Here is a 72,089-nt window from a genome sequence, read left to right as displayed (position 1 = left end):
GAGCCTTGGTGGTGGGACTCTCCTGGAGGACAGACTCCGTCAGAGTCACTTCCTAGGCAGTCCCCTCCAGTTTGGTGCAGCCTGTACTGATCTCAGATGAAGTGTCCCTTTGCAGGTAGCCAGATGTAACACAGATGACACATAGGAATTTTCAGCTGTTGAAGGCTCTTGGGTGCACTCTGAGATTGAAAGCAGAGGCAGACTCCAGCAGCAGAGGTCAGAAAGATTTTATTTGTAGAGAAGAGAAGAGAGAGGCTGCACAGGGGCCTGCAGGGGGACCCTGACACTGCTGGTCCCATGGGTCAGGTTGGAAATTGGGTTTTTATAGCCTTTTTTATTGCCAGAGGGCAGACAATAAACTTCTGGTGCAAACAGCTGTTTCCTGGGAAGGAGAGGTGTCTCCCTGGATAATTATCACCTTGTGGGACCTCCTGCAGTCAGCCCTTCAATAAGGACCCATTTTCTTTAACCTCTTGGCTGCAAGGAAGCCTAATTTTATCCGTGGAGAATAGTTAAGGTTACAGTGCTTTTAAATGTCTGTTGTATAGTGCATTTTAGAATAATAATTAGTTGTGATGGCCAGCATTAGTTAGTACTATTAAGTCCTCCTTATCTCAAGTATATATTTAGAACTCATATTTTAGTGTAAAAAGATGACATTTTATTAATAGAATAAATTTCCCCTTTTAATTTTGCCTTTAGAGTAAAAGAATTTTAAATAAGTTTCCATATTTTTTTGTTACAGATAAACTTTATGGGTAACCAGTATCAAATCCTTAATTGAATCTGTTCTTAATTTTAGAAAACATACTTAAGAGAATTTAAATGCATTTAACATTTAAAGACAGTGACAATCCACATCACAGCTACGCAGGTGCAGGTGTGCAGCAGCAACAAAACCAAAGCCTCTGGGACTCTTACAATCTATGAAGACAGGGCCATTCCCCAAATAGACAGTGGTTTTTTTTTACTGACCAAGTGTTGGTCACTTTGTATTAAAAATGTAAGTTTAGCCCTGTAAACTTTTGTATAGCATTTAATTGAAGCTTAATAAATTTTATAAACAATTATCCTGATAAAGCATAAAATCTCTCCTATAAGCCAGTTTTTTGAGAGTATTACTAAGCATGGAATAGCCTTAAAATAGAATTAGATGCTAGCTTTAAGTTGGTTTACTAAATTTCAATTTTAGGAAGTTACTTATAGCCATATTAGTTATATTTTGTTACCTTTTGAACATTTAAGTTTTGTCCTGTTTTAAAAGTAACTTAACCTTTTTTTTTTTTAACTCTATTAATCTCCTTTTAAAAGCAGATAGCCAGAGCCCAGAGGCTATCACAGGGAGTTTTAAAATTAGCCATTACCCTAAAGCCAGCAGTAATCTACATTAGCAAAACAAAAGACCCCAACCAAGGACCTAGGCTGAGCAGGCTAGGACTCTCAAACAGAAATTTTCCTTCAATTAGAGCAGAAACTGGATTGTGGGTTGTGCAGCTTGCTCCTGCTGCTTTTGTTGCAAGGTGTGGCTGGGGAGGGCACACATGGTCCCACTGGGCTGCTGGCCATCGCCCGTCTTGTCCCCAGTGCCTTCCCACTGATGGAAGCAGAGCACAGGGCTTCTGCACACCGTCTTGTAGCCAGCTCAGGCCCTGGGAGCCTTCCTTGCACACATAGCATGCATGCCACCACCGCTGCTCCCTCCCCAGCCACTTGGCAGACACCTTGTGTCATGGAATGCTTCCTATCAAGGGTGGTGTCAACTGAATGATAAGCTACTAAAAACAGACACACCTTAAATGCAAGGACACAATGGCGAAGGGCAAACAGACGTTAAAATAAGGCAAGTGGCGGTTAATGCCAGACCGGTGTAGCTGTGCTCCTGTCACACGGAGGCAGGAAGTGTAGCCATGGGAAAGAGCAGTGTGGCAATGGTAGATCTGCCAGGAAAGGAGGTGGGAACCCACGTGACTCAGAGGCACAGCCACAAAATATACAAAACCTTTGCACCTCACAGCGGGTCACAGGTTTCCTCAGGCTTCCATCATGCCCTATTTCATCCAGCTTCTTCACTTGGAGCACCCTTGGGCTCCAAGTCCCCATCTTTTGAATGCACCCGGCCAGCTTTTCCCTGGACAGGACACACTGCAAGGGTGGCAGTGTCCAGAACACTTCCATGTTCAGCCATGTTCTCTGCTGGGACCAACCCTATAGTGGGTGAAATGTCACTGCTCTCTTTCTGCAAAAACCTCAGCACCCCATCCACAGCCTGTGCAGCTGTGTTACATGGGAAAATGGAATGATAAATTCAGGTGGAACTAAGGTTGCTATTGTTGGAATTGATAACCCTCCAGTGCCGAAAATAGACACACAAGAGACAGAAAATCTTGACAAGGCAATTTTCTTGTTCAAGAGGGTGCAAGCAGGTGCTCCCCCTGCTAAGCCAATACGCAAGCACAAAATGGCCAACCGTGGCTCCTCCTTATATCCCTGACTCAGTTGTACCTGCCCCTCACCTGGGATTTGTCCAGGTCAAAGGTTCACAGTCTTTCCTGATCGGCTAAAAGGCTTGGGGGATGGGTTAGGGCATGCAGTTTGGCAGACAATGGAGTTGTATGGGAATCTGGAAGAAGAAGCAAGGACCCTTTAAACATGCAAGTCACCTAAGATGGCGACCTGAGGAATTTTTAAGCAATCTAAGCGGGTCACAAATACTTTGACAGAAAAGATCGTTTTTCTTACACTATTGATTTGAACTCAGTGGGGAGGTGCAGGTGGGCCCCAATGCCATCACCTGGATGGTCAGACAGGAAAACCAGAGCAGAGGATGGTCTCTTGAGAAAGACTCACTGTGGCTCCTGCTGGCTCTGAAAGGGGGCTCTCAGGACCTGAAAGAGGGAAAAGATTGATTCTCCCCTTGTATCCAGAAAGGAGTACAGCCATCCAACATCTTGGTTTTGTCTTACTAAGACTCATTTCACCTCCAGACTGTACATGAAAAAATGCATTGTCTTCAGACCATGGAGCTGTGGTGACTCGCACAGCACAGCAGGCGATGAACATTCAGGACCTCACTTGTCATAAGCCCCCTGTGACAGAAGACCCAGGCTCAGACTACTCCCTTCACAAACAGCTGTTTCTGGGTCTGTAGAACCTTGTTCTTAGGGTGTCCATGGGGTTACAGCCTGGCAACCCTTTAATGTTCCACCAGCTTAAATCTGCCAAACATTTAACTGGTGTCACAGTAATACTTTTTCCAGAGTTCTACACACAAATGGTTTCCTCCTCCCCAGTAAGGGGTCCTCACGTGACCTGGCCTATTGCACATGCAGATGGCTAAGAGGACAACTCAAGAGTCATTAGCACACAACAGGCTCGGTCGTAGCTGCACCTGTGCTGCTTCAACAGAGTATGAAGAGTATCTCCACCAACATTTGCCTCACAGGGGCCCATGTCACTCAAGACCAACACACCCGGCACAAGGCAGAGGAAGGGTGGTCACGGGATCTGAGCTGTCTGGCAGTGAACTTAAGGAGTCTGTAGAGAATGACACAAAGATCAGAGGCTTTGGCCTGAGACAGGTCTGCTGCGATGCCCGAAGAACCTTGGAGGGTTCATTATCCTCACAATGGCTCCTGCTTCTTTGGTCATTTTTTTTTTTTTTTTTGAGCATCAGGAGTAAAGGAGTACAATGAAGCTAGTCTCATGCCTCGCTTCTGCTGTAACAGGTCAGAGAAACAGACCCAGAGTGACCACACAGGGCCCATACATTTCCTTCCCCACCATGCTGACTTTCTGGAGCCATTGCTGAGATGCAGACTCCTCCACAGCTTTCCCGAGAGCTTGGAGTGAGGACCAGGGGCAAAATCTCCTGCCCCTTCTTGTGGCAGCTGAAAAGGAAGAGCAAAAGTCCCCTCATCCACATCAAAGAAAAACATCCCTCCCTACTGGACTAGGGCTTAAGCCTTCCCATCAGAAGGATGGACGTGGTTTAATTCTTTTCCCTCGCTGGGCTCCTGTTCATATGGAAAGATATCTGCTCAGGACACGTGTGGGAGCCTTCCTTTCATCTTTTCTGTGTAAAAGAAGTATTTGACCCTAAGACTTGTTTTAATTTGACGAAAGCTAAGTTTTTGTCAGTCTTGCTATGTTTGGCGAGCCATCCGCAATTTGTCACAGTCAAACAGCTAAAGAGAAGGCTGATTTTTGGTGTCCTTGACTGTGCTCTAGACTAGTAGAAGAGGATTTGTGGCAATAGGGAGGTACAAGAGTGGAAAGAATAAATAATACTGCAAGAGGGAGAGCGCGGAATTCCTGGTCTCGTATTTGGAAGAACCCCGCACACACATGCACACACGTGCACACACGTGCACCGAGGCCTGCCCACGCTCTGCCAGCAGCTGGGCGCTCTGGTTCTATTCCATGTCCTCAGCTCCGGACTTTAGCACACGGTAAAAAGATGGTACACTCTTTTTAAAAAGTCACTTTTCCCTCCAACCACGCTAAAGAAATAAACTCTTTCTTGAACTCCCATTTTTATTAGCTCAGAGAAACGTGAACACCAGTTTATAGAAAGTCAATTCCACCAAGAAGCAAGGAGCTATAATGAAGGTGTGTCTGTGAGTGCAGCTGCCCAGCCTCTAGGTTCAGCAAAGCGTCTTGGCCAGGATCACACCTGCAGGGCTCCTCGCCACAGGTGAAAGAGAGCTAAGAGCATGCACTACCATCATTGCGCTAAACGAATACATTCTTTCTTCCCTGCAGTCTAGGACGAGGGGAATATTAGATTGCAAGCTATTTTGTGAGCACAGTTCAGCATGCCAAATACTGCAGAGGGAGGCTCAGTCGGTTCTGCCCCTCGAGCACTCTCTCATTCGACACGCTGCCCGTTTATTGGGAGAAACCTTTTGGGTTGACAGTGGATGAAAAGAGTTGGTGCTAATTCACGACCTGGTTCTCACCATCTTTTTTCCTTGGCCTCAATTCCAGTGAGGTATTATTCCAGACAGTCTGAAAGAATGCAGTCTCTCTTGGCTTTGATGAAAAGCGACATTGTCAGAGGTCAACGGCAGGAAGTGTGAACTTAGACACACCGGCCTGAGGTGGGTGGTGTCCCAAAGTTCAGCACCCACGTCTCTCTCCACTTGCAGTAGGAGGTCAGTCAGTCAGCTTCTCGGTCGGTCTGCTGTTTAGAGGCTGGAAGGTGGGAGGTGCCGGGAGAGCCTGCTTGAAGAAGATTGTGTCATACATCATTACTTCTTTTGATGCTGCACACAATTACTTCCCAAACAAGCAGATTTTAGAGCAATTTCTAGAGAGCATGTTACTAACGCCAAAGTTTCTGTGCAACTGTGGCTAGAGGTCAGGCCAGGGAGGCCAGGGAGGGAGACCATCCTTCCTCAGAGCAGTGAGATGAGACTCAGAGGGAGTCCGGGTCGCCCACTCCAGATTCCCCAGTTCCCACGGTAGCCCCGTGTGACCCGACTCTATCATCACCCTAATACCCCCAGGCTTCCCCAGTGCATGCATCCTCCATCAGGAAGAAGACAGGGACGCTTTCTCAGGATTAGAGCTTGCTTATCTAGGGCAAGGCTCAAACCTAGACATGCGTCAGAAGTGAACCTCTTTTCTTCACACTGCTTAATGTCTGTTATCAATAAATTGTAAGCAAGGAAAAGAAGTAAGTGTTCATTAATCATTAATTAATCAGTAATTGATCCATTAATTATTAATTAACATCATTTTATCTCCTCTGCACCAAGTCATCGGAGTATCTCACTGCATTGCTAATGTTCGTGGGTTAAAATTATAAAAATCCACTCCCAGGCTTATGTTTTATCAGCATCAAATAGGCTGGAATTCAGATGGGAAGCACGACAACCCCAATCCTCTTCCCTTGTGCCCTGTGCCCTGGGTCCCCGCACCTGCCTGACCACTCATCCCCAGACCTCTGCCCAGGGCTGGGCATGGGCCTCCATCATCTCCTGCTTCTTCCTATGCAGTGTAGTGTGTGTGAAGGAGACAGAGCCTTGCTGTTTTCTATTTCCAGAAATCAGCCTTTCATCCTTTTCATGCCTTTCCATTCTGAACTTACCCTGGATTTCACACCAGGAAGAGCCTGGTTGCTGGGCTTTTGAGATCTTAAATTTCTCTACTAGAAGGTGTGGGCCCTGCCCTAATATCTGGTCCAGCTGTTGCCTCAGCTTCCACACACATGGTCCTGAAGCTCACTGGGATGCTGGCTGTGGATGACTTAGGTCACCCCAATGCCCAAGCTCCCTTGGCCAAAAGCAGGTAGTCATCCCAGAGTTTGCTCTCACCAGCACTTTCCTTTCTGGTCACTGGTCATGTAGGTGTACAGAGGCCTGGCTGCCTTGAAGTACACCTCTAGAGACATCTCTGTGGGGTCAGCTACTAACTTGTTTGGGAAAAAGCATGGTGACAGACTGAAGGGTCCTCAGAGTGAGGTGCACCAGGCAACTGTGGCCCTCTGGGACCTCAGATAAGAGGGGTGTCCCTGGTGATCCCCAAAACACCTTTGGGGTCGTCCTTACACCACGGGGATAGGGTGTCCTGACTCTGTTCGGAAGAGTGACTGCTTGTCCACATCTGAGGTGTACAGCACCTGGCCTCCCAGGGGTGGAGTGTTTGTGCCACCCCTCAGCAAAGGTGCCTGGCCACATCTGTGTTCTTCCCCAATGCACAAAAGACTTTGCCCTTTTTCCAGCATAGGTAACCTGAGAAACTTCCCACGTTTTCATTTTACTTCTCTTCTGGTTAAAATTCCACCTTCGAGTAATTTCTCTCTTCTCACACTCTCCTGTAAGCAATCAGGAAAGTCAGGCTGCTCCTTCACTTTGCCCAGAGATTTGCTCAAAAAAATCACAGCTCACAAATTCTGTATTTCATAAAACATGGGGACCTGAGCACAAAGAGCCACTCTCCTTGCTGCTTCATAACAGGACTGCCTGTCTATCCTCGTTCCTATCTCAGACCTCAACAGGTTGGCTTTACAGCGATGTTTTTACCCACACTGTCCACAAGCTCCCAGGTTCTCTCTCTCTCTCTCTCTCTCTCTCTCTCTCTCTCTCTCTGCAGTTTCCCTCTCTTCCTGGGCCTTTGCCACAATCACCCTTTTAGGTCTTTTCATGATCCTGTAGCTGCTCTGCTAAGGAAGGAAGCTGACGGACACAAAACGACACACCAACATTGCTGTCCGCCCCTGGCTCAGCAAGTGATCAGAATATGTGTGTGGCTATTTCTAGCCCGACAGCATGGAGCCGAACACACTGATAGCTGCTGTCATCACCATGTGTGCAACCTGTGGGATGCAGAAACCATTCTGGGCCCCTACTTAGCAGTATCCCTTGAGAAATCCAAGATGCCAACTGGCAGCCAGCTGATGCTCCCAACCCTTCCGTTGGGAAGAGTAACCATTCATCTTATCCAGGTCAATCCCTTCTCAGGCTCCACCCAAAGAGCTGTCAGATCTCACTATCATCAGGCACATATGTCATCAGTACAGCCAGTGTTTCTGCTTGCTAAAGAGGACTGTGTGTTTACTTACTTAGCTTCTCTTTGGTGTCAGCTCAGACATGGGTGGTTTCAAAGAAGGCTAATGTCAAGCAGCACCAAAATTGCTACTGTAACCAGGACACAGGTTAGTTAGCCTGGACCCATCCGTGTGCAACTCAGATACAGGGCTTCAGAACTGAGAGCCCCAAGCTTCCCAGTGACTCACACCATCTCCACTCCAGTCATGTTAACCATTATGAGAAAGCAAAGGACTGAAAGTCATGATCATTCACTACAAGTCATCAATGAACAGGTGTTTGGTGAAGAGAAGGAATGAGCCCTCTTCCTAGAGCAGAAGACTTGACTGATGCAGAAGAGCACTGTGGGTCCAAGACAGCGATCCTGGCAATAGACAAGCACTTTCGGTGGGGGGTTTACATGTTCGATACTTCCACAACGTTCAGTGATAAATATCATTCCCCACAACGTCAACGATTTAGCAAAGCAAGTGCAGTTCCAAGACCCCATGGAAACACAACTGACCTCTTGTGTGTAATAACAACCATCACAACCCAAAACAACACGTTCACGTGAGATGACTGATAATTTTGTTCTGTTTACTAAAGGGTAATTCTAGGACATTTCCTTTTGGAAAATCTTCAAAAATGTTAGAACATGCGTGTTCACAGCATCGTGATCCACAGCTGTCAGAGATGGAAAAATATACGTACGTATCCATCCAGAATTCATGGACAGATGGGTGGTGGTGCATCTCAACGCTGGAGAGTTACTCAGACTTAGGAAGCATGCGAGCTCTCACACCTGGTCCACATGGGCAGATCTTGGAACGTTGTGCTAAGTGAAGAAGCCAGACACAAAACGACCCCTATTTTAGGTTACAATTCCGTTTGTGTGAAATGTCCAAAACAGGCAAATCCATGCAGACAGAAAAGCCGGGGACCCAGGGACTGGAAGTGACTATTCAGTGTTTACAGGGCTTCTTTTTTGGGTGATGAAACTATTCTGGAGCTAGGCAGCAATGACGGTTGAACAACACTGTGACTGCAATAAAAAGCAATGGATTTCTCACTTTGAGGCTATCAATTTTGCGTCGTAAATGTCATCTGGCTCTCAAGACAAACAGGAAAGAAAGTAGAGACCTTGAACTAAAGAGGTCACACTAGCTATAAAATGTCGCAAGAGCAGAGACAGGCTGCTGGACCACCATGCCAGGATGCTGTTTTCCAAGCACAAGAGCTACCGTGTGGGTCAGTCACAGTCCCCAAGTTCCCCCTGCCCCCTCTTCTGCAGCGAGACCAAGGTCAGGCTCATTCCTCAGTGCGTGGCTGTGAGTGAGTGTGGGAGTGTGCCAGGAGCTGTCACTGTCCTTACCTACACAGGAGGAGAAGTGACCTTCATGGCCACTTCACACCCACTGAGAATGAATGCTGGGATGGGAGCGAGGCCACCAGCTCAGACCCCATGCTGTCTGTAATCACCACACTACGTGTACAGGAAAAAAATGTAAATATGACAGATCCATATAATATGGTCTAGATACATATGAAGTACATGCCTTTGTAAATGAAATGCACTTTGTAATTAAACTGTCCACAGCAACAGCTATCCCCATAATTAATTCCAGCCTACTTTGAACAGGGAAGGGTGTCACTTGCGGGTGGTCTCCTTACTTTTTGTCATGGGAGAAGACACAGACTTCACACCCACAGCCAAACAGGCAGAAAGTTAAATGACTAATGACAAACCCGACTGCACTTGAACACACATGGTTATTGGAGTGCTTTTCTGAATGCATATAAATATGGCATTTATCGGTGTGGGTTTGGGTTGTCTGGGAACATCTTGGGTTCCCATCTTTAGACTTCTTTTCACCCCTGTATAAGGGGAGGATGTAGCTGAGACCAGAATGCACACAACACATGTAGACAGCACCTAGAGCCCACTACATTGTAACTTCAGACAGAAATGTGAGGCCATTCTCCCTCCAACAGCACTGAGGATGACAGGCTGGGCTCTGGGGTGAAGCCAAAACTTTGATAACAGTTACTGACACCTCACAGAGGTGCTTGGGCTGCCCTGGCTCTGGACTCATCCCACACTCACCTCAGTAAAACCTACAGAAGTGAGATGATGAAGGAGGGTGAGAAAAAGGAAGAAGAAAGATATTGAAGCTGCTTTCTCAAAAGCATGCGTTCATTGTAGGCTGTGGCAGGAAAGCTCCGCACTTTCTTCCTGTGCGGGGGTCTGAAGACAGTGGTACTGGAAAGCCAAGAACCGTGAAATGAACCTCTGGTTGGGGTTTCCATAGAGCTGGGGTCTCTGCCATCTCTGTTCCACCAGGGCATCTGCACCTTCTCTCCTGTCACCCCAATTCCTTGGTGAGAAGGAGACAGAGGACAGGCAATATGAGGACACCAGAGAAGACTTTAGGGTCTAAGCCCAACTTTGTAGCATGATATCTTAAACATAAACTTATTTTATGTTAGTAAAAGAATTATAAGTAAAACATTTTGACTTTAATCAAGGAATCCTAGCAATATAAAATTCCCTTGAGACTAATAAAAGGATGTTTGCATCATAAAAACAGATGAAATTTTACTCACCCTAAATTCTTAAGTGACACAAAAGACTTACTATAGTGCAGTAATAGGATTACTGAATCTCCAATTAAAGAACATTGTTACATAAATCATGATTTAAAAAAACTAGCGTGTGCTCCTCATATCGTTAGAATTTTTCTTCAGCTGGAGCATGTAATGTCATATGGAATCAATCTCCTGATTTTTTAAAAATCTTCTCTAAAATGGAACAGGAAAATCATTCATTTGCATAACACAGAGCAACGTAAGTACAGCACTACCAGTGTAAAAATACGGTCTTTTTACCAATGTAAAAAAATTAAAAGGGACACTTAGAAATGCATCAAAGAGGAACTGGTTTGTAGGTAACAAGCTTGTTTCTGGGCAGCCGCTTGGCCCCTGGCCTTGGGACCACCTCCATCTACCTGCCTCCCACTCCTGCCATGCCAAGGCCACTATGTAGAGGGATCCCAGGAGTCACTGCCAGCTTTGTCTCAACCCGGTGCCCCCAGCTCCCTTGGGATTAGTCTCTGGTGGGTGGGTTTGTGGGGAGCACAGAGTTTGCTTCTGACGCTTTGCCCCTGAGATTATTTTCTCATGTGGAACCTGCTCACTGATGGGGGTCACTCCCGCTTCAGAGGGTTTGTGAGGAAGCTGCACTCTGGCTCTATAGGAACCACGTCAATGCCTGTGCCCTGGATCCTGCTCCTGTGAGGTTCAGGCACCACGAGGGAAGGCCAGGGTTGATACACTTGACCAGAACGTACAGCCCAGTGCCTTCCCCACCCTTCTCCACCCAACTCCAGGCCCCAAGCTTGACAGATTTCTCCATCCTTGCTGACCTGCACTGAGAACATGGTGCTATGGGAGGACAGCCCGGCCCACTTCTCTTCTCATGCTTATTTTTTGGCCATGACAGTGGTGAGGTTACCTGCCCTGACCCGGCTGTAGGTGATGTCAGTCACAGGTTCAGCTGCTTCTAGGTTTCATCCAAGGCACCAGGACATGTGGCTTCAGTGCAGCTGCAGTGCCCTCTGGGACCCAGTCCCAGCTCTCTGCAGGCTGAAAGGTAGTGTCCCACTTCTCAGGGAAGATACAGATCTGCGGGTCTGCAGGGTTGCCAGACGCTCTTCCAGGACATTCCATAGCTCACAGCTAATGCAAACAACTCTCTGGGAGCAACGGCAGTGTGCCAGGCCTTCCAGAGGCTTAGCCTGCTCCAGATCTTGTCTGTCTCACCTCTGCAAGTCACTCTGACGTGGGTGAGAGGAAGAAAAAGAGCCACTAGCAGAAGGGCAGACAGACCCCAGCAGAATGGCTGTCCCCTCCTGCCATATGGGTCACAGTGCAAGCAGAACCACAGCAGGAGCCATCCAAGTCTGCAAGAGTGGATGCCCAGGAGCAGCAAGGGCACTTCTGTAATGCACTTGGGTGGGCACTGGGGTGGGGGGGCCTGGATCACTCCTGGAATAGTCCCAGGGCATAGCCATTCCTTCAGAAAGCTTTGAACTGGTCCCAAGACCCTGCTTCCCATGTCAGTAAATACTAGGTCCTCACAAATCCTCTCCTCCGGCTCCTTCCCATCACTGTCAGCCTCAGGCTATCCAGTCAAGAAGCCGCCATCTTGTTATGGTTGAAACAGTGCATGCTCTTAACTTCTAGCAACAGTCACAGAACCTTGGAGTCCCCCAGCGCCCACTGACCACAACTCCCCCAATGGGTCTACAGTAATCTCCCACATTCTTCCACAGAGCAGGAGAACTCTATAGTCCCCACAGGCCCTACCCCAGTGTCCTGATGTGTCCTCTGTCTTCTGAGACAGCCACAGCCCAGAGCAGCGAAGTCCTGCTGGATGGCAGCATCCCCAGAAAGGCCATCTACCTTCCAGTGTGCCAACAAGAAAAGAAAACCACATGGCATAGAACAAGGAAGGCCACCTCAGTTAGAAAGCACTTGGGTCATCCATCTCCATAAACTAGGCAATAAAAGCTGGGAGCCACTTCTTTGAGATTCCAGCAACACTAGTGTCGACCCTATTAAATATAGACTTCAGCATTTCCTGTTCAAGCAGTTAACCCTCCTCTTCACAGCCCTGGCATCTCCTGGTTCCAAGCTCCCAACCATGGACAGTCAGGATATAGAGCTACAGCAGGCCATGGGGAAAGTGCTGGCAGCAAACCTGGCTAGTGCTTATGGCTCACAGCAGGTGGTGGCACAGTGGTGTGGTAGGCCCTCCTCTGGGGTCTCTGAGTTTACCAGGACATCCTTCTGGAGGAAATCAGAAAAGCTCAGGTAAACAGACATAAGCATGGACAAAAGGGAAGATGTTCCATTCCACTTCTGGTGTTAGGAAAAGAGGCAATGATTTATTACTAAGGATCTCAGTCAAAGCCGCTGAAAATTCCACTAGAGCAGACTCATGAAAAGGAGGGAGATGAAGACCCTGCTATTCTCCAAACAGAGCCACAGGCAGAAGAGCCAAGAGAAGGGGGCTGTAATTTAAGGAGACTTTAAAAGTGGTAATGTAGATTTTGGTTGGATATTTTTAAGCATTTGAACAGTTTATAGTTTAATGATAATTTTAAAAATCTAACTTAAAATAATTACAATGAATCAATTAGCACAGCTGGGAGTGATAGAAAAAGATAGATTTTTTTTTTAATCTGGAACATAGAGCACATATAAGAATTGTCATCTTTTGGGGATGAGGACAGCATCAGGTGATTTTTAAGGGAGTTTCAACATTGGAGATTCTCACAGTGAACCCCAAGACTCCAGAGAACTCAGAAGTGAAGTTCCAGGGGTGCTGTAGTGACGGTCCTGAGATAAAGCCACCTACCTTGACACAGGACAAGATTCCAGACTGATGGGATTTCAGGGAGCAGTTCTGACACTCAGGTGCTTGTGACCATGTAGTCTTTCCAGGTGACCACAGTGACACAGAGCCTCAGTAAGCAGCAACTACTCGGAGACACTTGGTGTCAATTGTTCCTTAACACTCTGCAAGCCACTATGACCCTCAGTGTTGACTGCACCTTGACACTCTGCAAAGTCACCATGACACTCGGTATTTACTGTGCCTCAAAGCTCCACAAGCCAGTATGGGAAGGTGAGTGACAGAGCAGACACTCATTTGAGACTCCCTGTGAAGAACACCTGACATTCATCTGTGTCCTCTTCCGTTGGCTAAAATCTCAGTTTATAATAGTAATCCAACAAACTTGCTGTCTTGGGGATTCAGTTGTCACTAAGAGCTTCTTTTTCAGATCTACCATGTGCTGGGTTTTGTTGTTGTTGTCCAGAAAGCTGGGATGTTTTCAGAACTCAATGACGTACATAAACTCAACCCTGGGCTTCAGCTCTTCACACCCTCTTACTTAGGAAGGAGGGACATGTGGAGGATCTGAGCTGCATGGATGGGGGCTCTGCTGGGAATCCAGTGCACCCCACAATGCACCTTTACTCACAATGGGATCAGCATCTCCTCAAACTATCATTGTCACACGAAGTCTAACTTACAATGAAGTGTTCAGGTGAGTCAAGTAATGTATGGATACTAAACTGAAAGTAAAGAATGGAATGGCTGTGGAAACACAGTCACACCATCACAAAGATGAAAAATCCCTTGTCAAACCATGTTGAGTCAGAGACGTTTGAAAGTGTGCCTGGTAACAGAGGAACAAACTCTCGACGGCCTTGGAAACACCGCATTGGAGTGGGGCTGAGGAGCAGGGGATGGACCCTTTGGTACCAGCCATGCTGAGAACCCCTCAACGATCCAGAAAGGACCCTAAGCTCATGGCTTTTCAACTGAGGCAAACTGGAAGCCCCAAAGCACAGTTGTCTCGGGTGAAAAATGAGTCTTTTTTCAAAGCAAAGACTGGATACTCTTGTCCTAATTGTGCATCAGAAGAAGGAGATGTGAAAAGGTAGTCTCTTCAGGGCTGATTTGCAGGAAACTATCTCTTCTTAAAATTTTCCACAGCTGTGAGCTATGTTAGAATTGCTACACTACATAAGGGTTGGAAAAGGAGAAAAGGTCTGGAGGGTTTCCATACCTGTGTGGGAAATACAAGCTATTGAACAGAAGCCATCTCTAAACTCTTAGGCTGATCTGAAATGGAAGATGAGTAAAGTCTGCATAATAACAGCAGGTGTGAGCACGTCCATCCTGGCTATGTCTGTAGCTCACCATCTCACAAACGTGTGAAAGACCATTTACCCTGCACCAGGCAGGCCACATCGCCTAGCAAGAGAAACAGCAGCAGCCCCAAACACACCTCTATTTCCCAAAAAGATCCTAACACTTCAGTATAGAAGGTGATAGTTCTCCATGGACATAGAGAATGAGTCTTTCAGGAAAAATGGTGGGAAATGCCACAATATCCTCAATGTCTTAAGGAAAGGTTTAAACATCCCATGCATTCAGCTGGTGCAGTGTCAGGATGTTGAAATGCCTCAGGAGACAGGGGGACCACCATCACTCACGCCTGGCCCATCTGTGCAGGTTCGGGATACAGCAAAGCCAATCCCAGGAAAATGGGCAGAACCAGCCAAGTGAATCAAAGTGTTGTAAATAAACCCAGATTGCAACACTGTAGCCCTCTGGCCATTACATGGAAATAGAGACAGTTGGTGGAAACCACTGGATGGCCTGCATCCATTCAAACAGTCATCACATAGGCTGCCTCCTCCTCCACACAGGTGGGCCAGGTGCAGGAGTGCTCTGGATGGGACAAACTGGGCCTCACTCCTGAGACAGATTAAAGGATGATCACCAAACAATAACCCAATGGCAACTAATAGCAGCTGCAGTAAACATGAGGAAGAAATGCACACGTCTCTGGACCTTGAGGAAAGAGGCCTGGGAAGCCTCCAGGACTGTCATTAACACACAAGCGACAAGTGCTTACCAGAGGACAAGAAAAGAATGTGCAGCCATCAGTCTGTGTGTGAATTTGGGGTGTCAAGGACACATGCCTCCAGGAAGCATTAGCTATGAAAGTGCATAGGCAGGGGACAAGGCCATTAAAGCCTAGCAGAGGACAGCAGGTCAATGTAAGACAGGCTCAAAGAAACAGGCAGAGGCAGGCCATGCAAGGATTTGGGCCAGGTTAATGATCTGAAATTTATGGTAAACGCAGGGGAAAGACTGGAGGGCTTCAACAAGAGGGTAGAAGAAGCAGCGGGTGGCTGCATTTCAGGAATTCTGGCTGCTTTGCACTCGTTAACAGATTCTGAAGATCACACACACAGAGTAGATCGTAGCTGAATTCATGTACTGATATGCGCATCATAACTGGTTACCACCTTCCCAGTTTCATAACTTTCCGCTGCTGGAGTTCCAAGAGTCAGCTAAGCTCTGCCTGTGCACAGAGAACTGGTTCCCACCACCAGTGCTTTTCTAGGACAGAGACTGGAGTCCCACGTGGTGCTGGAGGCAGAGTGGGTGGGACAACCCAGGTATCTCTCTTCCTGAGGCTCAGGACCATGGAGCACTAGCCTGCTGAGTGGGGGTCCTGAGGAGCCAAGGATCCCAAGGCTGTCTGAGCAAGAAGCAGGAGTGAGAACTCATCTCCCCAAGATGTTATCCCAAAACTTCTCCTCGAAACCTAGCAATTATCAAGCAATTGTGAGCGTTGAGTGGTGACATCAAGCTTGAAATTTTCACCAACAGGGAAAGGCATTCAGCCCCTAACCCATGCCAAAGGGAACCAGGTGTGAGGAAAGTGCCAGAGGCAGGACTCCCTGGGCTAAGGGGACCAGGTCCCTGGCATCTAAACTCACCACTGCAAGTCCCTGGTGGGTAGACCACACTGTCATGTGCCCTGAGTCTCCAAGGAGCTGTCCCCAGGGGTCACCAACTGGCTATACCGTCAGCTTCCAGTCACGTCTGCTTCCTCTTCCCCCACGCACTGCACAGCCACGGGCTTGGAGGTGAGCAAAAGCTCGCAGCTCTGCAGGCCTGGGCACAGTGCTTGCTGCCGCAGCGGGACTGGCAGCTGCGTTTTGCTGAGCTAGCACTGAGCTGCATGCACAAGTGGAGAATCGCCTCTGTGGCAGTCAGAGCCAAGCCTGCCTCTCGCGCCAGCCCTCGTGAACCGGCCTCTCCGTTCACTGGCACATTCCCTGGGAGCCCTGGAGTGTGGGTGTGTGAGAAACAGCCTTCTCAGAGTCACACCCTTCGAAACCATGGCAGACTCCATCAACCTCCCATTGTCAGTGCCCCGATGAGGAAGAGCCTCTTCCCAGGAGATGCGTGATTCCCCCACAACCGACCTTCGCAGCTTTCTAGTGGGTCCCACAAGGTAGCAGAGCCCTGAGGGAGCCACGTCCATCCACAAGGGAAGGAAGCAATCTGAGCTTAGAAGGGATGTCCCAGATAAGCAGTGAGCCGTCCTGGAAGGGCCATGTTTCACGAGGGACCCGCTTAAGGGCACCACCTGGGAGGTCCTGGTGACCGCAAGGCTGAATTTATAAACTGTTCCAGTTAAACCTATGAAGAAGTTTGGGGGACACAATGCACTTAGTTCTTCAACTTGTGAAACTTCACCGCCAATCCTAACATTCGGTGATCAGTGTATCAATGTGCTTACCATTTTATAAAATCTCCAGCCTTACAGCTTCCTTAAACAGCATAAATGTAAAAACTCACTTGCAAACATACCCACTGTTCACATAGACACTCTTCACATTAAAATATTTAGTCTGCCTCAAGATTTCTCTATTCCCGGAACAATCGTCACGTATACTATTATTTTATATGGCTTTGAAGAACAAGTCCATATCACTGTCATCTTTGTAGAACAGTATAAAATTCTGAACTCAGCTCCAAAATGACAGGTTACATAATATTTAGTAATGTTAAGATCACTGATACCAGGCTCAAACTTAGACAATCTGTTGGTGGAATAAAAGCATGAAAAAATCTTCTTCTCATAATTCAATTCATCCTGCCAATGATGAAATGACATCCACTTAGTGACAATATCCAATGCAGCCTGGGGAGCATCTGAGATTCATGGAGTGAGACCACCAATCACTAGAAAAGAAGGGCTACAACCCAGATGTGTCCCAGAGCTCAGCAATAAATATCTGTAGTATTCTTTCCATCAAATAAATTGTCCTCAAAGAGAGGTAAGCACACTGTTCCTTATAATTTTCCACTGACTTCCTCATAGACACGTGGTGATTTTTAAGACTTGGCGTTTGACAAAGCAAACACTTCAAATGCTTCATTTGTGCTTAAGTCAGAAACACAGTCTTGTTCTCTGTGCCATACCAGCCAAACCCTGCAAGAAACTACATCCATGGGCCACCTAGTGACAGAGGTAAGAAATGTCTGAGAAACATCTCATCAGGTGATTTGGGGTGAGCATCACAGAGAGAACTTTGTGGTGCAGGACCACCACTGGAAGTGACCCCCTGAAGCATCTAAGAGACACAGCAAACACCAGGTGGACAAGGCTGCTGTGTGTGACACTGTGTAGTGTTTCCAGCAGGCTTCCTTTAGTAAGTGGAGCCTCCTCTAAATGATGATAAATACATAGTCCCTCCTGGTCATCACTCAAGATTGCAACTGCAGAATCATCCTGCCTAGAGAAAAAAGACAGGCTTGAGCAAGGGGAACCAAGGGGGCCCTGGTTCTGACCCACTTCTCACCCTGGTTTACAGTTCTGACGTCTCGGGTGTAGCATCAGCCAGTAGGTGTACTTGCCCTAGGGCCCACACACCACACGAGGGACAAGGTTCACATCCAGCTGCCCCGCTCCACTTAAGGGGACTTAGGAAAGGCCAGCTCCTACTCTCAGAACTCCATGGGAGAAGTAAGGGTCCAATCAAGGCTGCAGGTGGGTGCTGGACACCTTGAACACAGTGTGCAGAAGTGCAATTTAATGGCAGTGTTTCTTTAGAAACTTATTTTTTCTCTCGAATTCACCAATTATTCCCGGAGATAATCAAAGAAAGACAAATTTGTTTGCAAAGGGAGTTTAGCTTTACTGGATTTACGTGAGTGCTCACCAAAGTGCAGCCAAGGATGCAGAAACTTCTCCAGGATGTAGATAGAGAGCCAAACTGAGGCTGACTTTGGGTGTCACCATCACCAGCAGTACCTGGGCTGCTGGGGAGTGACAAGTTTACCTTATTCTCTCTACTACTAGGGACCCTAGAATCCAAGAATTTTATGTGTATTTTCAAATATCACTTCCCAGTCCAAGCCAATGTTTGCAGTTTGTACCCTATTGTAAGGAGAACAGATTATTGTTGAAATCATATAAATACCCATATTTCCACAAAATAAAATCAAGAGTATTTTTTTAATGTTGGGGTAACCAAGCATGTAGAAAAAAGCAAAAGTCTCCACCTTTGCTGGCAAAAGTATATTTTATCAAGCTACTGTAAACTATAGACAGCTTAATAGAGAAGTTTTCTGAAATCTAGAAAGCAAAAAACATTTCAGTAACAACCAGCAATGTTTTAAGTGAAAGTCATAAAAATCCACAAACTTGATGTGCTTGTTCAGTCTCAGGTAATAAAGTTTGTTTGGTCTTCGTTAGTGATTCATGAGCCCCCCCATGAACGCCATTCTAGCTTTCTCTAGAATTCTGGAAATTTTACAGCATGACAGAGACATCATTTGGGGACTTTCAGGGGCCTACGTGGAAGATATCAAAGTTACAAAGACTTAATTTGGGACATTGATCCAAGAAAGCCCTCCAAAGATGGTAAAAGGTTTAAATCACTAGATCCAAATAGGATTACAGGTCATTGTGAAATAACAGACAATCGTTCAACTGGAGTGATAAGTAAAAAATTCAAAAACAAATAGGTGTAAAATCAAAACTAATTTTTCAAGGCTTAGTTTTTCTAAGTAATGGAAAAAACTTTAAAAAGAGCACAGCATAAGAAACCATCTTCACAAAGCACAAAGCAGTCTTTGTTTCCTGGGACAGGTGCCACATAGCGCCCTGGAAGTCAGGCCTCGTGTAAGGCAATTGAACTTAAGGACAAGCAGCATGTGTGCAAGGGGTGAGCGTCCTTCAGTCCTGAGACGACTGTGACAGGAGAGCCAGCGCCTTGCACAGGGCTTGACACAGGCTCACACAGATTGTCTGGCCATAGGGACAATTTAAATATACCAAGAAACCCCAGAGGAAGGAGTCAAGGTATTTATTCTGAGCCTGTAAGACAACCATTTTCAGTGTTGGCCACAGCTGCAGAGTCAGATCTGGGAAGACGAAGCTTACAGAATTTGAATAGAAAGTTGGGGAGTTACAAATTCTCGGGAAACTGAAACAGGGGTGCTGCCATTGAGAAGAGGGCTCAACATTAAAAAGAAAACAAAGATTTCGAATCAAAAATTGAAATCTCCCACAAAGGTTTACTAAGAGCAGATCGGTCTGTTAAAGTCTTGTTGCTTCAGACATACAGCATTAGATTCTAGTTTTGTATGCCTGTGTTAACTTTCCATTTTAGGGAAAATCTGTAACCAATTTTCTTCTTATTGTGGCCAAACCGATAAATTTTCATCATAAGCCTGTCCTTTGCAAAGCTTCTAATACTCGTTCAGAGTTTTAATTTTTTTCTTTTTAAACTTTGCCCTACATTTCTTTCTTTCCATCTTGGAATAATCCAGTCTTGAGGACAAAAAGATTTATTTCAGCACACAAATTTTTTCTTAGACACAAAGTTCTCTTTCTCTTTTTAACTTTCCTTATAAAAATACTTCCTAACACTTGAAACGTCTTTGCTCCACACTTTCTCTTTACTACCTACTGGTCCTTTCTGCCTTTCTTTTATTTCCTTCCTTAAATTTAGATTTTTTTAAAAATATCTGAATTAGACAAGATCACTTTTTCCATAAAATGTATCTTAATTTTCTTTTTGTATTCTTACCTATCATAGATTACTTATAATAATTAGAAATTTGGTTCTTGGGAACTTTAATTTCTACTGAAAACTCTGGAAGAAAATATCTAGAATTGCTTTCTAAATACCAACAATGTATATATATATATATATATCTTATCATTTCCAGAGACATATGCTTTCTCACAGAAACACAATTTAATGTGGGATAGTATTTATTAATAGGCCCAAATACACTGTCTTCTCCATAGAATTTGGGAGGCCAATAGCAAATTAAAATTTATTCTTTGCAAGTGAGTTTTCAATGTATTAAAATACTTAGAAATGACTCTCAGGTTCAGTGGTATCTATTAATTCAACATAACATAACGTGACGATTTTATGTGAAATCTATCTATAAGCACTTATTTCATTTACATTCACCTAATTTATTTTTGTGCCTAGATTACTTGTGACAACTTAGGTATGAAGCGCGGATATCCATCATTTCAAGTTATCTCCTTGTCAAAGACAGCCCAGATGTTCAGCTGTGTGCCCAGTGCACTAGACGGTGTAGGGCGTGTTCACTCCTCCCTGATCTTAGGCTCCTCTGCACTTCTCTGCAGGGGATGGGTGGTGGCTCTTAGAAATGATAAAGCCCCCAGAGTTCATGGACTATGTAATGCTTGTGAGCAATATTTTGAAAATTTTTTAACGATTGCTTACAGTTGTTTTGAGAGGGCTAAATATTGAGGATTTTTGTTTTATTTTTTATCTTTATTGTTCTGTTTTTTCCTCACTTAGGTAGCAGACAAAACAATTTCCATGGAAAGAGAAATACTTCAGTATTGCTCTGAGCTCAAGCATTTGATCAAGGCATAAGAGTGTCATTAAAAAGACAAAACTGTTTTGTCACCCCAAGTCACTGTTAGTAAGAAAAAAATCTACATTTTCATTTCCAAAAGGGAAGATTCAGAGGTTTCCAGAGTGTCCAAAGTACTCATTCGAAAGTTATCTTTTCCTATCTTGACTGAAATGCTATAAGAAAAACTTTTAATCAGGATTTGTCTGCTCTTTATTTTAATATAAATGAAAAAATCAGCAGCTTCAAAATAGGAAGAAAGAGTTTAGAAGCCTTTCACATTAACCCTGCAATTTCACTTGCAGAATCATCTTTTCTTATTGGTTCAAAAAAAGAAAGTGTCTGTTGAACGGATCATAATATGACCAGCAAAAGCCCCAAAGGGGGACTTTGCATGCTTTAGAATTCGGCTAGAGCCCTTTATATACTTTAGAATTTGGGGTTCTTAAAAGTGAACCAGAAAACTCTCAGACTTGGAAAATCCTTCAGCAAAGGAGCAGGAAATAAAATCACCATATAAACTAGTAGCTTTTCTATATACTGATATTGAACATTCTGTCAGAAATCAGAAAAGCAATCAATTCGCAATAGTCTAAAAAAAAAATCCCTGTGAATAAACCTAACTGAGGAGACAAAAGCCCTCTACAGTGAAAACTACAAAACACTGAAGAAAGAAACTGAGGAAAACATATGAAGATGGAATGACTGCCAATGGTCATGATTACGAATTAATATTGTGAAAATTGTTATTCTACCAAAAGCTAGCTGCAGATTAAATGTGATCTACGTCCAGGCAATCTTCACCCTGGAGACTGTGTTCTGAGCCTGCTTGGTTGTTGGTTGGTTGGTTAGTTGGTGAGTTAGTTGGTTAGTTGGTGAGTTGCTTAGTTGATTGGTTGGTTGATTGATTGATTGGTTGGGTGGTTAGTAAGTTGGCTAGTTCGTTGGTTGGTTAGTTGGATGGTTAGTTGGTTAGTTGGTAAGTTGGTTGGCTGGTTAGTTGGTTGGTTGAAGGTTGGTTGTTAGTTGGTTAGTTAGTTAGTTGGTGAGTTGGTTGATTGGTTGATGGTTGGTTGGTTAGTTGGTAAGTTGGTTGGTTGGTTGGTTGGTTGGTTAGTTGGTTGGTTGTAGGTTGATTGGTTAGTTGTTTCGTTGGTGAGTTGGTGAGTGGTTGGTTGGTTGGTTGATTGGTTAGTTGGTTGGTTGGTTAGGGCTTGACAAAAGGGTGTCCCTTCTGATTCTGACAGATTTCACAATTATCAAGTATTATGTACTATGCACAATAGTATGTCTTATTCTTTTATATTACTAGAAGCACATTAGGTTTCTTTACACCAGCAACACCACACACACAAGTAATGTGTTGCATTGTGAAATTGTGATGGCTTCAATGTCACTAGGTGAGAGGAATTTTCTCAGCTCCATTGTCATCTTCTGGGACCACTGTCTGTGCCAGCCATGGTGAACTGGAACAACACTGAGGGGGAGGGGTTATGCCTCCTGAGGTCACATTTTCCCAAATTCCTCTTAATTTTTCTTTTATCCTCTACATAATTCTAATCCTAATATATAACCAAATGCAAAAATTGATTTGCCATGAAATTCATGAAGCTTGAGCTGTAAGTTCTCTCTCCTGAGTACATGTATTTGTGTGTGTGCATATTTAGAAATATAGAACTTTTAATAGCAAATAGTTAAGACAGCTGTGTCTCTGCCCACCCTTTGTTTTAATTGGCAGTTGAGTGACCCTGGGCATTCTTGGGCATCAATTAAAAATATCAGTGATGAGAAAACCTTTAGTTTTGGCTTAGTGATATATATTGATGTGGTCACCCAAGTATACCTATGTATAAGTGAGTTATCACTAGATATTCTAGTGTAGAAGTGGCCTCCAAGAACACATTACTGATGCTTTAAGAAATATTCACACCTAATTTTGTATTATAATGTAATTATTTCTTTGAAAAAGAGCCCTTCATTATATACGTTTTAGGTCCCATACTTCTTGGACCTGCTCGACCAGGACCCTGCATTCTTAGTGATCTTCTAGTCTGGAAAAGCCCACTTAGACTCTTTCTAAACATCAATCTGACCCTGCCAGCTTTTACATCACCTTAAAATCCTTGATCTGTTCCTTGTCACGGTTTCCTCCCCTTTTGATCAGATTCTACCAGTGCCGTTTCTGTGCTTGTTCAGTGTTGCACCCTCTTCCTCATCATCTTCTTTTCCTGCACAGGGGAACCCTTAGTGTGATCATCCCCCATTCTTCACCCCACTGCACTCATTCAAGGAGGAGTTCCCAGTCTGGTTGACACTCACTGGCTTGCAATCCTCATTGTCTGCAACGTGTTTTAGGCTTTTCTTAAACTCCAGCTCGACATCTGCTTGCTCCTGAGTCTTCCCCTCAACTTCCATACCTGCTTCTGCCATTCTTGAGCAGATTCCTTTTGACCCCAGTTGGGATGGCTGAGAAATTCAGCCAGAGGAACCTTATTTGGTAGGCATATGAATAATACTTAAGAAAAATGACCAAAGATACATCTCCTATTTATACTTATTTATTCATAGCATGACTGTGCACCTCTCCCAGGTCCCAGCCCTGCTTACATCTGAGGCACCATGGTGTTAACAGCAGACTTGATCACTGTCAGAGGCGTCCCAGAAGTATCTGGATAACAAATAGTACAATTGTACAAACAATGCTAGCTCTTAAAAAACAGACACAGCCGTGACTTTATCATCATCATTATTATTACCATCATTACTATCATTATTTTGAGCATGGACATTATTTAAAATAACTCAACTTTATAGGAAAAACAGTTTAATAAACCACAGCTGCATAAAGCATGTTTCAGAAGCAAATGTGATGGAATAAAGAAATGTAGCAATTTTGGTTCATCGGGAGGAAGTATTAAAGTCCATGACCATAGGACCATTTTGAACCATTCTGTGAGACCATAATGATAACCCTCTAAGTTACCATCCAAAGAGCTAATGTTTTAACTGTGACGCAAATGAAAACTATGGATGTTTTCCCCACATTTGCCCTCTAACTAAGAACCAAAACCTCTCTCTAAGCAGTCAGGGAAATCAAAGACAGACACACCAAGTTATGATTGCGGAATAAGTAGATGGGATTATAGGTTACACTATGGTAGGCTGATGCACAGTGAAGTTATTAAATATGGATTATAGCAAATATAAAAAGCTACAGATCATGTGGCAAAATTGGTCCTTTAGGTTTTCCCTGTACTTATCCAGCCTGGCCATGGGTCCACATGATCTCACCCTAAGGGCTGGTCCTTTCTCCTGTACTGCATTATTCTGTGTAGCCTTTTCTGTAACAACCACTCCAGGAATAAAAAGCAAGTTATTTTTACACATACACACAAACATGCACACACAAAAATTCACATTCTTGTCAAAGGGTTAAAAGTCCATATACAAGAAAGGTATCTTTTTCTCTAAAATATTCCAACTCCCAAGTGATTATCCCTTTAATGATAGTAAGTACTATGGTAGACCCATGTTAAGATTAGCCTTAGGCCCATGTGCAGAAAAACTATCCCTGAAAAGGAACAGGTCTCATCTTTCAGGGTAGGGAATGATTAACACTGAAATGGCCCTGGTATCTTTCTTAAATGAAAATAAAGGTGTGGTCTCACTTTGGATTCTGACTAATGCTGTTCTACCTGAAGTGAAGACAGAGTAAGAGAGATGAGTTCATTCAAGAGATAAGGAGTGTCTGTGACAGGCACTATGGGGAATACAATGATTAAAACAGAATTCAGGCAGGACATCTGCACAGCTGATGAGAACTGCCTTCCTTTCTCTCCTCACCCAACACCCCACACACGGAGGACTCACAACAAATAATCAACAACTTTATTCTAATTAGAATGGCTGAGGATGTAAGCTGAAGAGAATCAGAGAAGGGCTGAGGTCCCTGTGGAGTGAAGAAAACCAGAATAGCATGGAGAGGAGAGGATGCTCGACGTCCCCCTCCTTGTCTGCCCCAAGACAAGAGATTGGCTCAGGACAAAGATTAGCTTCTGCTTTGAGGAACAGTGTAAACTGGAGAGCCCTCAAATCCCCATGGTCACTGCAGAGATCTGCAGTCTTGGCTACAGGAGACTCCTCCAACCATCACAGGCCCCAAACACAGTTGGAGAGTTACCTGGAGTTCATGCAGGGGTATTACCCCAGGAACAGCGACCCATGTTGCACACACTCCATTACACCACAATGTCAGCTGCTATAGCTTGGTGCCATCTAGGAAGTGGAACCACTGCTAGAGTGCATTCCACCCTGGGGCAGGAAGCCATGGCATAACTCTCTCTTAAAACTCTGTCATCATTCCAACATACTCAGATGGCTGCAGATCCATGACTAGAAATTCCAGAACTTTGGCCTAGAAGTAAGGCTGGTACCCAGAATTTCACACCCAATTGATGAGCCATCCCTCAGGAAGCAAGCAGACCTGAACAGAGGGGAAGGCAACACACAGCCAGTGGCCCCATACACCCACATGGACCTGTGCCCTGCCTGGCAGCCACATGACACCCTCACCTCCCTACAGAAAACCAATTGCACAGGTGATCATCACATAGCACCTGGGTATACCAGATATCACCAGTCAGGTGGCTCCTCTGATGAACCTCCCACACCACTGGCCAGCCCATGGCACACACATATGCCTCTCAGACCCAGCCCTACAAACACCATATGGAAGCCTCAGCCATTGGAGAGCCTGCCATGCAACCAGTAAAGCTCACAGTGCCTGCAACTGAACCAAAAAACAGCCAGGCAGTCAGTCACAAACACCCAAAGCCTAGACCAATGACATAACAGCAGACATCACTGACAAGGGTTATTTCTGATGAAACTGCACAAAACCCACACTAGTAATTCCACTTAAGATCAACACCAACACACACACCCAACCGATACTCTGGCCCCATCCAGGGGAAGAAGTTTATCCTTGCACTAGATGTGGAGATATCAATGTAGGGAAATCAGAAACACTAAAGTGCAAGAAATCATGACACACCTAAAAGAACGTAAAAATTCTCCAGTAACAGACCTCAAAAAGAAGGAAACTTATGAAATATTTGAAAAGAAGTTTGAAATAAGGATCGTGGGGAAACTCAGTAAGCTACAAACAAACAATTAATGAAATCGGGAAAACAACTCATGATCTGAATGAGAATTTCAACAGAGAGAAGTATCACAGGAAAGAAGCACAAATTGTACCAGGAAGAATTCAATGAACGAAACAAAAACTGCAAGTGAGAGTCACAACAACAGACGAGATAAAGCAAAGAGAATTTCTGAACTTGACAAAGTCCTGAAACAACTCAAGCAGAGAATGAAAGAAGAAAAAAATGAAAAAGAGCAAAGAAAGTCATCAAAAGTTATGGTATGTGTTTAAGCTAACAAGTTTTTGCAATCTGGGAGCTCCAGAATGAGAAAAGATGAGACAGAGACAGAAAGCATATCTAAAGAAATGACAGCTGAAAATTCCCCAAGTCTTGAGGGAGATCCGGGCGCCCAAGTCAATAGACCAATTGACCTTCACAGTGTGTAATACTGTTGTCAACAGTCAAAGACAAAGAGATGATTTAATAGTGAACCAAATGTTAAGTCCCCTACAGTCGTGCATCACTTAATGTCAGGAATACATTCTTTAATATGTGCCATTAGGTCACTTTTATTGTGCAAACATGATAAAACACACTTATGCAAACCTAGATGGTCTATTAAATGCACAGACTGCAGGGCACAGCCACCATCGTGTATGCAGTGGGTCACTGACTGTCAGCATATGGTACATGGCTGATGTATGTGGGAATCCCCAATGGACCAGCTGCAGATTTTTTGAGACAAGGTCTTGCAATGTAGCTCAGGCTGGCCTTAAACTAATGGTCCTCCTGCCTCAGGCTCCCAAGTGCTGGAATTACAAGCAGGTACCATCATGCTTGGCTTCTAACTGCAGCTTTCTTTTTGTTAGCAGAAATCTTATAGCCCAGGAGAGAAGGGTATGATATACTTAGAATATTAAAACAAACAAAAAAAAATGCCAACCAAAAATACTAAACCCCTCAAAGCTATCCTTCAGGAATGAAGACTCTATTTCTCAAACAAGTAAAAACCGAGGTAATTTATTATCACTAACCTGGCTTAATAAGAAATGCTTAAAGGAGTTTCACATGTAGAAACCAAAGAATAAATCATGAAAATTCACAAAGATTAAAACTTATAGGCAAAGCAGATACATATATGAGAAAGAGAAAGGAATCACATTTTATGTCTACAGAAAACTACCAAACCAAAAAGATTAACAATAAGAAGGAAATGACAGAACATGACAAGAAAATCATTAATAAAATAACAGGATTAGGTTGTTAACTGTTAATAATAACATTGAATGTAACTGAATTAAACTCTCCAATTAAAAGACAAAAACAATGTATTTCTTAAAAGACTCAAATACAGAGGAAACCTATTTCATTGTTGAAGACACACATGAACTGAAAGTTAAGGGGTAGAAAGAGAAAGATATTGTACATAAAAAGCAAAGGTAAGAAGGAGTAGTTATATCAGATAAAACAAATATTAAGTTAAAGTGAAAAGGCATAATGAAGGTCATTCAATAATGATAAAAGGATTAGTCAATTCAGAAGAGAAGATATAATAAGCTTATATATAATTTTATATATGATATATGGAATGTCAAAATATATGAAGCAAATATTACTAGATGTAAAGGAAGAGATAGACTCCAATACAATGATAGATGGAGACTCCAACACCCATGTCCATTAATGTACACCTCATCCAGACAGAAAGTCAACAAAGAAGCACCAGAGTTGGGTTTTACTATAAACCAAATATTTTATCCAAGAACAGTGAAGTACACATTCCTTTCATCAGCACATGGGACACTGTCCAAAATAAACCATATTTTATGCCCCAAAATGAGTCTCAATGAATTTTAAACCATATAATGCACTTTCTCCAACCAAGAAGTAAAATTAGAAACACCAACAATGGGAAATGTGGAGATTGTGTAAATACATGTGAAATAAACAACATGCTTGTGAAGGACCAATTGGTCAGTGAAGAACTTAAAAGGTGAGTTTTAAAACAAGCAAAAAAGCAGGAAACAAAACCAGAGCTTATGGGATGCAACAAACATGGAACTAAAAGGGAAGATCACAGCAATAAATCAAAACTAAATAAAAAACTAATAATAAGATTTCAAATAACCTAGTAATGCAACTTGAAGAACTAGAAAATCAAAAACAAATCAAACCCAACATTTAAGGGAAAGACAGGATACAGATCAGAGCAGAAGTGAGTGAAAATTGAGACAAAAGAATAAAGATTAAGAAAACAAAAATTTGTGTTTTGCAAAGATAGAAAATCAACAAACGTTTAAATACAGACTGAGAAAGAAGAGCAAAGATTCATCCAAATACAATTCAATACTAATATAAGACAAGTAATACCACAGAAATACCAAAGGTCTCCAGGGACTTCTATGACAATTGTGTGTCAAAAACACTGGAAAATCTAGAGACTTGAATAAATTCCTGAACACTTATAACCTACCAAGATTGGACCATGAAGAAATATAAAATCTAAATACACAAATAATGAGCAACAAAGTTCAATCAGTAATTAAATTCTGCCAACAAAGAAAACCTCATGGCCATATGGCTTCACTGCTGAATTCCATCAAACTTTCAAGGAAAAACTAATACCAGTTCTCAAACTATCCCAAAAAATTAAAAGAGAGGGAATTCTTTCAAACTGATTCTGCAAAACCAGCATTACTGTGATCCAAGCCAAAGATGCACACAAAAAGTATCCAACTAATATTCTTGATGAATATAAATGCAAAAATTCTTAACACAATGCTAGCAAAGTGAATTCAACCGCAGATCAACAAAAATACACACTGTAAGATGGTTTACAGCATGTGGGAGGACATGGATAATTTATATGAAAATGCCAGGCCATTTTAAATGAAGAACTTGAGCACTTGTGAGCTTTGGTGTGCTCAGGGGTCCTGGGGCCATCCCCCATGGACACGAAGGATGAGTGTACGTGGTTAAAACAGGTGTTTATCTGAAACTCTGAATAGAGGCCTCTGTCATCTGTTAAACGACAGACATGGTGAGGACGAGGTTGATTCTGGAGAAGATAGTTATATTCCAGACCTCACTCAGGAGCTCTTCCTGGAGTGGGAGGGGACACTTGCACTATCAGAAGTGTTGCCTGGGCCACCGCTCTAGAAAGTTCGCATGGGTTTGCAGCACTTAAAAAAGAAACTTGAGAAATTTTAAATTTTCACAATACATTATAAAAGACTAAATTCTCTTAGAAGTAGCCCCATCATTCTCTCCTCTGTCTCAGTCTCTGTCTCTGTGTCTCTCTCTCTCCTCTCTCTCTCTGTCTCTGAATATACAGGATGTACTCTGCACATATTATTAAAAATAATAAAGCCACGCCTGCCTAAGGAATCCAGGAGTGGAATGGTCTGCTCAGAGCGAGCTCTGCGCCCTCCAGAGCTCCACGGACAGCAGGAGAAAGGAGCGCTGGGGAGGGCTCCCCTTCAGGCTGAAATCCACCACCCGTGATCCACTGACCTGCCAGCCCTCCTTTCACCCAGGTCCGTGAACTTCCTTAAAAACTTACCTGTGAGTCAAGATGAGTCAAGCTCATCTTTGCCTTGAATCTGTGGTTTGGGGAGTAGAATTTTCCTGACTTGCACAGTGGCGGTTTGGAGGAGTGCCGGCTTGGTTTGTTTTCCTCTCATATTCATATTAAGAAATAGATTGACTTTAAAATATTCAACTTTAACTGACTTTATTTTTCTGCTACTTTGGTCCTCGGAGACAACAACAGTGCACACTGTACTCTACTTTTCTGGATTCAGCTTGTCCTCAAACACCGGAGAACCAATGGACCTCTGGGCATCTGAGCTGGAGCAAAGAGGTCACCACATGGCCACCTGGACCCCATCCCTCACCCACCGCCAAGCCATGGGCCTTTTTGTTTTCCAAGTCTGAATTTGGTTCGTTCTCCATTCAGCTGGTTGTCATTAGAGCCTTGCAGTAGCCCCAAGATTAACAACAGCCAAGTCTTTGAATTTTGATACAAACTCAACCAAAATTCAATCTTGCCAGGCTCAGAATGAGAAGGAAGGAGATGTGGCTCCCTGCTGCTCACATTGCTAAGGACACATTATCTGAAGATAGACGATAGTTCTTAAAAACCTCTTTAAATAATGTCACTGTCTTAGCAGTGACATTTGCTTTTTCAACCCATTTTCACAATGCAAAAGAAACAAATGGCAGTGAGCTTGTGTGAGTGAGTAAATGATGTATTCCAGGAAGGAGAGCGCCCTGGTGGACATGGGGAGATGTCATGGATGGCTGGCCATGTGGAAGCCAGGTTAAAGCATCATGGCAGGTCCCTTCATGCACTAGGTTTGAGGTGTGTGAGGTTTCTGTGCCCACAGCAGGTGGGGAGGCTTTGCTAGACAGTCCTTCCCTATGGACAAGAACTATGATCCCCAAGAACCAGGGCGACACCCACAAACAATGCTCACTTAAAACAGGTGTTGGAAACTCTCAGGGCTGTGTAGATTCTTCCTGGGAAGCTCTGGTCATATGGAGGCACTTCCTCTGGTCCCTGGTTTGTATCCCTAAATCACATTCAAGGACAGGAACACCCCATAGTTTAGTCAATTGTCCACTGTGATGACCTTCCTAGGTTGGGCCTCATCTTCCATGTCAGCATCTCTGTAGAGACTGACATGGCACATTTCCCATGATACCCGTCTTCCAAAGGCAACTTCACTTCTGCCATTATAGCAGACTGTTTCCTGAACTTTCTGCTCACTGAAAACAATTAAAACAGTGAGCATAAGCAGGGTGCCGGTGGCTCACACCTGTAGTCCTACTGAGGAAGCAGAGATCAGGAGGATCATGGTTCGAAGCCAGCCCAGGCAAATAGTTCCACAAGACCTTATCTCGAAAAACCTTCACAAAAATAGGGCTGGTGGAGTGGCTCAAGGTGAAAACCCTGAGTTCAAGTCCCAGTACTGTAAAAAAAAAATCAGTGAGTATGTGAGGTGTGAGTGTGATTTTAGAACCACCTTTGTTAGCTATGTTACTGAACTGGTCAGTAAGGAGCCCTTGGTGGCCAGAACTAAGGTATATTTACTCAGGAATCTAGGAAGCAAGGGGCCCCTGTAGCAGCCTCGGCCAGTGCTCTTGACAAGCCCTAACTATCTTGCCCACATTTTGTTTGCTGCTCAAGTGCAGGGGTCTCTGTTGCCAAGGAGACCCCAACATAGGCAGGGTAAGACTCTCAGAGCTATGACCTCTTCCAGATAGGGAGGAGACTCCTTGGGGCCAGCTACACCACTTTCTGGCTGGGCGCTGGGAGGCGGAAGGGATCGGATCCCACGAGCCCCCCAGGAGCCTGGGCAATGCACACATCTCACGCGTCTCACCCACATCACAGCAGAGGGTGGGCCGCTGGGTCTTCACTGACTTGTGATATTGCTTTCCTTGTTCTATCAACTGCCAATAACAGGAGTGTGCATATCATAGTGTACTTGTGGGGAATTGTGTATCTGTTTTTAATTCTAAGCATTTTTCTTCATGTCCCAGAGACAGTTATCAGGCACAAGCACATCTCTGATCACTATGACTTTCTGATGAGGGGTCCTTCTACCATTGTGCCAACTCCTTCTGTCCCTCTCTTGAACTGCATTGTGTGGGAGTTTGTTTTATCTGACAGGCTCACTATAACTATCTTCCCATTACGATAATTTCCATCCACTTATGTTCATCAAATCTATGTCTTATTTAAAATTTGTCTTTTGCAGGCAACATACAATTTAGCCTGACTGTCATCAATGTCCTCTTGTAACTCACTTAAAGAGGCTCACAGACAACTGAGGATCCTTCAAGTTATTTGGAAGAAGCCTGGGTTTAGAGAGCATGAGTCCTGCACATGGAGACTCGGCCTTGACTCTGATCCTGGGTCTTGAACCTGACCAGCGATGTCTCTTCTGAGTGCTTCAGGCCTCCAACCTGTAAAATGTGAGTATGAAAACCTGCCTTTCAGGGTCATTATCAATTTTAGATGAGAAAAACAAATCGGTACCTGATCAAGGTGAACACTGGTAGGAATTAAGGCAGTTAATCACAGTTGAATTCTTTTAGATAGTGTTATTGTTAAAATACTGATATAAAATTGACTTAAAAAGGCAAAACATATACCTGAAATGAAGCAACTCACAAAGGTTGAAACTTTTTAGAAGCTCAAAATGATACAGACAAAAAGAAAGAGGCCTGTGCAAGTTAATTCTTCCTGAAGTATGCCTGTAATTCAAAGCAAAATAATTAATATACCATAGGAAATTGTTTTCAACACAAAGGATTAAATTCTGGTGAACCTGAGTCTATACCTTCAGAGTGGGTGGATGCCTACTTCTGTCCAAACCATCCAAAACGGTTCCCGGGGTTGAGCAGATAGAGTGATTTCTGCCTACATGAGATAGGGGTAGGGTCTTTACCACTTCCCATGTACAATTATCAAACTCAAAGCAAGAACAAAGCTGTGAGGTCAGGAGCATAAATAGTCATTGCAGAAAGTCCGTCAACATGACAGCCTCTAATCTTCTGGGGATCCTGTCCCCGGCTTCGTGCCCCCACAGGCTCAGCTGTGCTGTCCTCAGGACCAAGGTCTTGCCATCATGGGAGGAAGGCAGCTGCTGACTGGTGGCTTTGGGACAAGAAGAATGGCGTCCTAAGGCCTGGAAGACCAGAGCTGGTCTCTGAGGGGAGGCAGACATCGGGACCCTTTGTGAAGGGGTTGCCTTTGTTTCAGAAAAGAAATTTTAAGACTTTAAACTTGAACCCAAACTTATTGTCCCCAGTATTATTGGGAATTGTTTATGGTTTCTTATAACACATCGCTAACTAGATAACTATTTTATTTTAGGCCATACTTTTGAGGTTTTGGTGTTTTCTTGTCCGTTTCAATGAATGTTTTAACAGAAATTTGGGGTTATTTTAAAAAAAACGTTTCCTACAAGGAAATATTAGCAGTTGCAATCGCAAATGAAAACACTAATCAGTGTTTGAAAAGCACTTAGAGCTTTTACTCATGATTGTGTTTCATAATAAATAATTTAGTAAGACAAAAGTATTTTCATCAAGTGTAAGATCAACCCTCTTTGCACCAATTCTGTAAAGGTTTCTTTTTGCAAGTCACTTCACGTCCTAGGCTTCCTCATTTTGACATTCTGTGATGTTAAAATACCGGGATTCATTTTTCAACTGAGTCTATTAAGAAATTGTCTCATTTGTAAGGGGCTCCCTCTCTCTTTTAATGAAGGCTGTCCCTGAAGGACAAAGGTTGAAATGCTAATGATATCTGCTTTTTACTGAACAGCTGCATCCTTCCAAGAAGGTGACCCGGTAGAGGCCTGAGCATCTCCCCATGTAACTGTCACTCTGGCTGCCTGGGGACAACAGCCTTCCTTATAACATGTCCCTGGGGGATGGTGGCACAGCCTTCCCTGAGGCCAATAACAGACAGGATGTCTGAGGACAATGCTGCTGGGGATGGGGTGGGAAGTTAGGAACTCCTAACCTGGACACCAGGTGCTGAAGGAGCCCAGGTCTGAACCAGGAGGAGACAGGGCAAGTCCAGGATGAAGGTGTGAATGCTTATAGTGTTAGCTCAGGGGACAGGCTTTTGGCAAGCACACAAGGTCAATGTGGAGTGATTGCTTTCCCTGGTAGGTGAGCTGGACTTGAGAGTTTCTGAATTGTAGTGACATAATCACACCCAGTGGAAAGTCAGCAGTGTGAGTGTGGGTGCCCTGAGCACCTGGCTTTGAGCAATCTGACATCTTGCTTCGAGCTTCTCTGGTAAGTCCACTGAGCTTATCAGAAGCATCACCAATATTATCTGCATAGAAGTTCTAAGCTCTCCAATCACTTTTACCATTTTTGTTGTGATATAAAACACACACACTCCAACACACAACTGCTCAGCTTCTCCTGAACCAAAAGCATAATCAAAAGGTCAGAGCCAGCCCAGGCACAATCAGCAAAACCCTGGCTCAAAAGCAAAACGCAAACATAGCTCAAGAGGCAGAGTGTGCTTGCCTAACATATGCAAGGCCCTGGGTTTAATCCCCAGCACCACAAAATAAATAAATAAGTGCCACTAAAATAATAAACAGAAAATTTCAGAGTTAACAAAAGCACGGAAAAACCTCACAAACTACAAAAGTAGCTGTTTCCAGTAGAATTGCTGCCTTGGATGATTTGAATCCACTGAAATTTTAGCTGAAGAAGACAGTTCTGTAATGTCCCTACCCGCACAGGTGCGCAGCTCGGTCACAGAGACCACACGTAGTTCTCTGCGGGCTGTCTGCTCATGGTACCATATCACCTTCTAGTCACAAAGCAAGGCAAAGGAAGGAGAGAACCCAAGAAAAGTGGAAAAATAAGTGAGGTTGCTGGAAGTGAGATAAATTCATGTTTCCTGAATCATAGTGGAAAAAATAAACAACAACAAGGAAAGCTTGAGCACCTACTGTATGCAGGGAGCTATGTGAAACACACAGCATAAGCAAGTTTGGGGGAGATTTTCAAGTAAGAGAGTCAGTGGTGAGTAAATAATAACTTTAAAGTGGCCAAGGGAACAGCCATCCAGAAAACACTAGCCAGTCTGTTTATTCTAATGATGTCCTTTTGAAATGCGGAAGCCAACGGCACCTCAGGATTTCACCCTAGTGAGTAAAATGAACTCCATTTGAAAGCATATGGAATCCATTCATCAGTGCTGGGGCATCTTGGCTGTTTCCATAACTTGGCTATTGTGAATAGTGCCGCAATAAACATGGGTGTGCAGGTGCCTCCGGAGTAACAGTCTTTTGGGTATATCCCCAAGAGTGGTATTGCTGGATCAAATGGTAGATCGATGTCCAGCTTTTTAAGTAGCCTCCAAATTTTTTTCCAGAGTGGTTGTACTAGTCTACATTTCCACCAACAGTGTAAGAGGGTTCCTTTTTCCCCGCATCCTCGCCAACACCTGTTGTTGGTGGTGTTGCTGATGATGGCTATTCTAACAGGGGTGAGGTGGAATCTTAGTGTGGTTTTAATTTGCATTTCCTTTATTGCTAGAGATGGTGAGCATTTTTTCATGTGTTTTCTGGCCATTTGAATTTCTTCTTTTGAGAAAGTTCTGTTTAGTTCACATGCCCATTTCTTTATTGGTTCATTAGTTTTGGGAGAATTTAGTTTTTTAAGTTCCCTGTATATTCTGGTTATCAGTCCTTTGTCTGATGTATAGTTGGCAAATATTTTCTCCCACTCTGTGGGTGTTCTCTTCAGTTTAGAGACCATTTCTTTTGATGAACAGAAGCTTTTTAGTTTTATGAGGTCCCATTTATCTATGCTATCTCTTAGTTGCTGTATACACAATGGAATTTTATGCAGCCATGAAGAAGAACGAAATGTTATCATTCGCTGGTAAATGGATGGAATTGGAGAACATCATTCTGAGTGAGGTTAGCCTGGCTCAAAAGACCAAAAATCGTATGTTCTCCCTCATATGTGGACATTAGATCAAGGGCAAACACAACAAGGGGATTGGACTATGAGCACATGATAAAAGCGAGAGCACACAAGGGAGGGGTGAGGATAGGTAAGACACCTAAAAAACTAGCTAGCATTTGTTGCCCTTAATGCAGAGAAACTAAAGCAGATACCTTAAAGCAACTGAGGCCAATAGGAAAAGGAGACCAGGAACTAGAGAAAAGGTTAAATCAAAAAGAATTAACCTAGAAGGTAACACCCACGCACAGGAAATCAATGTGAGTCAATGCCCTGTATAGCTATCCTTATCTCAACCAGCAAAACCCCTTGTTCCTTCCTATTATGGCTTATACTCTCTCTACAACAAAATTAGAGATAAGGGCAAAATAGTTTCTGCTGGGTATTGAGGGGGGGAGCGGGAGGGGGTGGAGTGGGTGGTAAGGGAGGGGGTGGGGTCAGGGGGGAGAAATAAACCAAGCCTTGTATGCACATATGAATAATAAAAGAAAAATGAAAAAAAAAAAAAAAGAAATTAAAGCAAAAATAAAAAAATTAAAAAAAAAAAAAAAAGAAAGCATATGGAAGAAGGTTTTACTGTGGCAACGACTATGTCTATTGTTTGTTTTTCTTCTCTCTCTGCCTCCTCCTCTCATCTCCTCCCTAGTAAAAATCCACCGTGATGTGTTGACTGCACACCCACCCACAGTTTTTCCTCTCAACACCTAAGCAGTGGTCCATAAGAATCACCAAGCTTGTGAACTTTCCTCTTGCACCCATGAACACATTAGCCCACTGCTCTGTGATGAAGAAGACAGTGACTTAAGCACCAGTCACTGGGTGAGGAAAAGGATTGGTTTGGAAGCTAGCAAACCAGCCTGTGGCCAACCAGCCTAACTCCAAGGATTGCAGGCACAGGGTCTGTGTAAGGAGCGGGTAAGCCAATCAGAAAGGTCACTGGGTTGTGACTCTTCTGACACACAGGCTACTGTCACTCCTGGGGCTCCCAATGTTCTGAGTTCTGTGACTCTAAAGAAGTCACTGATTAGAAAGTCTTATTGAGGCCGACTAAAATTAGGGAAAGTTTGGGACTCATAGAAACTTAATGTTGCATTTTAGATTGACCATGCTCTGGTTAGGGGATCACCTTCATCTGGCCCAGGAACCATCCATGCCCCTCCCCACTCATTATTGATTGATGGGAATCACCTGGCTCCTCCCTTCCCATAGGTTAGCACGAGTTTTAACAGTACCTGGAGAAGAGCACTCTCTCTCTGCCTGCAGATTCCACCTGCACCTGCCATGCTCCCTCTGTATTTCCGTTCCCTAACTTTTAATAAACTACATTTACACCCACGTGTCCTACCATGGGTTCTTTCCTGCAAGACACAAAGAATTTGGAAGTCCTCTGATAACAGACTCCACCCCAACAACATATGGCAAACCAGCCAGGAGAAATGGTGAGCCCCCAGATTCTATTTCTACTTTCTTTTCTTCTCTTCCCTCTGTTTCTCTGAAGCCATGGCCAAGAGAGTGGACTGAGCTCTGCCCTCAGGAAATGCAGCTGAGAGACGCCAGACCCAGTCATATCTGCCCCATATGTGGGGCTCCCTCTGAGGCCCCTGGGTCACATGGCAGGGGCAGACAGCCATGGGAACCAGTGGTGTCTACCTTACACATTGGGCTCCTTCTGAGGTTGCAATGCAGGGGCAGGCAGCTCACAGGACCTAGTGGTGTCTGTCCAGCAAATGCATGCTTCCGCCCAGGCCTTGGGGTTCATGGAGAACTGGCAGGTCACCTTAAAACCGAGATGCCCTTTTCTCTTATCCTCCCCTCCCCCTTCTCTCTCCTCTCTCTCTGACCCCTGGGCCCAGGAGGCCATGTGGCCCTGGAGAGCGATCAGGACCACCCCACAGCCCTGGGCCATGCTAGCCATGGTTGGCACCAGCCATGGCAGCCATCACCTGGACACTCACCCTGAATTTTGCTCCACCCACCACCCACCTCCTAACCTGTCCCTTGCTATGGCTCACTGGTGGGGTCCTGGAGGGTCTTGGTTGGGGTTGGGCATGCCCCACCCAACCAGCCCCAGGCCTTAAACTGCCTTCAGAGGCACGACTGGAAAAACAGACTGAAAGCAGGTTGTCTCTAGAGTGAGAGCAATGGTTTTAAGGTTGAAATATTTACTAAGGAAGTCTTTGCTTTGAGTCCTTTTGGCCCCTGGGGTGATTTCATGGGTTTGGATCGCTGTCTTGTTAAAAGAAACACCGTGTAATCTACTAGTTCCTGCTCTAAGTGATAGAAAATCTGCTTGAAATTCCTAAGCTTTGCTCTGTCTAGCTCCTAGGTTTGGTTCCTTGCTTAAATTCACTTGTGAAAACCTCTCTGCTCCAGACTTAGTTGACGTTTAGGGTGTGCATTACTCTTGGTAGAGTGGATTAAGCTTTAGGGTACTGGCTGACTTTAGAACATCCTGTGATAACCTCTGAGCTCTGGCTACCTGATCTTACAGAGATTTGTGAGGTTGGAAATTTAAATTTAAATGACTTCTTCCTGTCTTCCTTTTGTGGCCACTGCCTGTTCCTACCTGCTACCTAACAGGGAACTAGGATGTGCCCCACATCTCTGGCACCCCCCTCAGTGCCATTCTGGGAGCTTCAGCAAGGTGGTCAGAGGCTTGCAGCACCTGGGGCTAGCAGGAAGGGCTTGGAGGCTGGGAGGCTTGCAGCACTGTGGGTGAGGCAGCCAACAGCCCAGGCCCCACCAACAGCAGTAGGAATAGCAGTGGCACCTGCGTAGGTGTCAGGAGTCCACTGCCACTGTTAGGAGCCATGTGGCCCAGCAGGTCAGAGGAACAGTGCAGACAAAAGGCAGTGCCAGACCTGAGCATGCCCCAAGACCTGCCACCTGCATGGCCCAGATTCCATGGCCCCCATGCTACCTCTGCCATTGCGAGTGCCTGGGGAAGCTAATAAGGACACCAGCTCTGGTGGCCTGAGCCACCTGGGCCTTTTTCCTGCAGCTGCCTTGTGTCTACACCATTGCTCCCCTGCCATATGCCATTGATTTCTTGCCAACCATGCCTCTGTTTGCCCTGGGCACTCTGTCCTGACCATCACTTGTGCTCTCCTGGTCCCCTTGACCTGCAGGGGTCATGGAAGTGCTCACCCCAAGATCGCATTCCCCTGTCCCAGGGACACGTGTCCAGGTCCACCAGTAAGTGTCTGGCACCCTTCACTTATGGGATTAATGGGATATTTTGCAGAATTCTATAATTTCTAATTCTCTTTTCTTTGGGGAAGCTAACAAGGACTCACAGAATGGCTCAAGAGGTAGAACATCTGCCTAGCATGTGTGAGGCCATGAGTTCAAATCCCACCTTAGTTTGCTTCAATTATTTGGTCTCTTTATTAGGATAATAGTTGGGTTAGCATTCAGGGTCAGCATCCCTCTTAGGATCCTTCATGCAGAGGTGTAAAACACTGGCCCTTTGGAGATCAATAGGAAGTTGGGGTACCCCTGCTTGTTTGCATGGAGATGTCCACTGAGGGCCTTTAGAGCAAGCCAGGTCAGGACGACCTGCAACAAGACATCCTTTATGTAACAGGGACAACTTGAAGACCTTGGAAAGCTCTCGATCTCTTGCAAAGGACAATTTTCCTCCTTACCATTCCCTCTCTCTCTCCATCAGCCAGCATACGGGAAACCAACATATTCACTTGGGTGTATCCTTAAATACAGGTAGTGCTTTGATCCTGCTAATCTAAAAAGTATGACTAACTCATATGGACAGTAACACCTGTCTCTCAGGGGGAGGAGACATCTTTTACTCCTATAACAGATTGCTATTTTGAGCCTGTATGTGGCATGTAACATGTCTGTGTGTTCCATTTGAGAGACACTTTGGAGAGACCATGTGGTCACAGGAATGCTGCCACCATGATGGAGCCACCATGTGTCTGGTGCCATCTTGCCTCTCCTGAAGGATTGGAAACTCATGGGTGACACCATCTTGCCATCGTCTAGGAAAACTGCAGCTAACTTGTGGTTAAAATTCTGTAAATTAATACAGTTTTAATACACTAATCTGTTAAGGATTGGACAAAGACTAGGGTTTTTGTGTTAAAGATCTATTATAAACTATTTAAGAATCTAGCTGGCTAACCTACTAAAAATAATGACAAAAATGATTTAAGAGTGCACTCTGAATTAATGTGACTGTCTTGTGTGTCATTGTGTGTATTTTCTGTGTATGTCTTTGCCTCCTACTTATTGTGGCCAACAAAGTTTTACTTTTTTGAGCTCATATCTGAGCGCTTATATTTGATGTTTCTTGGCATGCCTAGGTTAAAACATTTCTGTGTGTGCATAGATATCTTTGGTGTGGGTCTTAACCTACTTTTATAAAGTTAATATGCGCAACTGTCTCAAAAGTTATCTACAGTTCTAATCCTAACCAGGGTTAACTATCCTTTGCCTTAGGACTAAAAATGTATAGACAATCATCTGTTTCATTAGTGTAATCTACAATTAACGCTTCTGTAATCAGGGTTATTGACCCACATATTCTTGTAGATTGCTATTATTAATTTACTTTTCTTCCTGAGTCTTTTAAGGTATAAGGTTGCTAAGAGTTTTATTTAAGAGTGCTATCTAAATTCAGGTTTTTACAAAGGTTGTTTCAAGACCCAGAGTATGGTCATAAATTTTAAAAGTTTGTGTGTGTGTGTGTGAGATTAGGTTGGCAAGAGTTTACACTTTTCCTAGAGAGTTTTCTGAGTTCAAATTTTAAGGTACTAATGTGTATTTAAAAATGGGTTTCTTTTTTTATCAAATAACTGTTAGGGAATTTTGGTACTGTAGGCTGATACAAAATTTTACCAAAACCAAGCAAAAGTTCACCCTCCAGATGGGATGATAAAACCTTAAATTTTTATAGGGGTCTGATAAAAGATGATTAATTCATCTAAGTTATGTGTGTCATTAACACTCACTGACTGAATCTGTTATTCTGGGCTCTAGGGGCAGCATGCAAGTTAACAACAACCCTGCTGTATGTTCCAAGCCATCGTGTTAGTTTCAGCAGTCTAGGGTGTGATTTCCTATCAGTATTTAAGCCATGACTCTCAGTCATTGGATCTTCCTAACGTCATGCTTACTCCCTCATCTCCGTCTCTGTCTCTAACCATTTGAGACATTAACCTTGTTGGTTTACTGTTATCTTTTTAAAAAATGTACTGTTGCCCCAAAGGATTTTCTATTACTACTTGCACTAATGCTCCAAAACTATTCAGTTCTCTTGCACTGGGAAACTTCTTCCCCATTATTGACTCCTAACTTCCATCAGCCAACCTTACCTTGGTACAGTTTGGATTTGATAGTTAATTCTGTACTGGTTATAAAAGCTCATATTAATATATTTTATATTGTTATCTTTTCATTTCACATGTTGTTTTTGATATCATCCTCTTTGCCCAGTGTATGATAGCTCTGATGTTGTATTGTTCATTAGTAAACATATCATATTTTTAAAAAAAACTCATCAAACTCAATGAGTAAGCTCTCTATATAGCCCATTTAAAGTTATTTATTATTCTTTGTATCCCGCCTAGATTACTCTCTTGCCAGTTGCAAAAACCATAAGATATTTTTCTGGTAACACTGAGGAAACTAGGTTTAAACTAAGTAAAAATTCTTTTAAATGGCTCTAATACTGCTTGTGCCTTGTACATGTATCTAAATGTTATAAAATCATTTATAGAATTAAAAGCATATACATGTAGACAGCTGTAGTTCTTTTATCTTATCTACCTAATAAGGTCTTTGACATTTCTGCTGTTTATGATATGCAATTGAGCATCAAAACAGGGGGTATTTGAAATTACTGACACTGCCATCTTCTAACCATTAGAAATTTTAGGGTTTTTAACACAAAGTAACACTAACTTGTCACTTTACCTAATCAAAATTCAAGAATTAAACTGTGATGCTGCTACTAGGTCCTTTATATTCTAGGTGACTTCATGTTCTTCAAGTATATAAGCCCTCTCAAATACAGTGATAAAAAGACCCTACACCAAGCTGGTGTTTTAACTTCTTTTACAAGTTAATGCATATGTTCCCAACTATAATGAGAGATTTAGTAATACTATATGCAATTGAAAGTAATTAGGCTGTTATGTTAATTACTAAACTCTTAACCATGGTTACTTTAAGTTTTATCGTTACAGTTCTAATCCTACTGGGAAATTTTCAAAAAGCCCATGAAAAATGACTCTCATAAGTGCTTATCTGTCAACCAGGACATTCTTAAGTATTGGGGTCGTTTTGTATTTTCCTTGTAAAAACTTTGTAACTGTTGCCTGCTGAAACTCTACAGCAATTTAAAGGTATTGTTACTTCCCCTATGGAACAGACAATTAGATTTAATTAAGCCCAGCCTCAGAGCCATTGTTAAATAAATCTCTTTGTTGCTTAATTTGGCTAGAAAGGTCACATTGGCACTGACTTCTGATCTGTTTAATGTGTTACTTCCCCTCCTCCGTGGGACAAAATCTCAGTTTCTAAAAGAAGCTATGACTTTCTGGGAGAGCCTACTCCGGCACCGAGGGACAAAATGCCAAACTGGCAGAATCTTCACGGTAACTACTCGGAGAAACTATTTAAGAGGCCAAAGCTGAGAGACTTTAAAAAGAGGAACTTATGCATGTGCTCTAATATTTAAGCCTTCTAGGCTTCTGGCAAAAGGCAAACTCACATGTTTGGCCAAGGCCTTCTGTTTAAACAAAGGCAATGTAACTTTCAATGGCATCTAACTTCTGCTTAGGGATGCTTTGTGTCTTCTTTCTGTACAGAACTGATTTCTATTGATGTCTACTCTCTAATTGGACCCTGGTACACCAGGCCTCTAATGTAGAATTACCCCCAAACAATCACTCCTTAACTGCCCACTACAATGGCAGTCCAAACAGAGGGCCATCTAAGGGTTAAAAATAGCTACAGATGTGAACACCTATAAGAAAAGCAATGACAAGACTCTGCCAGTTTTCAAAATGAAAAGTTAGATTCTTTATCCTTCCTGCTACACCTGGCAGGGCACCTTCTGATGCTCTTATATTATTGTTAATATGCAGGCCATGCCTTCTAAACCAGATTTATCTCTTCCAGGATAAAAGTCTGTAAGGCAGATCATGATGTAACAGGTTATCAATTCAATTCACAGATGAATGAGATCTCCATGAACAACCAAGAGCTCCACGAGGAACCCTAATTGTGCTGGAGAATAATTCAGACTTTGTGTCCAAAGGAGCTCCAAGGGAAAGAAGTAGGAGAGACAACTTCCTCTTGTAGGTAGGATCTAATGCCCTTTGTCAGCTTGAAGAAGATTCAGAAGAAAAGAGAACTCCAGCCCCTCAATAACCTCAAAAAGATTTTTTTCAGGATCTCGTCTCTCAGGGGGAATTTGAAGCAGGCTAACATTAGGAAAACTTCAGGTCTCATAGAAACTTAATATTTCATTTCAGATTGACTCTGACTCAGCGACCACCCTCACCTGGCCGGGGAACTGCTCATGCTCATCTCCACTCGTTGATTATTGGATGGGAATCACCTGGTTCCTCCCTTCCCAAAGGTTAGCATAGGTTTTAAAAGCACCTCTCTGCCTCCAGATTCCGCCTGTGCCCACCATGCTCCCTTTTGTATTTCCCTTAGAACTAACTTTTAATGAACTCCATTTACACCCATGTGTCCTGCCATAGATTCTTCCCCACAAGACACAAAGAATTTGGAAATCTGATCTCAGACTCTACCCCAACGAAAACATTATGACTGTCATCTTAGTTCCCTTTTCCCAGTAATAGTTAGTTTTACAGTTATTATTAGAATATAATCTCCCTTTGAGAATACGAGAAGATAAATAATACCTACTCTTCTCCAAGGAAGGGGGAAATAACATTCCTGGGGAGCAGCTTTTAACTGTTAGGTGGCTTTGGTCAAAGATGTCATTCCCATTATTTGTAGGAGACTAAAAGTCTATTACCCAGATATGTGACTTCAAAAATTAGTGATTTTTTAAAGTCAACTAAGATTAAGTGAATCTAGAGGGCTCAGTGAGTTTTCATCAGCAACACTAAGGATAGACCTCTTGTTACTCCAACTGTCCTCTGACCAGACATGGCATCCTCAAGTGTCCCACACACCTTCAAATCTTCATGGGATGCAGCCAGGTGGTGAAGGCTGACCTATTTGGTGACAACCACATCTCCTCTATCTTTTCCAGGGGCTGATCCACAGTGATGCTCACAGTGGTCACCAGGACTGAATGTCTACCTCAACCCTTGGTAGTATCTACATTTCTAGTTGTTCAAATTTGTAAATCTAGGGAAGTAGACAAATGACCTCAAATATCACAAAAATAGTCATGTTGCTTTTATGCTAAAAATGAAGTTGATATGTCATAAATTTCATTGCTGTTTTCTGTGTTTGCCTCTCAATCATATATGTTATATGAGAGTGGATACATGGATGTAAGATAGAAATAGATACAAATTTGAAGAAATGTCTCATGTTCTGTTATGTGGACAATACTTCAAATAAGAAAATATTTTGCTAATAAGTCTTTAAATTTAAAATATATTAATTAAGAAAGTCCAAATAAAATGAAAATAAGCAGTGTAAGGTATGTCTTTTCTGCAAAATATTTAATCAGATAGCACAGAAACTATTTGAATAAAAATGCTTGGTTTATATTAAATCATATATCTAACATTATAATACAGCTGCATATTTATAAAAACTATATAAAATCATGTTTAATTTCTTCATATTTTAACTTACATAAATTATAATTACAAAATTATTGCAAAGATCCTGAAATAATATAAACAACCATATCAACAAATACAAAGTTAGTGCAGAGAACTTGAGAAGTCAGAGAGCAGGACATTCCAAGGATGGAGGGAGACAAGGTTCACAGTTCAGAGCAGATGTGATGAAAGTCAGCACCACTGGGAGAAAAAATGCCCCCACCTGGTCCCCATATATACAGTCTTCATGTATTCCTTTACACCTACCCTCTGTCCACACTGTACACTCTTCATGGATAATAGACCCCTTCCCACTCAGCACATGCATAAACTCTCATGTGTGATGACATAAATCTCTCTCCTTAATTCGGAGTCTAATCTGAGTCCCCAACAGTGGCCAGAAGAGCATATAAGCAATGACAAGATGGTGACTTTCAACCTCTTCATAATTTATGGTTTCATTGTACCCTATCGACTTTGATCCATAGACTCTCTCTGTTAACTTTCCCATATCCACATTGGCACTGAGGCAGAATATTATGGACTCAACATTTCTATCCTCCCAAATTTTGTATTTTGAAGACTTATCCCCCAATGTGATGATCTTAGGAGATGGGGCCTTTGGGAGTGATTAGGACAAGATAAAATCACCAGGGTGGGCTGTCTTCTAAGAGATTCGCACCCTTTAAGAGATCCCCTACTCTTCCACCATGTGTGAACACATGAAAGTGGCCATCTGTGATCCAATCATGCTGGCACCTTCAGCCTCCAGAACTGTGGGAGATTAACATCTGTTGTTTATCAGTTACCAGGTGTGCAGTCCTCTACCTCAGCAACCAAAACACGGCCACATTGGCACGGTCCCCGACTGTCCCGCTCACATGGAGAATCACAAGAATTTCCAATGTGTGTGAGCTCCTGGGTTCACGCCAGCTTCCTAAAGAGGCACAACCGTGGCTACAAATGTGGGATTTAGGGTCAGGTGGCAGTCAAACCCCATTCACACCAGGTGAGGCACAGTCATTGGTTTTACTTCCTCGTACCTGTCTCCTCTCTTGAGGCAACTGGACCCTGAGCCAGTCTGAGCTGCTCTTTCTCTGATCAGCTGCATTCTTTGATCACAGACTACTCAATTTTGAGAAGAGAGCACAGGATCTGAGCTAAGTGTCATCACTTTCCCTAGTGTCATCATGATTGACGAAAGGCACAGACCATTAGGGCATGAGGCTACAGCCCAGGACATCTCTGATTTCTCTAAACGTGTGGTCATTTGTGAGTGTAGAGTTCAGGAGTTGATTATTATATAGAAATAAACTGTATAAAAGCATAATCTGTGAGACAGGGAGTAATATGGTAACTATTCTAAATTATTACATACTATGCAAAATATTACCATGCTAATTTTAATTAGACTGTTAGACTAAAGCTATGTGTAAGACAATGGCCAAAATAGTAAAACAAGTATATCTAAAACTTCAATGAAGGAGAATCAAATAGAATTCTTAAAATATGCAGTTAAGTTTTAAAAGGCAGGAAAATTATCATACTAAAATTACTGGGATATATGAAACACAAATAATACCACAGACTTAAATGTACCCACATAAATAATTGGGTTAAATATAAATATAATAAATACTCAAATAAAAGTCATAGATTCCCAGACTATTTTTAATTGAATGAGAAATATACGCTTCAAACAAAAGAGAAATAAACTCTACATACAAATACAGGGAACTAAAAGTAACAAAATAGAAAATATATGCCATTCACATTTGTATCAGACAAGAAATGCTGATCCAAGACACTGAAAACTATTGGGAATAAAATGACAAGCTCATGAATTCATCAGGACAACAAACGGTTTCAAAGTGCATGAAGCTAAACTGACTGGGTTAAGGGTAGAATTAGACAGTTTCAGAAAAATAGACGGAGATTTTAGTACCATTCTTTTAGGAAAAGGTAAGTCAATTAGAAAAAATAGTAAGAAAATAAACAATTTGAACCACAGTAAAAATAAACTTGACCTAGTTAGCATTATCGGAGGCCTCACCCAACTGACACAGAGTGCACATTCTTTTAAAGTACATAAAAATATTGGCTAAGGTATTCCACATAACTGGGACATAAAATACCTCTAAATAAACTTATAAAAGTATGTCTCAATAAGTTTTGTGCCACATAGAATGATCTCTGACCAGAATGGAATTCAAGTAATAATCATTAACAGTGAACTATCTAAAAAATGTCCTTGTAAATTTCACAACACACTTCTCAACAACTGATGGCTCAAGTAAGTGACTTCTGAATATCTGAGTTGGTCATTTTGCCTTTGTTTGTTCCGTCTTCGGGTGTTAACTGTCAGACTGACTTCTGCTAGTGTCCTCGTCCAGGGTCCTGGGAACAGCTATTCCTCTGCACACTGAGGAGAATTTGCAGTTCACAGTTCATGCCCCAGGGTTTACACGGCATTTGATTAGAACCAGTAAATGCTGCAAAGATAATATTAAGTGGGGGTGGGAGGTGGTTTCCAAAGTGATGAGTTTATTATTAAATGCTTTTCAGCTTTGATTTCATTTGCTTCATGACGCAACCTTCGAACTTCGCAGATTTTTCTATGAACACTCAGATTCTAAGGCTATATTACATAGGCATATATGTTAGTAGGCTATATTATATAGCATTGATTATGGGAAAAACGAATTCTATAAATTTAAGTGAAAAGGGTTAGGACAGACTTGAATCTCCCACACTGCAACTGTGTTTGTGTGTTTGTGTGTACATGTAAGCATATATGTGGAGTATATACTGGATGAAATATACAAATGAAAGTATTGATTTTTTAATCAAATATTTTTGGTTACTTTCATGCCATGTCATTACTTTTATAACAAAAAGTGAAAGCAGCTGGTAAGCGTAATGGATGCTACATCTTCCTGTCTTATGTTGTAGTGGCTTAATAAAATAAAGCTTTACGTCTACCTCACATCTTGGTCAATGAGGTCAAGGGTGCCAAACTTTACCGATAAGTCTTTCTTGGGTGCCTTGGGAATTGGGTGATTTTACTCCAATGGAAGACTGAGGAATTTCAACAACCCTTCTCTATAACTCCCCCATTTCTGACCCTTTAATTTCTGCTGTTCTTGATGAAATACTAACTGGAGCACTTACTGCCAGGTCTAGAATTGGTAGGTATCACTTCTTCCCATGACAGATTCACCATGTGGTCTCAAACTAACTGCAAGGAGGCTGACAGCAAACTTTCCTGTGTCATGAGGGGAGCAGAGATGTTGGTAAGCCCCTGGCCAGCATCCATCACAGCTGCCTTGTGGGGTGTCAGAACTCACTCTTCTATGTGAGAAAATGCTCAACGCGTTGCAATTCAGTTCACAGTCTCTGTGGTTTTCACTGTCTCATTTCCATTGTAAATTCCCAGGAGCCTTTGCATGTACTATGCTCAATCTGACTGGCCATTATGAAAAGGACTCCTGCAGCATTGTTCCAATGTCACTGTGCTCAACAGTGCTCATAAAAACAGTCACACACTGGAGGCATTCATGTCAACTGTTGTCCTACAGGAATACATCACCTCAGGGTCACAGCCATCTTTTCATAAATTCACAGTGTGGTGTCCACACAACAACAGAATCACTTAACAGTACATTTGTCAGAGTGCATCACAGTTGTTACAAGACACATGGCTGTGTTTTTCAGCCTCACCACCTTGGTAGTTGAGTGCCCTCTTGCTCTATCTTTTCCATAGTGAGGAAACTGAGGTCAGGAGAAGTCAGCATTTGCAAGGCCACCCATCTAGTAAGAAGCAAGTTGAAGATTCAAAACTATGTCTGTGAGGTCCCAAACCCAATCTCTGCATCACTATTTTCATGCAAGCTCTCCCCAAATCCCTCTACCTAAGTTGATCTCACACATTCCACCATTAGCCCTCTAACACAGGTGGCCTATGAGTTGGCCATTGGCTGGGGGCTTTACTCAAATCCTGTTTGGAGGAGTAACAGTTGATGCTTGTGGCCAGATGGAGTCCAGACAGGCCTTTATGCAGCCCTTGGGACAGCTCTAGAACTCATGAACAGGGTCTTCTCTCAAATACTATGGGTTTCCATTTGCGTAGTTAAGTCTGTTACAAAACCTCACTATGGGTCAGGATTTAGTGTCTTGGCCTCTGGCATGGAGCTTGGAAAACTCAATGATGAGGATAGGACATCAGAGAACAGTGAGAAGTCAGCGTCCAGCCTCCCTGGATCAGTCGAGCTGCCCACCTCTCCTGATGTCCAGTCCTTGCCTAGATTGTCAGGGGAGGGATCCTGTACCCATGCTCTGTTCCAACTCTTTCTCCCTTACTGTAAAGCATTAGGACTACAATGCAACTCTTGTCCTAAAGCACTTTCCTGCTACAGGTATCTGTTGGCTGCTGAGTGATTATCTCACTCTTCTGTGTTAAAAACAACTTCCTAACATTCTGCAAATTGATTCTCACCAGAGTCAGAACAAGAAGTAGATACATTGGGGCCTTTCTTGATAAAGTACTTGAATTTCAAGTGATACCTTTTCAACCAGATACAAGTAGAAAAAATTATACCAACAAAAGACCATTCTGAAAAAAATATTAAAATGGTATCAGTGATGATTATTGAAAAAATGACTAATCAGAGATATACACATGAAAATTTAGTGTCATGAGTCCAGGACAAGATGCATTACAAAACATAAACTAAAACTTCAAAACCAGTGATGTTAATAATAAGATAAATTTATTGTTATTGCCATTACGACTATACCATAAATAAATAAATAAATAACGCTGGAGTCATTACATACATGCAACACATTGCACGCATGGCAGCTCTCCGTGGAGAAGAATGAGCGCCTGGACTTGATTTATTAAAAGCAAAGCATGGGCCAGATTCATCACTTCTCTGAGAGGAATCTGAGAACTGAACTTACATTCCTAGTGATGACATAGAAATGGCTTTGTTAACAGATGTTGACTCCAAAGTCATTGTGGTTGGTAACAATAAAATTTTGGACAAACAGGTGATTTTACATGCCCAATAGGATGAAATGCGAGGGCTTAGCAGAGTAGGAACAAAGCGTTTGAAGCAATTTCTCAACAGCTGGATGACAAAGGTGATGATAGGTGACTGATAATTCAGAGTTTGTAAGAATAAACATAATCGGGGTACACGTGATCAAAAATAATGAGAAATCCAACAAACAACACAGTGGATGAACTCAGTTGGGCCCCCAGGGGAAGTGTGACAGAGCATCTCGCAATCCAGTCTGCCCTCATTCAAGGTCACATGCTGGTGTGTCCCCCAAAGGGCCAGCCACGTGGGCACACCTCAGACTATTGAACTCAACATCATAGCTTCAGGACCCACCTCAGCCTTCCTGGAAAGCTAGCACAAGTGTGAGTGGCCCCTGTGATCTCAGGGTCTTTGTGATCTCCTGGCTCCTGTGATCTCAGGGTCTCTGTGATCTCAAGGTCCCTGTGATCTCCTGGTTCCTGTGATGTCAGGGTCCCTGTGATCTCAGGGTCTCTATGATCTCAAGGTCCCTGTGATCTCAGGGTCTCTGTGGTATATCAGTGTCCCTGTGATCTCAAGGTCTCTGTGATCTCCTGGTCCCTGTGATGTCAGGCTCTCCATGATCTCAGGGTCCCTGTGACCTTTGATCTCACAGTTTCTGTGGCAGCTTGACTTTCGGCTGATGAAGGGTGAGTGAGAGTCTTGGTCAGTCCCCAGGCCAGACAACAGCTCCATTCTAAGCCAATGTGCTCTTTGCAGATAGTTGGTACATTTTGGTTTATTTTATCAAGGCCTCTCTCACCCACCAGCTCCATACTACTCTGAGCACTGAACCTACTGAGAGGTTTAAACAGTGGTGACCATAGGCCCTGCCATGCCCATGACATCTGAGAGGGAGGAAACCAGTTCCTGCTGTTATGAAAGCCCCTGTGTCTGACGTCAGGGCTAGCTCTCCATCTGCTGCCCTTCCCACCTGCTGATTTGGGTTTTGTCCTCAGACAGCACAGAGCAGGGAAGGAGCCTCCTCCAGGTCCCCAGCCTGAGTTGATGGGAGAGGGACATCTTTTGCTTTGGTGTGAAGTGGACTCTCCTCTGACCACAAAGACATGGCTTAGAAAGCAGGTGAGTCCCAGGTATGGGGTCAAAGTAGCCAGTGCCACACAGACTTCAGTCCCAAGGACTGGGCCACAGTCCTGGTTCTGTTCCAGGTTTGACAATGACTTTAACTCCTGGTCCTCACACCCATTAATCCCAGGAGCTCCGCAGTGCAGGAGCATAGGCCAAGGCTGGCCCAGAGTGACAAATGGGCATGCTCTTACCCCAGCAGGCTCTCGTTGGGCACCATCCTGCTGACAAACCCATGTCTCCAAAGGAGGGAACGGACAACTTGCTCCTCACATCTGCTCAAACATGCCTGTGCCTGTCTTAGTAGGAAAAAAAAGCAGTGGGGTGGATGAAGCACATGTTTGAAAATGCTGCTTTTTTAAACACTCTTCTCTGAAAGGACTCAGTGTCCATCTCCATCTCTCCCCTGAGCCCTGACCTAAGGACTCTGTCATGTGCATCCCCTCGCTTGTTACTGTGAACAGCCACAGGCAAGGCAAGTGATGGTGGAGGAAATAAACCCTCACTGTTCATTGGATCAATTTCCTCTGACATGAATAGACTTCATGATTCTAGCAGACATTTGTCTCTGGATCTTCCTGCTCTCTCTCCTCCACCTAAAAAGACAAACAAAAATCTCTCTCTCTCTCTCTCTCTCTCTCTCTCTCTCTCTCTCTCTCTCTCTCTCTGCTTTTAAGTTGGTCAAGGTGACTTCTGAGTTGTCTCTTTCAAACTAAAAGAAGTGATAAGCAGAGGACGCCTCAGTGGTCCTGCTTAGCAGCACTAGCCACCTGTAGCTCCCTACAACTTCTGCTTCCCCTCAGCCCCTCCCCTCTGGGATCCACTTGTCTCTCAGGTGCCACTGGTTGGTTATGGTGCCTGGGCCCACACAGGTGCATGTGTCACACCCAGGACTTTTGCCTGGGTCTGGGTCCAGGGACAAGCCTCCCTTTTTTGGTCTCTTCCCTGTGACTGACCACATCACTATCAGCCACTTTCCAACAGTGACTTGCTTTGGATGGAGGGTGGGCATTTAGTTTGCTTTTTTAGGAGTGCAGAAGCAAGTGGCAATCCTGAAAGGACTGGGCTGGACTGAGTTTAAGTCTCAGCTCAGAAGCTTGCTGTGTGACTGGAGAAGAGAGTACAAACGGCATACCCCAGTGTGGCTCCTGAGATATTAACTAAGACTGGGTAGAGTGGAAAAGATGGCCATGGTCAGGGAAGGTCTCAGAGATGCACTGTGTATGACTCAAGGCAGTCAGAAGGTGGGGGTCATCCCCAAAGCCCATGTGCAGGAAGCTGGTTCCAGTAGGGGGGTGGTTAGGAGGCGAGACCTTAAAAGTTGGGACTTCAGGGTAAGTAATCAGACTCTGGCAGTTCCTTTAGAAAGGAATAAGAGTTGCTGTGGGACCTCCTCAGATCTCACAAGAGAAGATTGCTGCTTCCTGCCTCCCTGTGTGATCTCCCTGCCCCTGCCATCTGCCATGAGGCCCTCACTGGAAACCTAACAGATGGGGCCACCTCATCTCAGACTCTTACCCGCCAAGCTACAAGCTAATTCAATCCATTTTACCCTCCAAAATTTCAAGCTAATTCAACCCCAGCCTTAATAAGTACCCAGCTTCAGTTACTTTGTCAGAGCAACAGAAAACACACTGACACACCAGAATGACTCCAAGACGAGACAATCACCTTGTTGGTGTGATGGGAGTATGAAGGGAAGCTAGGGCAAGGCCAGGCACAGGTGTGCCCCTCAGCTCCTCTGTGGAGTTCACATCTCTGCCAGTCATGTTGGATCCCATCTTGAGTTCAACCTGACCTGAGACCTAGCTGATGCTTCTTGAGTCTCCTCTCCACTTTCTCACCTCCCCATTTTCCATGATTGTGGAGACAGGGAACACACAGTGGACACAGACAGCATAGCAAGTACCTGGTCCTCCCCTCTCCTAGGCATTGCTGCTCAGTGTTCAGCTCCTCTTGTTGCTCCCTACCCCCCGCCTCACTCTCCCAACTATCTTTTCTGTCTACTTGTTTTTCTTTGTGCTCATTCTGATCAATTATTTGTGTTGTCTGCCACCTCCTCTGCCCTCCATGTCCCCTTGGAATGGACAGTTTCATTCCAAGAGGGCAGTAGGCTCCAGCTTGCTTCCAGCCACACTTCAAACCTGTGCCTGTGTTGGCACTTGGATTTTATTTCATGAACTCTGAGAAGACGTGCATGTGACACATCCTGTGGAGTTGTATGCATTACATGCTCAGCCCTCAGAATGGTGACAATGCCTCCTACATCTCTTATAAAAACTAGCAACAGTACTTGCCTTTTGGACTTAGGTCTTAAGAAACGTACTCGGGCAGAAGGTGCCAGAGCAAGAGGGCAGTCTGAGACAGCTGGGCCTGTCCATGAGCAATGAGGAGCCCCAAGAAGAGGCAAAACAGCAAAGGAAGGTCCAAGATTGCTGACCTGAGCTCCCAATTGCACCTGGGGCTGGAGTGCTGAAGGAGAGGATCAGGTGATGGGTAGCACTGCTAGTGTGAACCCGTAGACAGCTGTCTCCTCACAAGGATGCAGCACACCGATGTCACCAAGAGAGGGAAAACACTTCTGCTTTGAATGTCTTGACTGGGGAGTTTGTGCCACAACTGATGCCAGGCTGAGGGTGGCCCCAAGCTTCAGTGGTGTGACATGGCAGAAGGACCCATAACCCTCCTGAATGCCCAGCACACTGGAGAAGCACAGCCCAAGCGCCATGGGCCAGGTCAGGGAACAGAGCCATAGCCTGAAGGTGATGGAAGGCCAGGACAGTCTTTTTTTCTTCTCTCTTTCTTATTAGTGTATATTAATTTTTCAAAGGGGTTTCATTGTGATATTTCCATACATTTTTATAATGAACTTCAGTGAAATTCACCCTCTGTTTTTCTGTCTTATTGTTTCATTGAAGAAGGAAAACAGTCAGAAGTACTGATATTGTATTCACCCTCCCCTACCCCAGGATTCCACCCCCAAACCATCCCCCATTTTACAGTCATGTCATTATTTTAATTTTTAGGTCTAGATTCCACATATGAGAGAGATTCCATTGTGGTCTGATAAAATGCAGGAAACTTTTCCAGTTTCATTGTATTTGTTAAGACTTGCTTTATTTTCTAGGATATAATCTATTTCAGAGAAAGTTCTTGGGGCTGCTGAGAAGAATGTGTGTTCTGCACCTGGTTGATGGGATAACCTATAATGTCTGCTAAGTCCATTGGATATACAGTGTCATGCAATTCTGAATTTTCCTTGTTAATTTTTTTGTCTAAATGACCAATCTAATGTGATCATGGGTTATTGAAGTCACAAACTATTATTGTGTTGGTGTTTATCTGTGTTTTTACGTTCAGTGGTATTTGGTTTTTGTAATCAGGTGTGTCCGTATTTGGTGTGTATATGTTCATAACTGTCATTTCCTTCTGCTAGATTTCCCCTTTATGGAAAGAAGTGAACTCCTTAGTTTGATTAAGACTGACTAATTTTAGTTCAAAGTCCACTCTGTCAAATATGAGAATAGTTACTGCTGCTTGTTCTCAGACTCCATTAGCTTGGAAAATATTTTTCAATCCTTTCACTCTCAGCCTGTGTTTTTCTTTGCCAGCAAGGTACAATTCTTGTAGTCAAAACATGATCGGGTCTTGTTTTTTAATCCAACCTGCCTATCTGTGTCTTTTGATTGGACAATTGACAGAGGTACTATTGAAAGATTTATAGAAATTCCTGCCATTTTATTTGTGTTGTAGTACTTGGTTCTTTCTTACACTTCATTTGCTTATCTATTCATCTAGTGAGATTCATTCCTTCCCATATTTTTGTGATTGAGTTTATCTTCCTCTTTTGTATGTAGGATTACTTTAAGTATCTTCAGCAGTGCTGGTTTAATGATTGTAGATTCTGTTAGATTTTATTCTTGTTGTTAATCATGGATTTTTTTAATCCTTCAATTGTGAAGGGTTACTTTGCTGGGTACTCTACCCTAAGTTAGAAATTATTTTCTTATATGGTTTGAAATATATCATTCAATTCCCTCCTTCCTTTTAACATTTCTGTTGAGAAGTCCGCTGATATTATGATGAGTTCTCCTTTATAAGTGACTTAGTAATTCTGTCTTGCAGCTTTCAATATTCTTTCATTGTTCTGGATACCTCGTGTTTTCACTACAGTATGACATGGGGATGTTCTTTCCTGGCCTTATCTGTTTGGAGTCCTAAAAACCTCCTGTACCTAGAAGATCATCTCTTTTTCAAAATTTAGGTAGCTTTCTGCGATTGTTTTATTGGATATGTTTTCTGTGCCTTTAGCTTGTACATGTTCTCCTTCTTCTATGCCCATCAGTAGTAGGTTTGGTTCTTTGATGGTGTCCCAGAGGTCTTGTATTTTCCATTTATTTAGTTTGCTTTCTGTATCTTCATCTGTGAGTTCTAACAGACCTACCTTGTCTTCAGCCTTCCTATTTTGGCTTCAATTCAATCTTGCTTAGTGGAGAGATTTTCAACTGAGTTTTGTTTTTGACTTGTTGAGCTTTTCATTTCAGGATTTCAAGTTGACTTTTATCAACATTTCTCTCTTTCTTGAATTTCTCTTTCATGTTCTGAAGTGTTTTCTTTCAACTCTTTATTGGAGTTTTCTTGGAATTAATTCAGGCATTTGTTCATATCTTCCTTGATTTCATTGACCATTTTTATAATCAGTTTTTAATTCTTGTGATTTCATCCACGTCATTGTCATTAGTGTTTTCTTCTGTGAGTTGTTGGGTTTGGGGGGAGTCATGTTGACTTGTTTTTACATAGCTCTTGTGTTGGGATTTGCACAACTGAAGCTAAGTCATTGGTGGGAAGTTTTAATTTTCTGTAGTGTTTCATTTGAAATATTCCCTATATTCAAGTAGGACAGTGTAGTAACTGGGTTGAGGTGCTATTTCTCATCACTAGACCTAGGTGATGGAACAGTAGCCCAACATTCACCCAGGTTCTCAGAGTACCAGATCTAATCCTAGCACTGCTCAGATCAAGGTAAACTACCTTGTAGAAGGGTTGGTTGTCCATTTCTGGGCTGCTTTCACTCTACAAGCTTCCCTTCTTTGTGTATCAGGAGCCACTGATGGTTGCAGGGCGCTTTATAGCCAGTGGGTCAAGCAGGTTCCTACTTGCTCTACAATCTCCTATCTCCCCAGTTTGTTTCCCCATGAGCAGCAAGCCTCCAAGCTTCTGAGTGACTCCAAAATACATCACAGAGAAGGGGGAGCAAACAGAGCACTGAGTTCTGCACTGACTAGGAGAGAACTGAGTCATTCTGCCTGCTGGTCTCAATGCTTACAGACCCCACACAGCAGTTTGCTTCCTTGTGGGAAGCCAGAGGATGTAGCAGTCTTATGAATCAGAGGGTCTGGACTCAGGGCCTTTGATCCTTCCTAGAAGCAATTGCATAACAGGGTAGTTTCTGGAGAGGGATCTCAGTGCTTTCAGATCTCACCCAGCAGTTCCCTCCCTATGTGGGGGAGGAGGCTGTGGAAGTCATGTGATATGGCAGGCCTGGGTTGAGGAACCTCTGATCCACTTGGCAGCTAACATATACTGTTTTTCTCTGCTGCCTTGATTTCTTTATGCTGTTCTGCTGTCCTGCCAACTATTTTATGATTCCCAATGCTCTTCCTCTCATTCTCTCTTCAGAACATAATCTCTTCCATCTTTCTTTCCTGACTTTTCTCATTAACAGAGTCAAAATCCTGACTTCTTCTAACCCACCATCTAGTTTCCAGTCTTTGAGTTCCTCACATCATGGGGTCAAAAGACCCACATGATTGAGTATCCCGCAATTGTGTCATTTGAGCTGTCCACCACATATGGAGGTAGCTGCTGCAGAGACCTTGATGGTGTTTTATCAGAATATCTTGAGAATTCAAGATCTTGTCATAATCCAGTGTCAGCCACCTCTGCCTGATAGGTGAGGTCCAGGCACCAGACATCTTCATTTGGTCAGCAGTGTTTTGATTCAGGCTGGTCATGGTATTCCTTCTGACACTTCCCAATGGCTTCCCTCCTACCTCTGACTCAGGCCCCACACCCAGGAATCTACCACAGGCCTTCCTTTAAGCCTTTAGGCAAAAAGATTTTATGCTTGGGAATGCCAGTATCCTTAGGAAGGATCTTTGATTCAAAACACTCCATGGCTTTAGGATTCATTTGAGAAAAAGGAGTATATATCAGAGACTGAAGAGTAATAGAAAGACAGGGAAATGCAGGAGCAGTGTGTGTGTTACCAGACAAAGCAGGAAGATATTCAAATACAAATGGAGTAGTCAAAACAACAGAAGCTAAACATTGAAAATAATCCCTTAGGTTTGGCAATTAGAACATCCCAGGGGACTCTGCAAAGGCAGAGTTAGGGTGGAGGCAAGGCAGATTCCAGGTTTACAAGAGTTAAAGTCAGAAGAACAAAAAATACTTGCAACATCTGTCAGACAGGGATAACACTCCTCATATGTAAAGAGCTCTTACAACTTAATAAGAAAAGCCAACAATGCTCCAATAGAAAAAAGTGGGATAGAAAACATGGACAGGATATTGAGGAAAATGTAGATGGCCACTACAGAAGCACTATGGGCAGATACCGTTATTAGCCCTCAATTACAGATAGCGACACTGAGGCCCATGGTGTTTTCATGGGTTAAATGGTGTAGCACATGTAAAGCTCTTAGTATGTCATTAGTTAGCATTCTGTATGCACACAGATGAATATTTGTTCACTTAATTAGTATCTGCTATGTCTGCCCCTTGTGTTAACACTCAGAGTGCCACATGTATTTCTTGTGTTTTTTCCTCTGCCTCTTTTCAGTCCACACTTCCTCCAGAAATGACCATTGTCTGGATTTTTGTCATTGCAATCAGTTTTGTCTACTTCAAACTTCACAGACATGGGCCCTAAAAATTGAACTTTTGTGTCTGGCTTCTTCCACACACTACAGGGTCTGCAGGGTTCCTCACACTGGTTTCTGTGACACACCTGTTTTGCATTGTAACATCATGCAATGATTTTTTCAGCTGTCCTTGGGTTATGAGCCTGTGTGCTTTTACCAGTGTGGGTCTGTTGTGTGTGTAAAGGTGTTGTGAACATTCTTGCTTGTGTCTTCTTGTGAGCCTACCTGCTCATAGTCATATGCAGGAGAACTACTAGATCATGGGGCAGGATGTATACAAATCCAGTAAATATTGCCAGAGAATGTTCTCAGAATGACTGAACTATGTTACATCCACAGAAATGTGAGGCTTCTCAATGCTGCATTCTCACCACAGTTGGTGTTTTCAGCCTCTGTTATGTACCCCTCCTGTTGAAGGTGCCAGTACCCTCACTATGGTTTACTTTGCATTTATAGTTAATGGTCTTGGTCACCTCCTCACAAGCCCAATGGCCACTGGAATCTCTGTTTTGGGAAGTGCTGGTGGGTTCTGCTGCTCAGCCTCTAGTCTGGTGACTGTCTCTTTCTGAACAACTCTTAGGGGTTCTCTCTGTGCATCTTATGTTTCCACTTTCTTATGGAGGTCACTTGAAGGATAGAAGTTCACATTACCCATTTATCATCATTTTTAGTGATTTTCATGTCCTAAAGTATCACTGCTCCTGAGGGTAATGAAGAAGACAGGGGTTAGAAGGAAATGGTGGAATTTGAACCAACAAAGATGTGAAGAGGAAGTAGTTATTTTCCTTTCATTTCCCCTATTTAGTTTCTTGCTCTTCCAATTGATTGATAACAAAGAAAAATGTTGGTTTAAAAGGTAATCACAATACTTTAAAGCAACTGAGGCCAATAGGAGAAGGGGACCAGGAACTAGAGAAAAAGTTCGTTCAAGAAGAATTAACTTAGAAGGTAACACACATGTACAGGAAATCAATATGAGTCAACTCCCTGTATAGCTATTCTTATCTCAACCAGCAAAAACCCTTGTTCCTTCCTATTATTGCTTATACTCTCTCTACAACAAAATTAGAGATAAGGGAAAAATAGTTTCTGCCTGGTAGCAAGGGGGTTGGGGGGAGAGGGAGGGAGCGGGGGAGGTAAGGGAGGGGTGGTGAGAGCGGGGAGAAATGACCCAAACATTGTATGCACATATGAATATAATTTTAAAAGAAAGAAAAAAGGTAATCACAAGCTAGGTTAAAAACCAAAGTGTTTGAGATGTCAAAGGGAGCTCACCCGGGGGCAGGGGGCAAAGGAAATTGAAGTCAGGAAGGCTCTTCTCTGCAGAGAGCACCCTAGCACACAAAACGCCATAAAACTCAAGCCATCTTCATGCCCAGATGCCATCTTCAGGGAAATGATTTATGCAGGTCTCATAAAAAATGTCCATTTAAAGGACATGAGTTCAAGAGACTTCTTCAGCCTGGCATAAACAATCACAGCTCTTGCCAAGACAGCGTGACCAGGTCAGGCGGTGACATTCCTGTCAGGAGGAGTCATTGTTATCCTCAGAACTTATAACGAGTTTGCTCTGAACTTTACTTTTGTATTTTCTCCAATTCTCTGAGAACGTACTCTACTGTTATTGCTTTCTTGCGAAAGGAGTTATTTGCTTTCTGGTGATGAAAATTTGAACAGACAGTTAATTTTACTGAAAAGTTTTTGCTCTAATCACAGCCTAAATTCCAGGGCAAATAGAGCAAGCGATTGCTCTTTATTTTTTAAAATCAAAAGTCAAATTGTCCCAGTTGTTGGATACTTCTGCACACAAAAATCTAGAGATAAATGCATGAGTAAGTCTTGGGGCATTTCAAGACTGATTTTTTGGAATTATGAATGCCCCAAACTAACATCAAAATTGCTGTCTTATCATTTTTTCTATTTTTCACCAACAGTTTTTATCAGGGAAACACTGTCACAGTGGCATGAAAACATCTTGCTAAATATTAAAAATACGCACCATCCATCCATCCCTATCTTTTCTGATTGCATGTACATTACTTTTTCATAACATGTTAAAATTACATCAAAAGTTTGTGATGTTTTCATCTGTCTCACCTTTAATGTCACCGCTTCTTAGGATTAGAATTCTCTTCTTGCCTTGTTCCCATCAGATGAACCTGGCTTTGATTCTGACAACTCTGTCAACATTGCTGGCTTGTTTCAAAATACTCATTCTTGCAGCACTAACTGGAGACCTTGGATGTAGCTCATTCCTGACGCTTTCTCTGTGCCTCTGTTTGTTCATAACCCATGTGTCCCTTGTCAGTGACACCCACTCCCAAGTCACTTGCCTTATGACAAGCCCTGTGTTATCTCCTTCCAACACAGTCTCCCTTTCTATGAAAAATGCATTTTCTCCTCCCCCCCTTATACTTCCACAGGGTGGCAGTAAAAATAAGCTTACCTTGGAGCATGGGTGGTCGAGGCCCTTCTCACAGCTGCCTCTATGGCCTCCTGGCTCTTCTTATATTCTCGTCCAACACTCAGAATTCTGCAGAGAAGTCAGAGCATTGAGATCAAATCCTCCATGGATGGTGACCTCAAACCTCCATGATGTTCTCAACCACATCTGGCAACTTGTGTCACCAACAAGATCCTCCTCCTCCCTCCTAATGAGTCTCATGGTGACTGCAGCCTCTCCAGCTACCAGGTATCAGGGTGACCAGGAGTGTCTCCTCCCACAGTCTGTGCTGGGCATTATCCACCTACTCAGGAGCTGCGTATAGTCTAATTGCCATCTCTGAATCCACCCTCTGCTGTGTTTGTGCGTTTGAGGCATCTCTTACCTCAATGTCCCTTCAAACCCTACAATGCCCTCTGGTTTCCCAATCTCTCCTCTGCTAAAACACCACCTTCTCAAAAGGCCATTTGTAGGATCCATCTCCTTGCCTCCTGCTGCTCAACCTGTGGTCAACCTCTCACTGACAACCTCTCACTGCTGACCTCTCACTGCTGACTTCCCACTGCCAACCTCTCACTCTTGACCTCTCACTGCTGACCTCTCACTGTTGACCTCTCCTGGCTTTTCTACAACTCTCCTGTCTGTGCTATTCATGTCCCCACCCCACATGGCTGTGCTGCTGCTTCTTGGATCGTCAAGTGTTTTTCCAGTCATCCAAGGTCTAACTCCTTTTCCAGACATTAAGGTTTTATATTTCTCAAACTCAACTGTGACCTTTGACTCTTGTACCTTTGACTCTCCCAGGATACTTGGTTCACACCTGCACATTCCACCATCATTCACCATCTACTGAGTAGCAGGTGCCCCTCCCCAGTCTCCACTGAGCATCAAAGAAGGAAGCTTTTGGGAAAAACCACTGTGCACAGATCAGTGCCTGGGCCACTGTGGGAAAGAAAGCGGCATGAAACAAAGACAGTTTAAGACAGAATCTCTCTAAACATAACATAGTAAACACAGGCTGCCAAGGCTGCGGAAATAGGTGATGAAGGGGTTGAATGAGGGTACTGATGGGAAAGACAGTAGTCAAGGTGGACAGAAGGGACCACAGAGACCAACGTGGGCCCCTCTACAGCCATGTCCCTCACCACAGAGCCTGGAACCTCAGTCACCAGCTGGAGCCCCTATGTTTCATCCAGGGGACCTCAGACAGTAGCCATGCCTTGGGGGGTGGGGACAGAGGGGAACTTTCTGTACTTCTCACTGTTGTTGGAGACGACCAGGAAAAGGGAAGTTGGTAGTCAGAGAACAGTGCTTTCCAGTCCTAACCTAACACGCAGTGTGGAGGCACAGGCTCCACCAGAAAGAGGTCCTGGTGTCCACACTTCAATGCAGGCAGTTCAGCCATGCAGCTCATAAATGTCCCCCACCCCTAGGTCAGGGCGGATTAGCATTCAGCCTAAAAACTGATCTTACAAAAGTGTCATGCAATTTACGATGCTCTTTAAATAAATTGTACGATAGTGCACATTTCGCATATCCACGTGATACATTTGAGGGTGTGCGTGAGTGTGTGTGAGTGTGCAGGTATATCCCACACACACACAGGTGATTTCAGAACCTGTGAACCAAAACAACAGAAGTCCTGAGCTCGGCTGGTCATTAGGACTGTGACAACAGTTCCTGTAGCATATGTGACAGAAAATTTTAAGCAGCATTATGTACGGAAGCCAGCACACCTGGCACCTGGCAGCACAATTCCTTTTTTTTATTATTATTATTCATATGTGCATACAAGGCTTGGGTCATTTCTCCCCCCCTGCCCCCACCCCCTCCCTTACCACCCACTCCGCCCCCTCCCTCTCCTCCCCACCCCCTCAATACCCAGCAGAGACTATTTTGCCCTTATCTCTAATTTTGTTGTAGAGAGAGTATAAGCAATAATAGGAAGGAACAAGGGTTTTTGCTGGTTGAGATAAGGATAGCTATACAGGGCATTGACTCACATTGATTTCCTGTGCGTAACACAATTCCTTGACTATGACCGGATGCAGGCAGGTATTTCTTTGTCCATTCTTTTGTAATTCAGCAAACTCCCTCACATGGGAGACTTTTCTCTGTAGGAGGATTCTTAAGGAACAGAAGCAATGTGGGCTTTAGGCGACAGCCGGGCCCCACATGCCTGGCTGGGGAAGAATTGGGCCCAAGTGTCAACCTGAATGTGTTTTGCTCACAGTAGAGGTCACAGAGCAGTGGGACCTTCACAAGATATGGATGAACCGGAAAAGGGTCAACTGAGCAGGTCAGACAGTAATTGTCACATCGTCTTAAACCCCACAGTGGAGACACACCATAATCCCAGTTATGTGACCAACATGGCCTTCCCAACCCACACAGGAAACTTCAGACATAGTGAGAGGCCACCGTGGCTTGCTCCATCAATAATGTCCCCTTGTAGATGTGGGAAACTGACAGGAACTGACGTCCCTTTGTAGATGTGTGTCCACAGGTGCTTGGACACACCCGGCAAGTGTGGTTGATGACAGGGAACAAAATCCCTGAGCTTTTTCATTAAATAAAATTTAAAATTGTCATCTAATGCTTCAAAGTCAAGTTAACCAAACATACGGATCAAATTTTCCTTAAAATTTCCATGCTTTGAAAACGAAGCAGAAAAATGCCTGCCAATATTACTCAATTTTTTTTTCAAATGGCTTGTGTTTAATTATAAATGTTTGCAGAACCCAAAATACCACAGGGCCCACCCATCTGAAGAAAGAGCAAGAAAACCTGAATAGTGAGTGTGTCACAACTTCCAAGTTACCAAAATCCTGTGGATTTTTAAGAATTTCAAACTTATAAATTTGCCAAGCTTTTTCCCCTGAAAATTTCTTTTGAAAATTTGAGAGAATAAAGGATTCCAGAGATAACACAGCTAGAGTTTCTACCTAGTGTATCAACACTTACAATGAGAAAGGTAACAAAGTCCGCACAGCAGGTATAACTGTTAAGGAAACAACATCACTGTCAATTTTAACTGTGAGACAGAATTCTAATCTCAGAGCAGAAGATCCCAGGGAGTGCCAGCGAACAGGTGCATCCCCTTCAGGAGGCTATTTCTTTCTGGAAAATAAAGTTGTATTTTGAATTTTGAGAGCAATCAGCTTACAACAAACAACTCAGTGTCAAAACCACATTTAGTTTTCCATCACAAACAACATCTGGCTTCTGTGTAAGCTTACCTGGCATGTGTATATGTCTGAATGGGTTAGTGTGTGTCCTAAGGGGCACAGACCTACCCCCACAGGTGTGTACAGAGCCTGCAGCACCTCTGTGTGCCTGCATACATGGCCACACTGGCTGTGCATGGCCATGACCACAGCACCTTTCCTATGAAGGCTTCAGGGATGTTTTCTGAGTGGTTCTTTCCCATGATGTTCCTTTTCTGTGGTTCCCTGTTCTTGGTTCATGGATGGCATGTCTTCTTACTTCTCTAAGGATGCCAGTGGCAGGTACATTTTCTTCTGCCAGTGTACTTTCTGGTCCTTTTGGGCTGTTTTCTTCCACCAGTGCTTACAGTTTTGTCCCCCACTTCTGGATCATCTCTTAGGGGCTTATTCCATCCTGGTCATCTTGTGGTGATAAAGACCAAGGAAGGAAACACCGATTGACACCTCGTGAGTGTTCTTAGTGAGTATGAATGTACCTGTGGGAGCCGCTGTCCATATGACCCCTCCTGCAGAGGCCGGGGACACTAAGCCCCCAGCCTGCTGGGCACAGCTGTCCAGGGACCAGGGAGGGAGGACCCACATCGCCACACTCAATATACAAAGGAACACTTGTTTGACGGTTAGCAAGTGTTGCCACCCTCAGCACAGCTGAGGTCCTTCAGACCTTGCAGGCTTGTGCCAGGAAGGCCAGAGGTGGGGACTGGGCTGAAGGGCCAGACCCCCCATGAGGTTCTTTACTCTTTTTCTCAGCCCCACCCAGTGCTGGTCCAGAAGTCCAGGGCTGTGGGGGCAGCTCAGGCTTATACCCTCCTCTCCCCTGCTTCCTCGTGTCCTTTGGTCACCAACCCAGAATCCTACCACTGCTTTATCCCATCCTGAACCTCTGGTCCTGGTGCACTTTTCCACTGCACAAGGTGTGAGATGTGAGCTGATGCGTCTTTCAACCTATCCCCCCCATCCACATGCTGCTGGTTTTCTTCCCAGTTCAGTCCTGCACAAAACTCTCATTATGTACAAAAATACTTTGGCATGATAAAGATAACATCTTAACTATTCAAAAAAACATTCTCAAATACTGTCATTCAAATAATTTAAATTCTTCTACATCAGAGCCTGAAGTTACATCTATGAGGAGCACGTGGACTATGTCAAGCAAGATGAGTTTTAGTCCCAGATTCTGCCGTCATTTAGTTCTGTCACCTGGGGATTGGCCCTATCCTGTCAAAGCTCTGGAGTTCTGGAAAAGTCAGGTGTGAGGGCATACAGTTCCCAAGTCCCCTTGGCTCTCAGATCTCCACATTAAAATGACCGCCTTCCATTGCTAACAATGAAGGAGGCCCAGGGTTGGAGCCACAGTAACTGGGAACAGGACAGATGAGCTGGTATTCCTCCTTTTCACAGATTCTTGTGTTCCATTTCTTATTCTGAAATGCAGAGAGACAGAGAGAAGATCCAGGTTGCCTTTTACTTTTTTAATTTTTGAAAGTGAGGCAAGAGGACCACCCCACTCCACCCTAACATGTGGAATGTAAGAAGTTGGAGCCCACCAGGAGTTGACACACAAAACTGACAAACTCAGAGCCACCCTCCCCAAGAGCGCCCTGCCCTCCTCCCCGAGTCACTTGCTGGCTCTGCTCCGAGCAGATGTCTGACAGGTGAACAGGTCAGATTTCCTCACCTCATCCCACCTGCAGTGGCCCCAGGTGGGAACACAGGCTGGGCTGCCATCCGGGTTCTCATTTGCAATTACAGTGCATGACTCCTTGGGAAGAGGCCAAGGAGGAGGTCGCTGGACACAGCCACCGTGTTGAGTGAAAGGAGATGGCAGTGACCCGCTGGGAAAGTTTTGGGATTACTCTGCTCGTTTTATTTCTCTTCCTTTTTAAAAAGCATTGTTCTTTCCTCAAGGAAGTCAATTTTATTCTAGATGAAATAGTCTTGCACGTGGTTCTTTATCCAAAGGTAGCAATTCCAAAAATGCATTATCCTTCATAAAATGTGTTTTCTAGTTTGCGCTGAGGCTCCCACTATACCGAGTGATCCGTGTCTGACTACTGTGTGAGATGTGTTGGTGAGGGACGACCTGACAGAGGCTCAGCCAGGTGTCCATCCCACCATGCACTGGCTGCATCTGGATCCTAGAACCTTCGGTGGGTTTCACTGGGATCAGTAGTCTCAGTAGGAGGAAGGAATGGAAGGAGAACAGAAATCTTCCCTTTGGTGTTATAGGGCAGCCAGGAACCTTCATGTAACCCTCAGAAACTAGGATGGGGTCCTGCCAGCAGCCTACAGGTCACAGCTGGAGGCCCAAAGTTAATCAGCAGTGTGTGGCCAGCTCAAATAGGAAGGGTTGCTATGGACAGTCAAGGGTAAGCAGGCAGGAAGATGACAGGTCACTGGGGAAAGCTGCATCTGAGAACAACTCCTTCAGCCAGAATACAAAGTCTGCTCTTGAAAACAACATGGACACAGCCCGTGTCTGCTGCAGGTTTCTCTAGAGCCATGAGCAAGAATCCAGTATTTGCGAGAGATTTCGCTCCTTTTCACTGCAACCCACTTAGAGGACTGAGCTTGGCTGTGGTACGTTTTGGAATATGGCACAAGGCTTCCTGACTCTTTGAGCAAGGACAAACAGATTTCCTCAGGCCTTCCTCAAGACAGGGCACGGAATTTCCAGAACTTCCCAGATGGTCAGAGCTGCTGTCATGACCTGTGTTTTCTGAAGGCTGGTTGGCAGGAAGGCTTGTGTCACTCCATATTGTCTCTTCTTCTCCGCGGGCCCATAAAAGTCTTGGTGCCAGGACCCGGATGTTTTCATTATTTCTTCTGTACATGTAGTGCTAACGTGATAAATCCTGGATGGAGGGTTGAAGACATTTATGAAATTCATTACTGTTGTTCTTACTCAAAGCGAGACCAGTCTTGTCTACCGCAGCACTCCATCCTTAGGAGAGATGTACTGTATGTAATTGCTGCATGCTGCCCACTTTGGGTATGTTCCTCCATCAAAAGGAAAAATTAAACATCTGACATTTGACTGTAGTTGAGAACTCCATGTAGTAAGCAATGCATTCCACAGACAGAGTGCAGACGGCTGAATCTCCATGTTCTCAGCTCATGTCCATGTCAGTTTGGCTGTAGAACTTCATTATTTCTTCCTTAAAAGATCCCACTTTGCAGGACATTGGGAGACATGGATCAAGGTGACTGGAGGTTCCGTAGAGAAATTAACAGAGTAGGCTTACATGTGTGCCATCCAGTGATTCTAATTGATTCTCCTCCACCTGTAAGTCTGATATTCCCCACAATTTCTTCTGTCTTACCAGCTGGTTCATCTCTGTTCTTTCTCTTCCCAGATACCTTATCCAAATTTCTCTCTAGGATGTCCAGCAGGCCAACTGCCTATGGCCTGCTCTGCAAAACCCAGTATTCTTTAAACACAATGGCAGGGTTGTTTTCCTCCAGCAAGCTGCAGAGGCATTTGGTGTCATCTTGCTGTCAACACGCATTGGGCCTTTCATGCTGGGAAAACATCCCCATTATCTGTGTAGTTTGGACTGCAGATAACACTTCACTTCCAAAAGATGGCAGGCCTGTCCTGAATCAACAGCCACACCAGGTAAAAAGTACAAAGTCAGTTTTCACAGGACAAAGCTGGGGTTCAGAGATGGTAGAAAACTTGACTGACATTATCTAGTGTTGTTATCTAGTGTGCTGGACTCACAAGCCCAACACAGCACAACCTGAGCATGCAGCCCTTTCTCTGCTCCGTTCTACCTTCACCTCCAGTGCTGCCTTCCGACTGACGTAGCTCCCACGGTAGCTTGAAGGTCCCCCAAAGGCATGTTCCCCAGATCATGGCACAATTGGGAGGTGGTAAACCTTTAAGAGGTGGAACTAGTGGAATGAAGTGAGGTCATTGGGGCTATTGGGACCTGTGGCCACCCATCTCTTTTCTTTGCTTCCTGGATGCATGGAGGTGAACAGTCTTCCTCCTTCACCTTCTCCCGCCATGATGCTCTGCCTCACCACAGGTCCAAAATCATGAACCATCCAACCATGAACTGAAACCTCTGAGACCGTGAGCCAAAACAAATCCTCTATTCAATGTTGATTGTCTCAGGTGTTTGTTGCATTGATAGAAAACTGAATAACTCAACTCCTGTCCCAAAAATATGCACTAATTTCTCCACAACCCAATGAAATGCTGAAAGCTTGCAATCCATGCTGCCCATTGCTCTTAAGGACCTCTTTTGCCATGACTATTATAGCTGAGTGAAGCCAGTCCACAAAAATCTATAGGTGTATGTTGTCCAGTGTTTTCCCTTTTGTCAGTCTATTTTCTCATCTCAGTCTGCAGGATGGAAGTTGTTAAGAATGTGTTGTGTGCTTCTTCCCATCCTGAAAGCAAGTCCTGTAAAGATTATCATATTATGAATTTGTGAAGCTTTCTGGGTTTTAAAGTTATATTCCTCACACTGTCTTCAAAAACAGGCACCAGACCGCCCAGACATGCTGAAATGCCTCCACAGTGCTATTTTTTTCTTATACTTCACTGTTCCAAGTTATTGTGCAAATCTTGAAGACAGGTGAATTCTTTTTTTTCTCTCTGGGAGTAACTGTTTTTCTCAGTTACATTATCCTCTTCTTGGTGGTGAGGAAGAATGGTGGAGAAAGCTCCATTTTTTCCTTTCAATAAGGACTCCTTAATATTTAAAAGAGAATAACAACAGCTTCCAGTTCAACTCTTGCCTTATAACCAAATTTAGTAAGCACCACAACAAAATCAAAGCAAAGATGCAGTGCCAGCATTTAAATAATGAGATTTTATGTGCTGAAGTGAAATACCTCATGGGCAAATCCATGAAGGACACCTGAGTAACAGTGACAATGACTGCTTGTGGACTCCATGAGTGAGCCACCCTACTTCTAGACAGGAGGTACCTATGACCGGCGACAAGGAAGATCCCCAGGGTCTACAATGTGATGAAACAGATCCCTTGACCTCAAACAGGTCATAGGGCCAGTACTGATGGAACACTGGTCCTCTCACTGGCCTGTGACCTTGAACACAGACAAATGCTCCTGACTTTGGCTTTTTCCTGTTCAAGGTCGTACCCAAGGACTCACTTTCCATGGAACTGTCCTGTGTGAGACCTCCGGGAATTAGGTTCTGAGTGCCTTATCTTACCCTGGCCAGCTGGCTTCCACATTACATGCTGCAGGGTTAACAATTTCCAGTTGAGTTCCAAGAGGGGACAGGGTCCTGTGTGTTTCATATTTGGGACACTGTCCTCTACGTGGGAAGCCAGTGTGGTTCTGTTTTAATGTACCAAAGTACATTATACTAGTACGTGACTGTATAGGACAGGGCATTGAAAAAGTCCACAAATCCCTTGATTTGGGGTGAAATACACAGAGTAAGTGCCAGAAGGACAGACTTGTCTTTCTGTGACACATCCTCAGTTTAGGGACACAGGATGAGGCTGGGAGAGCTCACTGCAGAGGCATGACGTCAGACAGTGCACCTCCTCTGTGTCCAGAACACAAGCCAAGGACCTCCCCAACCCTCCCCGGGCCAGGTTGTCTCAACAAAAGACAAAAAAAACAGACAAGGAGCAGGGAGATGGTAAGGATGAGGTGGAAATGAGCAGGTAACCAGCACTGCCTTCCTGTCTGGGTTCCTATCCAAGGTATTGCCCTAACCTGCACTAAATTGCTTCCAGGTCGTATACCCAGGAAGTGAGAATGAAAACCCAGGGTCTCCATGCAGTGAGCTAAAGACAAGAGAGCAGTAATCAGAGGACAGGAGGAGGATCTGGGTTAACGACCTGGAAGCAATTTAGTGCAGGTTAGGGCAACACCTTGGATAGGAACCCATGTAGGTGGTGCTGGTTACCTGTGCTCTGTGAGGAAGCCAGCCATGTTGACCTTATAGGAATGTGTGTGTGTTGTCCCAGAATGCACTTTGGTTGCCTCTCACTTGGAGCCTGTTTAGTCTTCCACGACATCTCTGCACCTGGCTCATGTCTTGTTCCCTGTGTCTGAGCTGCTCTGTGGTGCAGCTCACCTGATTCTAATTTCCCTCTTCCCTCTGCTCTCATCCATCCTGCAACTTCCAGCGTAGAAACAACCTCACCCCGTTTCCTCTAAGACATCATGCCTGCTGGACCTCACAAACCATGCATTCTGAAACAACACAGTGGACTTCCTGAAAGCCAAGAGACCCTCAGTTCAAATGGCCATCCTTCACTCTCAGATTAGCGCTTTCTTAAATTTTAGTATCAAAATGGATGCTATTATGTAGTACGATATTAACAGCTTATGGAGGTTTTTTAACGATTTTTTTAGCAGTGGTTATCTCTATCAATCTTAATCTGAAAGGCAAATTGACAACATATTCAATTTCCCAACTTTTCTGTTTCACTTGTTTATAAATATTCAAATGTCTGAGATCCACATCCACTGTCCTGCACTGTTTACTGTTTGGTTCAGCTCACCAAAGACTGACACCTAGTATCTGCAAACCTGTGTGTGAAGCCCTGGAGGTGCCAACCATCGAGAACTAATTGCTGGCTTGATGTGCCTAGTCAAATGGACAAAGACACATAAAGAGTTCATTGCACTTCAGGGGATGAGAGCTGTAATAGCGGAAGCTGGAGCAACTGGGCAGAGCACAGAAAGGACATGGCTGACATGTGCAGAAAAAATAGGGCCACTTCAGACAAGAGTGTCTTAAAAATAGCTGTAGAAAGACGGGAATATTAAAAGGGTCATGCTAAGGCGAGGGTAAAGGACTGAGGTACTTTCTGCACGTGTGAATGTGGAATGTTAAAACCTGTTGAAGTCATTTTAAGAAGGGGGGGAAGAGGGAGAACAATGGAGAAGATGAGCCAAACTGGGTACAATATGTGTATATATGGAAATGTCACAACAAATCCCCCTGCACAACTGTTATGTACTAATAAAAAAAATGGATGCGATGAAGGAATGAGCACGAGTGTCAGAACCCACCTGTTACACGAGAGATGTCTACAGCATGGTCCTTCAAAGCAGGAGGGAAAGGATTTTCTAGGAGAGCTGACTTTCTGTGAAAGGTATATTATTATTTATTAGGTTTATTTTTTAATGGGCACATAGGAGCGTAAGCATTCTACATGTTCATGGGGAACCATGTGACAGCTCACTGTGTGCACGTGTGATGTTTGAATCAGGGATCCAGGTCAGTCTGCTCACACACTCCTGCTTCTTTGTGATGAGAACATCCAGAACACTCTCCTCACCTTTTCAGGATGTCCACTGTGCAGTGGTCTCTCCAGTCCCCTGCTGGGCAGTAGTAGTGCGTCCCAGCTTCTTGCTCCTGTCTAACGCTGATGAAAGACTGGGCTCGGCACCTTCAGCCTCATGCTGGAAGTGAACACCTGCCTGGCCCACTTCTCTATTTTCCACCAGCTGCTCCAAGACTCAGCTATTGAAAACAGCCATGCTGCTCAGAACCTGTGGGTCAGGAATCTGAGAGCACCTTAGCTGGCGGCCTGACCTGGGCTGGAGGATTCACATCAAAGACCTGCTGGCCTAGACTGGGGATCTGGGGTGAAGTCAGCAGTGAGTTCACTGTGCACCTTTTGGCCTGGCTCCAAGGGACCAGAGACGTGGAACCCAACGAGGGATTACTGCTCTCGAGGGGTCACGCACGCAGGAAAAAGACAAGAAGACCGCTGTGTGGTGGTGAGATGGTGATGGTGCCCAGAGCCCTCCAGTTTGCACCCCTTGTCCTCTCCACATTGCTGCCCGGGATCGGAGCCATCTTCTCACAGGGAAGCTGCCTCGACCTCCAACTTAGTCCAGTGTCACTTCTGTCATGTCCTACAAGTCCTGGGAGCCTGCCTCGATGCAAGGGCACATGGCTTTAGCTCCTCCTCCCAGGGCCAGGAGCAAGATAGTGTCTTCCCCTTGTCCTCCCCACAGCACGGGATCTCCCTGGACCAGGCGCTCTGATTTAATGCTCTGCTACTTCTTCAGCCCAGTCCCAGGTTTGTGCCTGGCACTGCTGTGGTCAGCACAATAGTGGCCCCAACAATGTCCCCATCCTAATCCCTGGAACCCATGAAGGCATTTGCCTTACAGCTAAAAGGAATAATGTCAAGGCTGGAACTGAGGTTGCTCTTCTGCTGATCTGAGACGGGAGATTGTCCTGGGCAATCCCGGGAGACTAACGGGATTCCATGAGCTCTTAAAAGTAGAAGGGCCAGAGATGGAGAAATGGCAAGGAAGGCTCAGCCACTGTTGCTGGCTGTGTGGCCGGAGGAGGGACCAGGAGCCAGGAACGCCTCTGGATGCTGGGTGAACTTGACTCACAGTCAGCTGAAACCATCTGAGCCTGGGCTTGAGTCACTGGGAGCAGAGCCCACCCGCAGGAGCTGGAGTGAGGAGGAGGCATCTCCTGGAGGTCCAGGAGGAAGAGCAGTGGGTCGTGGCTCCATTTCAGCACAGGAGACCCATGCAGGGCCTCCGGCCTCCAGGGCTGTGGATCGCAACCGCTTCTGATTCAAGCCACCATAGTGAGGAGTTGTCACAGCAACAAGAGAAAAGCAGAACACCACTTAACAACAACTACTCATGAGTCTTAAAACTTAATGTCAAGATTAAAACCATAAAAGTGCAAGAGGACAGGCTAATACTTTTATATAATTGGAACAGGCTTTCTGGTCAGCTGACACTGGGGGACGTCCCAAACTGCCAGCAGCCCGGCGACCTGTGCACAGCCATCTTCCCCTGCTGACCTGACGCATCGCCTCAGTTTCACAGCAAATCTCCCCCTTTTCCTGACAGCATCGCTAGACCTCCTTCCCTCACTCTGTCTCTGTGACATCTCTCCTTTCGCGTGGGCTAATCTCCATGCCTGGTAGTGGACACAGCCCTCCACGCCACTCCACTTCAGCTGCACTTTGGGCACTGTGGTGTTTTTCTCCCAGGAGAGCCACAGATTAATTCCACAGCCAGCTCCTCAGAGCCCACCTGGGCTGCGACTGGACCCACGGCAGAAAGATCATGTCG

The 72,089-nt window shown here is 44.0% G+C and overlaps 2 long non-coding RNA genes across 5 annotated transcripts; both read right to left on the bottom strand.

The window, feature by feature from the left end:
* Positions 1 to 2,362: 2,362 nt before the first annotated feature.
* Positions 2,363 to 16,152, bottom strand: LOC141422494 (uncharacterized). 4 transcript variants are annotated; one of them, XR_012447081.1, is made up of 5 exons: positions 9,637 to 16,152; positions 8,905 to 9,015; positions 8,244 to 8,367; positions 4,959 to 5,220; positions 2,363 to 2,885 (listed from the first exon to the last, which is right to left on the bottom strand). It is a non-coding gene; the product is annotated as an uncharacterized lncRNA (long non-coding RNA). The 4 variants fall into 4 exon arrangements; XR_012447079.1 differs by lacking the exon at positions 2,363 to 2,885 and having other exon boundaries at positions 4,533 to 5,220; positions 9,637 to 9,907; positions 11,044 to 16,152; XR_012447080.1 differs by lacking the exon at positions 2,363 to 2,885 and having other exon boundaries at positions 4,533 to 5,220; positions 9,637 to 11,365; positions 15,900 to 16,152.
* A 42,388-nt stretch (positions 16,153 to 58,540) lies between these two features.
* Positions 58,541 to 60,180, bottom strand: LOC141422493 (uncharacterized). The gene is made up of 2 exons (XR_012447075.1): positions 59,809 to 60,180; positions 58,541 to 58,884 (listed from the first exon to the last, which is right to left on the bottom strand). It is a non-coding gene; the product is annotated as an uncharacterized lncRNA (long non-coding RNA).
* Between the last annotated feature and the right edge of the window lie 11,909 nt (positions 60,181 to 72,089).

The sequence above is a fragment of the Castor canadensis genome, chromosome 1 (assembly GCF_047511655.1).
Source record: "Castor canadensis chromosome 1, mCasCan1.hap1v2, whole genome shotgun sequence".
Taxonomy (NCBI): domain Eukaryota; kingdom Metazoa; phylum Chordata; class Mammalia; order Rodentia; family Castoridae; genus Castor; species Castor canadensis.
Note: the sequence above shows the minus strand (reverse complement) of the source record. Positions and strands in the feature narration are given on the sequence as shown.